This window comes from Cenococcum geophilum (genome assembly GCF_001692895.1).
Source record: "Cenococcum geophilum 1.58 unplaced genomic scaffold K441scaffold_33, whole genome shotgun sequence".
Taxonomy (NCBI): Eukaryota; Fungi; Ascomycota; class Dothideomycetes; order Gloniales; family Gloniaceae; genus Cenococcum; species Cenococcum geophilum.
In genome coordinates, this window is record NW_027137591.1 from 1474083 (window position 1) to 1532804 (window position 58722).

The 58722-nt window shown below is 41.5% G+C and overlaps 8 protein-coding genes across 8 annotated transcripts; 3 read left to right on the forward strand and 5 right to left on the reverse strand.

The window, feature by feature from the left end:
* Window positions 1-4315: 4315 nt before the first annotated feature.
* K441DRAFT_688529 (kinase-like protein) lies at window positions 4316-6511 on the reverse strand (the record flags this gene model as incomplete). The annotated part of the gene is made up of 2 exons (XM_067652199.1): window positions 4316-4777; window positions 4838-6511. The coding sequence occupies 2 exons, from the start codon at window positions 6509-6511 to the stop codon at window positions 4316-4318; spliced, it is 2136 nt and encodes a 711-aa protein (XP_067501760.1).
* A 1073-nt stretch (window positions 6512-7584) lies between these two features.
* K441DRAFT_679159 (auxin efflux carrier superfamily protein-like protein) lies at window positions 7585-9515 on the forward strand (the record flags this gene model as incomplete). The annotated part of the gene is made up of 4 exons (XM_067651231.1): window positions 7585-7897; window positions 7954-8120; window positions 8171-9399; window positions 9449-9515. The coding sequence occupies 4 exons, from the start codon at window positions 7585-7587 to the stop codon at window positions 9513-9515; spliced, it is 1776 nt and encodes a 591-aa protein (XP_067501761.1).
* Window positions 9516-11479: 1964 nt separating this feature from the next.
* K441DRAFT_522499 (HET-domain-containing protein) lies at window positions 11480-12925 on the reverse strand (the record flags this gene model as incomplete). Its single annotated transcript, XM_067642149.1, has 3 exons — window positions 11480-11712; window positions 12262-12379; window positions 12473-12925. Coding segments are annotated over 3 exons (804 nt in total), but the record flags the coding sequence as incomplete, so codon positions are not given.
* A 29068-nt stretch (window positions 12926-41993) lies between these two features.
* K441DRAFT_663534 (kinase-like protein) lies at window positions 41994-45526 on the forward strand. Its single transcript, XM_067649210.1, has 5 exons — window positions 41994-42439; window positions 42811-43771; window positions 43826-44348; window positions 44414-44557; window positions 44650-45526. Exons 1-5 carry the CDS (start codon window positions 42325-42327, stop codon window positions 45343-45345), a joined length of 2439 nt encoding a protein of 812 aa, XP_067501763.1. The 5' UTR covers window positions 41994-42324; the 3' UTR covers window positions 45346-45526.
* Window positions 45527-47444: 1918 nt separating this feature from the next.
* On the forward strand, window positions 47445-49435 carry K441DRAFT_189510 (uncharacterized protein). The gene is made up of 2 exons (XM_067640426.1): window positions 47445-47689; window positions 47737-49435. The coding sequence occupies exons 1-2, from the start codon at window positions 47545-47547 to the stop codon at window positions 49239-49241; spliced, it is 1650 nt and encodes a 549-aa protein (XP_067501764.1). The 5' UTR covers window positions 47445-47544; the 3' UTR covers window positions 49242-49435.
* A 173-nt stretch (window positions 49436-49608) lies between these two features.
* K441DRAFT_663535 (Mis12-domain-containing protein) lies at window positions 49609-51535 on the reverse strand. The gene is made up of 3 exons (XM_067649211.1): window positions 51305-51535; window positions 50913-51242; window positions 49609-50757 (listed from the first exon to the last, which is right to left on the reverse strand). The coding sequence occupies exons 1-3, from the start codon at window positions 51365-51367 to the stop codon at window positions 50056-50058; spliced, it is 1095 nt and encodes a 364-aa protein (XP_067501765.1). The 5' UTR covers window positions 51368-51535; the 3' UTR covers window positions 49609-50055.
* Window positions 51536-52070: 535 nt separating this feature from the next.
* Window positions 52071-54824, reverse strand: K441DRAFT_189250 (kinase-like protein). The gene is made up of 6 exons (XM_067640425.1): window positions 53549-54824; window positions 53414-53495; window positions 53001-53348; window positions 52485-52947; window positions 52345-52432; window positions 52071-52293 (listed from the first exon to the last, which is right to left on the reverse strand). Exons 1-6 carry the CDS (start codon window positions 54356-54358, stop codon window positions 52078-52080), a joined length of 2007 nt encoding a protein of 668 aa, XP_067501766.1. The 5' UTR covers window positions 54359-54824; the 3' UTR covers window positions 52071-52077.
* Window positions 54825-55842: 1018 nt separating this feature from the next.
* On the reverse strand, window positions 55843-57608 carry K441DRAFT_679165 (aminotransferase; the record flags this gene model as incomplete). The annotated part of the gene is made up of 5 exons (XM_067651232.1): window positions 55843-56018; window positions 56074-56152; window positions 56211-56663; window positions 56848-57194; window positions 57242-57608. 5 exons carry the CDS (start codon window positions 57606-57608, stop codon window positions 55843-55845), a joined length of 1422 nt encoding a protein of 473 aa, XP_067501767.1.
* Between the last annotated feature and the right edge of the window lie 1114 nt (window positions 57609-58722).

The window sequence follows — 58722 nt, forward strand, 5'->3', positions numbered from 1 at the left end:
TCAAAAAAACACGACATAGGCTAGTCGGTCGAGTTGCCAAATGCCCTCAACTGCGCGCCAATTGCGTCAACCACCAACCATTGAGGCCATTGGTAGGGTACTATATTTTGCCGATGCCTATGGGAAACTCTATCCTAAGCTTATTTATATATCTTTAAACTAAGCTATTGCCCTACTTTATCGGTTTCTATTTATTGTAGGTCCTTAGGTATACCTTATCTTATCTTAAAAATCTTAGTTATCTCTTATCTCGTCTTAAGAATTTTAAGTTTTTGGCTTTTTGCCTTTATTAAGTAATAAATTAGCACTAGTAGTTATCTACTTACTTAGCCTCTGTAAGACACTCTTCCTTTTATTTTATAAAGTAGTAGATACCGTATCCAACGGTATTATAATACCTGTTACTAAACCTTACTCTATAGCGGTCTTAGTCTCTACTTCTAATATAACTTTTTTAAGGTTTATATGTTTTTAGTAAACTACCTTTATTGCCTTATTATCTATAAATATTTCGCCTATATTAAACTCGTTGTCTTTAATATCTAATCTATATAATGGTTTATTAGTTCCCCTATATTCTAAAGATTTTAGCTTTTATAGCTAATAGCTTACGCCGTACTTAGTATCTTTATAAATTTAGTATGCGTTATTGTAACAAAATATAAAACTTTTAATTAAATATTCTTTTGTTCCCCGTAGTATATTATTATTCCTCTATATATATATGTCTTCTACTACTAGTTAGGTTCCCTTTATTATATAGTAACTCTAACTATCTTTATAATCCTTTGCGAAATAACCTTATTTCTTATAATTTATATAAGCTCTATTCTTAAACTACTAACTTTACTATAGAGTCCGCCTAAACGTCTTCTGCTGCTAAGATCCTTAGTTTAGCCTCTACTTTTTGGTCCTATAATTACTAGATCCTTAACCTCTAGGTTTTTATAGCTTTTTGCTCCATCTTTTATAGGCTTCTTTAGTACCGCTTAGGTCTATTAGTTCTATACTATACTATAGTTTTTAACTTAGCTTTAGTTGTTATGTACTCTACGCCTTATATAACTATAGAACTCTATCTTAGCCTCTCTTAGCCTATTCCCTTTAGTAGATCTAATTATTAATCTTAATTACTTAATTTATTAATTCCTATAGGGTATCCGTATCTTCTATTAGGATAATTATATCTTAGACTTTAGCCTTAAGTCCTTATTTATACTATGCTATAAGCGCCTTATTATTCTACTTAACTTATATAGCTAATGTTTGGAACTATATTATATACTTAATTGCTAAGGTTTATTACGTGATGTTTTAGAGTTTTCTTTCCGCCGTAGTTACCGCCTCTAGGTCTCTAAATATTTATATAAGTCGCTCTATAAACCCTTTTTAGCTTAAGAATATAAATCGCACCTCCTAATTAGTAGTTGTTATTCCGTTTACCTATATTTCCGTAAAGTAAGGCTTAAACTACTTAAGTGCCCTTCTTAATAGGAATAGTCCCGCATAGGCTATTCGATCTATAGGTATTAATAGCTTTACCCCTTCTTATATAACTTTAAAGTGCATTTATATAAGAAATCCTTTAAGCTTTAATCTCTCTCCTAAGTATCTCTTAATTAAGGGTAACTTAATCTTTATTATTCTAATCCTATTAACCCTTTCTTCTAGCGCCGCATTATTGGTTATTAATTAGTTAACTATTATAGGTTGCTGCGAGTTAGTATTTACTATACTAGTATTACCTCCTAACCTTAAAGTAGTTGCCGCCGTTAATAGCGTTATAGTGGCTGCTTTTAGTAGCATATTGTTTAACTTTCTGTATTTAATACTATAACTAGGTAGTGATTATATAACGGAACCTTGTAGTAGGTACTATAGTAGGCTTATTATTAGGCTAGGTATATAGATAATATAAATTAAAGTTAACAACGTAATAATAATTAGTGGAGTGGTTGCCTAATAGATTAACTCTAATTGTATTCTAAGAATTACTATAAGAAAGGAACTATCTAGGTAGGGATTAAGGGTCCTTAAATACACAACTATACTCCTAAGAAATCCTTCTTATACGTAATATACGTATGCTCTATCTACTCTATTACGGATTATATAGATCCTATAGATTATATAGATTACGTTATATAACTTTGGTTACCATTCCTCGTTATATAGCTCTATTGGCTCCATCCTAGACCGTGCCTAAATTAACCAACTAGCTTCTTTTAACTCTTCCCCAAGTAGTCGTAATATTGTACTTAAAGCGTCCGTAACATTTTTGGCCGTATGGCGACGTAGAGGCGGGATACGTTATAATTAAAACGGCTTCTATCCCCCTTTATAATTTGTAAGTCTAGTGAAGTGGATTTATCTAAAAATTATCTCTTCCTTAGTCCGTAAATATTAGCGTTTAAAACTAATTTCTTTTTTAAACTTATAATCCTTCTTCTAAAATAAATTCCCCGCTGCTCGTTAAAGCCAAAATACTAATAAAATGCCCTCTAGTCGCATTAAATATTTAGGATAGCGATATTTAAACTTAGTATGTTAGTACGTCCTATATATTCTTACGTTCCTACATTTTTACGTTCTAAACTTATAACGTAACTAGCTACATAACTTAGCTACCCCTTATCCTATAGCTCGATCGGTTCCAGCGTCTCCCGTACTATTTTAACTAACCCATTTATATCTCTTCTTAGTAGTGCTACTACTACTAATATAAGGTCCGTAATATAAAGGGTAAAAAACGTTCGAATAGCTAAGATATATATAGCAATCGTGATGATTTTTACATAAGTAGTTGGTTTATTTATTATTAAACGAGTTATAGTTAATAAGCTGTAACGTGTTCGCCTTTACATCGTCATATCGGCCAAAAAGACAACAGTGCTCGCGACTGTGGCGGGATCCAATATATATACTCTTATATAAGCAAACTACGGTAAAAGGATAGCTTAAAAACTATACAAGTAATCTTAATAAGAAGATTCCTAATAGAAAAAAAAGCTTTACACTTGCCGATTAGAACTATATAATATTAACTTAAACACATTATTAAATAGTTCAGGCTTGCTTACGAATCGAACTTCTGATCTTAGCATAAACCTGTAAGAAGTACAAGTGCTATAAAACCCATCAGGTTTGATAATTAAAAGTATCTACTAATTACTCACCTACGCGTTACCACTGCGCCAAACCGGCTCCGTAAAGTACGTTAATATTTTAACATTTATATTATTTAGTTATGATAAAAAATCTGTCCAGTCGGCTCGTGGACGTTTTCCCGGGGAGCTGGATACTCTTTTCAACATAACTAAATGTTTCCACATTTTTATTTTCAATTGTAAGACAAAGGCGGAGGGTTTTTCCTAGCTTCAAGGGTCTTTGTGCCCCCTGTCAAGCCTCTACCAGGTGACAAAAATAAACTACCCATTTGCTATCTAAGCGAGGAACACGTGATATCAGGAAGCTTCTGTGGATGCCCCAACCCCCTCCCTTACCAACAAAAACACCAGCACTCTCTTAGATAGAACCTTCGTGGTTAACTCAAAGGAATATCGAGAGCCTATTGATGTTGGTCACACGCCCCTTTTTGCGGAATCAATGCATTGATACTCCCTTCAAACTATTACTCCATGCAACTACCGGGCGTTAGTTTATTTCCTAGGGCATATGGGCGGTGAGCAACCCAGCAAGGTAAGCGTTACGCATGAGTTGTGACTATGGTAGAAGCTGTGTTTAACCCATAAATCGAGCCTCTGCACGAGCATCTACCAAGCCTCACCCCTATATAACTACCTCGTTCCTTACCTTTTCCTTCCTTACGTTATATAGGGTTTTAAGAAGAGTCTTGAGTAGAGTTTTACAGAGCTTCGTGTAGAGCTCCGCGCAAGGCTCGCTCGCCCCTAAGCTTAGTCGGAGACAGATTCACTGACGACAAATGAGGACGAGGCAAAGAGAATGTGAGTAATTCCTGATATTCATTTCTGCGTATCTCATGCCTTCATAAGGCCTGGCCTACGTATCTGCTAAACTTTGTTGAAAGGAAAACTAGAAGATTCCACCCAAAGGCCCAAAGGCCGACCCAAGCGCCGTGTGTGATAAGCCACATGTTTCTCGTAGGGAACTAGGAACAAGAGTAAAAGTATGAGGCTCATTCCATCAACAGCGCTATTGATCTAATGAGCGAGGGCAAAGTAAGAAAGAGTTACAAAGAAGATGATGCACCGGAGACCAAGGGGGAATGATATGTAAAATCTCAGCCATGCTCAAATACCGTCCAACAATTTTGTCTAGCTTCCAACAGCTTTAGTCAGCTCGCAACTTCACCAGCTGCAGGCTGTGGAGAAGGAGCGCCATTCACATTTTCACGTGAGGGACTTGACATAGCGTCTAGCGGAGCTGCATGTAGCGGTGGCTTCTCAGTGTTTCTACCCTTCCCCAGGGTTCCATTCTTCCGCTTTTCGAGAGCAGCCTTGACCCACTCGGCGACTTCCTTGTCCGAGACAGTATTTCGCTCGTCCGAATCTATCGAACCTCTTGAACCAGCAGAGCCAAGGGATGCTGCATCGTCAACAGTGATATCTTCTTCCTCTTCATCATCTTCCATTATGGTCGCAGGCTTGACCAGAGGAGCAAGCCATGCATGTTGAAGTAGCATGGCGTAGTTGGGGCGAAGATTTGGAATTTTGTTAAGACAGCCGCGTACGAAGTTCCGTGCGGCCTCCGAGAAACCTTCCTGGGGAAGGTCTGGGGGTTCTCCATCGACGATAGCCTATTTGTTGGGTCAGAAAAGTGGGAGAATCAACGAGTTGTCCAAACGGGGTAAACTTACGCTGAGCTGGCTGAAAATATTGTTGTAAGTTTCTGGGGGATAAGGATACCGGCCCATTGCACATTCGATGATGGTTAAACCGAGACTCCATATATCACTTTGTACGCTATAGGTCCCGCCACCAGGATTTGCACCCGCTTGAGCTATGCCACCAGAAGATATCCGCTCCGGCGCCATGTAGCTTTGACATCCAATGTTAGTCTTAGCAATGCTCGCAACAAGATTGCCGCTCACGCCAAAATCGCAAATCTTGACCTGTCCCTTCGTGTTCATGAGGATGTTAGTGGGCTTCACATCCCTATGAATGATGTTGTGCTCTTCTTTTAGTGATTTCAGTCCCATTGTTGTTGCCAATGTGATCTTGCGGAGTACGCCCTCAGGTATGCCATCTCCATACAACTTATCTATCGAGCCGCCGTCCATGAACTCCATGCAAATGTAAACGGCTCCTTCCTGGAAAAATGCGCCGTAAAAGTCGACAATGAAAGGTGATGTACAACGATGTAGAATGTCAAGCTCCATGATTATGGCCGCAAACTTGGCGTCGTCGAGTTCTAGTCGAATCTCTTTCATTGCCATTATGACGCCAGTTCCACCAATTGGTTTTGCGGAGGTTGGACTGGACTCATCCTTGAGCTCAGTGGAAGCTTTCCAGGTAGGTGAAGGAGGTACTGCTTTGTTTCCAGCTAAGCCTTGGCCTGGTCTCCTCATCCGTGGCCTGCTGTGTCTAACTTTGTATACTGTGCCATAATTACCCTTCCCAAGCTCATCTAGAGTGTCAACCTCGTCCAATGATATGTCAAAGCTGCTGCCACTTGAAAATTTTACTCCTTCAGCATTGATTACTGCCTTGTCCTTGAATTTTAGACTCCCAGTTTTCGTGTCTATGTATTCTGCGTATTTGTCCAACATAGTCCCCTGAGGTTTGATAGGGGGGTTTTGTGCTTCTCCACTAGGTAGGTCACCGTTGATTTGTGAAAGCTTTAGCCCAGGTCTCTTCCTTCCACCGGGAGCCGGAGTTCCACTGGGTAATGCACCAGGGAGCCCCCCAGGTAGCCCTCCAGGCAGCATCTGGCCGCGCTTTTCTGCAAGCGAAGGCTTCATTCCTCCACCGATCCTTAGGCCAGGTACAGCTGGTGCAGACTGAAAGTTCGTCATGGAAGGTTTTGTTCCAGGACTACCAGGAAGTCTAAAGTTTGAGGGTATGCCGCCTGGGCCCATAATGAGCGGTTTTCCCGCGGCAGACGAGAGAAGGCTACCAGCCATCGGGCCACCAGAGATTTGCCCAGAGCCTGCTGGGATTCCCTGCGGCCCTACTGGTGTGCCCGTTTGTTGCCGTAGATTATTTGCCGGCGGTGCACCTTGCCGGTTTAGGTGTACAGCCTGTATCCTGGCAAGAATGTCCTGCGACACATTCAAACCACTACCCCGGCTAGATATTGTGGGCGCTTGAGGCCTCACGTTCCTTGCAGCATTGAGTGTTCCTAGAGGCGTTGAAGAGGTATTCATGCTAGATGTAGATGCGGATGCGGAGACTGAACGAAATGCTGGGCGTGGGGCGCCAAGGTGATAGTTCGACGTAGGTGAGGGTGCATCTGAGGAGAGGTCGGGGGAGATTGGCGGGGATTCGAGGGGAGATTCTATGTCGAATTCGTCTTCTGGAGTAGAGGCCATGGTGCTGGGAGGTTCCTCCAGCTGCCGCTATGGCGGAAGGCTGTGGGTAGTGAAGATTTGGCGGGGTGCGGGGGCGCAGAGGTCAGAATCCAAAGCAGTAGTTAACAATGACAAAGAGTCGGTTTTGAAGTTGGTATCTCCTCAGAGAAACAGTCCGAGGTGGAGGGCGGTGGCGGTGCACGAACGAGGATCTGACGTTGTCGCGCAGTTGGCGGTTCCGCCGTGAAATCACTGGCAGTGTCAATGCCAATGTCCGCGATCGACCCTGTGTATTGCGAAGACAAAATGTCCGCAGCCTTTCAGGGAAAGGGGATAAGAGGGCGGTAATAATATGTCTATGACCAGGTTTTAGAGAATTGACATGCTCGAGCAGCCTGCTAGGTACAAATTGTTGGTTGCGAGGTGGCTGGCCAAGAGGGAAGGACTTGGCCCATTGGCCGTGCCCAGGGCTTGGTAGAGCTCGTATATGGGCACTGGCTAGATCGTTCGATGGATTCAATCCGGTGGCGACAGCACAGCAGATTTCAGAGCGTGGGTTTCGCAGGACATCGAGAGTGAAGGTCTCAGGATTCTTGGATAGAAAGGCTCTGGGCCTGCAGAGCATTTAGGGGAATTCGGCCTCCGCTGCTCTCTTCCAAGTTGCCCATCTCTACCCATCGCCGACTCTCTAGCGGAATTTTGATAGCGCCAGGGTGCTTGACCGTCTGATGCCGCTCAGGCCTTGTGGCTGCACCTTCAAAGAGCCCAGGTTTTCTGCAGGCTCTGACGTGCCTCACACCCACGCTACTACCGAAACAGCCGCGTGTTTACTTTTTTGGCCAACACCACCTACCCTAGATATTGCGAATCGCGGACTTGGCCATAAAAAACCTTGTCAACTCCCCATCTGCTCTCGCATTCCTCTAAATGTAGCGGTCCGCTCTGATCTTGTTCCCTCTCCTTGTTCTTTCCTTTGATTACAATAGCCGACCCCTTTCTGACGCAGTGAGGCCAAGACCAAACAGCTCGTGCTTCAGGAACACCCGGCGAGAGCGACTAGGCATCGTACTTTCGAGTTATAAAGCAGAGCCAAAATGCCTTACTTCGAAGGTCTCTCATCTTTGCGGCTGCGGACTCTGGAGACCGGCACCGCGCCGACTTTCGCTAGCATGGCTCCCGACCCTCTCTGTGGTGGCAATGGCTTCATGGATGTCTTCAAAAAGCCTCATCTAGTGCATTCATCGCACCCGGACTTCGCCCATCTCATACTACTCGTCTTTGAAGCTGTGCTTGAAGTCGTTTGCGTAAGTCTTCCGGGTTATATCGTGGCAAGGTCAGGCATGTTCGATGCAGAAGCCCAAAAGTTCGTTGCGAACCTCAACACGCAGCTATTTACACCATGTCTGAGTAAGTACGCATCTTCCACTAGGCGAATTACCAGTACTAAGAATTCCCTTTTACAGTTTTCACCAAGCTGGCCTCGCAGCTGACAGCCGAGAAATTTGTTGAATTGGGCGTCATTCCTCTCATCTTCCTTATACAGTTACTAGTCTCCTACCTGTCTTCCATCGCCATTTCGCGAGTCTTCCAGTTCAAGAAGCGACCTAAAAACTTCGTTATTGCCATGGCAGTAAGTCGCTAGAACTATTGTCTACATATAATTGTTGCTGATCTTCGCAGGTCTTCGGCAACTCCAACTCACTACCTATTTCCCTCGTCATTTCCTTATCGAAAACACTGTCAGGTCTTCATTGGGATCGGATACCCGGCGATAACGACGACGAAGTTGCTGCCCGTGGTATTCTATACCTCTTGATCTTCCAACAACTTGGGCAGCTCTTACGGTGGACTTGGGGTTTCAACGTGCTTCTCGCTCCACCAGAAGCCTACGAGGAGGAAGCAGGTAGAAACAGCAGCCTGGAGCGTGGTGAATATAGTGATGGTGAGGCGGAAGGGCTCCTCCAAGCCTCCGACGACTTCCACTCTGATTATGAGTCTGGAAGCATCTCGCCTCAGACACGCCTCAACTATGCTTCATCATTTTCATCATCCTCTTCATCCTCGTCTAACTCCATTTCAGAAAACCAAGACGCTGTTTCCGCTCCTGGAATTCTTCCTACGCCTACGAACGGAAACATTGTCACCAAAGGGCCTGGAAACCTAGCTGGGCGCAGTGGAGATCGCCAAGAATCTATCGGTCATATCAGCACATTTCCAGATCCGAATTTGTCACCTGACAATGAGGCTACCCCCAGGGGGCCAGCAGGTTGGTGGATGCGCTTCAAGCGGGTTGTCAGGCAGCTCTTCAAGTCCGCGGGGAACGGCGTTTGTGGTGCATCAGGCAAAGCGTTCAACTCCCTTCCCCAGTCTGTGCAAAAGGTTTTTGCCAAGGCCTATTCAATGACGTCTCGGTTTTTGAAAGGATGCTGGGAATTTATGAACCCACCGTTGTGGGCCATGTTGGCTGCAATATTGGTAGCATCATTTCCGCCTGTCCAGCACATGTTCTTCGATCCAGGAACCTTCCTCAGCAACTCGGTCACACGTGCAGTCAGCCAAAGTGGAGGCGTGGCAGTCCCTCTCATCCTGGTCGTTCTGGGTGCTAATCTTGCCCGCAATACTCTTCCCAAAGATGACACTCACTCGATGGATGATCCAAAGGAGGAGAGAAACCTCCTTATTGCTTCGCTAGTCAGCCGCATGCTTCTCCCCACCATCATTATGGCTCCTATCTTAGCTCTTACTGCAAAGTATATCCCAGTCAGCATACTAGATGACCCAATATTCGTTATCGTATGCTTCCTCCTTACAGGTGCTCCGAGTGCACTGCAGCTAGCTCAGATCTGCCAGATCAATAACGTCTACATGGGAGCAATGTCAGAACTGCTCTTCCAGAGTTATGTCATCTGGTATGTTTGGAAACTTATCCCACAAGTGTTAAATGCTCATACTTTTTAGGATCCTCCCGTCGACACTTATTCTGGTCATGCTTGCTCTCGAGGTCGTCGAATGGGCCGCATTGTGATCAAGCTCCTTTCGCCCTTGTACAATCACAGTTCTGTCCTTTTTTCTATGGTACTGCATTGTTTGTATATACGATACGACTTTCTTTGTAAAATACCTCGTACAATTACGAGAGTTCTTGTCTCTAGGTGTTACGAGTTACTTCTGGAGCGTGGCGTAAGGGAGTCATCGGTTATCAAAACGCCTGTACGGTGCTTGTATGCCCTATAGATACATCCTTGTCTGGTGAGAGAGTCCGGACAACCCTTGTATGGATTGGCAAAGTCTACCTACAACACTACATAGATGCTATTCTACGTGTGTTCATGAAGCTGCACCAATAATTTGCAGGGCGAAACCTGGCATACGGATGCGGATAATTGGCATGACTAACTTTGCCAAGGAATTTCCACTCATGCCGTCCCAAGCATACGCGATAGGCTCACGGTACTAGAATATCGAATTCTCGATTTTGCGAATCGAGAAATGTGTTTTGGTCGGCGCTTAATGTCCATCACTGCGTGGAGAGAAACACTCCGTGACGAGAACACGCTATTGTTTTTCAGCACAACATTCCCAACAACAAGCTAGAAGCATAGGTGTTTTCGGAATAGTAGTCTTCAGTTATACAGTCCATTTATCCTTGATATCTTTTGGGAATAGGTACTGCTTACCGTACAATACCATTATCCACCTTGAGCGGAGCACGAGAGCGTAACTTAAAACAGCCTCAGATGCGCTGAAAAGTTCGTGTATTCTACCAAAAAACTATTAGGTTGCGGATAAATGTATAATGATTCTATTCCGAGCAAGGCGATAGAATCTAAAAAGCAACAGTGCTGTTATAATGGTTCAATGCTCACCAGCTGGGATTGACAAATAAGGGGATCCACTCGCTGACTATATAGGCAGGCCGAAAGTAGTCTAGCTGTAATTAACGATGTTAGCTCTGACTTTCCAGCGCGACTCGTGTCAAACTGTGAAGCTCTGAGGCTCGCGTTTGAGCACGACTCGTGCGCTCTCCCTCTCTGGGCAGTAAATCCTATGTATCATTCATACGTGACATCTTAACTGAACCGCTGTGATTTTGCCACGAAGTTGTTAATAGATACTTGTTGCACTATACAGACAAACCACTGTCGGCAATGCCCTATGAAAAGGGTGGCATATGCCGCCGAAAACGGCGGGAGTCGTTTCACAGCTTTAAATGCCAGACTATGCTGGTCACGGAGGTACCATCTGTCCTCTTAGCTCCTTGGATGGAGACTCACGCTTGGGTCACAGTATTTTGAGCCAAACTAAGTTAGACTAAGCAGAACAGCAGAGCAACCCCCCAGCTGCATTCACCGTTACTCATACAATTGTCAGAACGTGCTGTGAGCTACCCGACATCCAATTTAGGCCATACAGTGTAAGATACCCACTAGACTGCCTCGCAATGCCAATCCGTCGATACTCCCCTTTAATTCCAGTCAATCTCAAAACTAGACCGATGTTGTAGCGGATTTGAAGCAAAGTTATCAAGTCACCCTCTAACACTGCTTCTGGGCCGTCACTCAAAATGTGGTCTGCAAAAAAAGGTAGCTCTAGATCCAAGCTACGCTTATTCCAGAAAGGCGATGAGGTGGCTTGTATGCATAATCGATACCTCAACGGGTCATGCCTGTCAGCAATTGTCGATTTAGCTGATCCATACTGGTTGACGTATAGCAACTTCGCGCCGCGTATGAATCCTGTGATTCTTAGGCGGCCTGAATTCACCTCGCCGAAAGGATTTTCCCCTGCAAGGGTGATGTCGCACTCTGCCTGCAGGTCTGGTGCTCTTCGACGCGCAGCTCGTTCTTGCAGCCGCCGTTGAAGGGCCTGCTTAGCTTCGTTTCGCTCGAGCCAAGTCCCCAGAGTTTGTGTATTATATCGAAGCCTGTCAATCTCGTCGTCATCGTGTTCATCATCGAGATCATTCCAATATGCAACAGGTCCATTCACTGAAGCCCAGGACCATGACGGACCAGTAAATTTTGTGGGCCTTCCGTATCCGTGCTCTAGCAGAGGAACTCTCCATAGAAGATCGTTAGTGATTGTGTTGAGCCACAAGCCACAAGAGTATGTGCCCAAGATCGAAGATGCCCTCATTGCTAGACCCGACAACGCGGGTAAGCGGTCGGTCTCTTTGGACAACTTAAGGGAGGTGTACTGCTCCACAATGCTGTGCCACTGGTCTGACACGTGCTCCAGATATGGCGGCATCTTTTTCACAGCAATAGTATTTTCATAAGAATGGATTGAGGGCCATACCACGTCCAAGTGATCAACACCTGAAATCAGCGAGTTTTGGCTCAATCTGTGGGTTCTAATTGAGCTTCTCGGCGAATGTCTGAACCCCTCATTTGTAGACCGGCTCCTTCCCAGTTCACGATTAGAGTTTGGACTTCTTCTCCTAATACGCTCTGTCGATGCGATTAACTTCTCTTTGGCATGTTTCCAGCTGCAGAGTCTTTTATGATCTCTTCCCAAGGCTATTTCTGCGTTCGGCTCGGGATTTGAGGGAGTTATTACAAACTTTCCCTCGGCGATATAGTCGTTCTCCAGGCCAGCGTGATTCCAGACAGGGACATCTACATCAAGATTTTGGCCGTCAACAGCCTGGTCGTAGGCATGATTTTTTTTATCGATGATTGGTTGATTGTGCTGTGGGTTGATGGGCTCGGTTATATCGGCAACGAGGTGCAGCCGTTCCAATGGATCACAATCCGCCAGAATTCCACCACACTCGCAAGTTAAATCCCCCAAACATTCCCAGACTAGCTCCTGCAAGCAGAAATGCAGTGTTCTTGGCGACAAATACCGTTCTTGCAAAACCCAACCACGCGTAAGTAACGGGAAGGGCTGCATCGACACATTTGTAGACCGAGCTCGCCAGTGTTTAACCTTTTCGCGGACCATTATACTACAATCTCCATTTTTCAGGTGTAATTGAACTTCTTTGACTGATTTGCGTTTCACAGAAAAGCACCCCTCACTCCCATTACTAGCTGCGGTCGCCGCAAGCGTGAGATACGCGTTCTGATAGACATCGGCCATTCTCGAAGACTCGACTTCCCAATCTTTTGCATTTTCTTGGATGATACACAAAGAATCGACCCAAAGATGATGAACTTCAAGTTCCAGTGTAAAGATGATAGCATCCCGGAAGGTGGTCGGCAAAGCTTCCCACGGCACGCTTTGTTGATACGCCTTGATATTTTTGGATGTTGTGGTGCATGCCGGAGAAGAACCCCAACAGTGAGAAAGTGCAATGTAACGGTCTCTCTCGTTCTTGTGCTTGCGAAGCTTTACACATATATCTCCATTATTCAGTCTTTCCAGGTACAAGGTTCTCTTAGGAAGTAGTGGCTCCTGTATGATCGCGCACGAGGGGTGCTGACACCGACATTCTTCGAGAATGGATTTGACCCATCGCACACCATTCGACAGCACAGGAAAGCCAGTCACAGGAGACCGTCTCCGAATGGCTTCCCAGCATGGCTTCTGATCTGGAACTTAGATCAGCTGACAATTCGCGCTTAGTTACTAGACGTCCCCCTGCAATAATTCTAAAGAGCTTCGAATGGCATATCTGTCAAAAAGCATAGGAAATAACCTGGTAGCTCACCGTTAGTATGGTAAAACTCTAGGACAAGCTTCGATCTGTCTGTGCGAAAGTACAACTCAACCGTCAGACTGTCGCCTCTGCTCGATAAAGCGTACACATATACACGCGATACATCCCTTTTCAAAGACCAAGACGCATCCTCGAAATGCCGAATCCCTTCAACGATAAAAGAGCATATGTCGCATGAGCTGATTTTCTCTACATTGAGAAGTTGTTCAGCAGTCATCTCCGCCGCCAGCCTCGGATCGTCTACATCTTTCTTCCTCAAATCGTAGCAAAGGTCACATCGTGCCATATCGTGATGCCAGAGCGCGCACGAATCGAGCTAAGGGAGTTCGTTTAACAGACAAGGTGTAACGGTGAAAAAAGAGAAGCTTAAGAAGACCTTATCAATAGTATATCCACGGTTCGTTTTGTGTGGCTGAATCAGCGGCTGACTCAGATTTTACAGGCGATGAGGCCCGTGCATTCAGCAACTATAGATGTTCAGACTTGTCAAGGATAAATTATCCTATCTAGTTAGGCGGATAATAATCCTATCCGAGGATAGCCCGGATATCGGATAATATCCAGATAAGGCTTAGCATCCGCAGAATTTTAACTATAAAACTAAATCTTTTATTTCTATTATATAACGCTATAAATATAGCTAATACTAGTAAAACTTACTTTAAAAACTTTAATAATAATAATTCCTCTAAAGTTGGTATACTTTCTACTCTTTTAAGCGGCGTTAAGACTAAAGCTGATACCGGTTTAATCCTAACTACTTATATAACACAGACCTCAAAATAAATCTCCTTAATTTATAAATATACTCGTACGGCAATAAAGGAAGAAAAAGCTTATATAAAGAAACGCTACTTTTATAAATACTGTCCTCCTTAAGACCTAAAAGGACACTATTCCTTAACCGTTGGATTATAAGGCCATCTTAGAAAATATAATATTAAATAGAATCTAGTAGAGAATTAGGAGCGTATAACAGCAAAAAATTAGGGGGAGAGATCTCTTTTAGAACTATATCAGAAGCTTCTAGCGAAAGGAGAAGTTTAAAGTCTTAAGGGCGAGGTTCTAAAGCGTACGGTATATTAAAATACTATAGAGCAAGCACTTCTAGATCTAATTATTGTATAACGGCTTCCCTTCTTATATGTAAAATAGCCAGAGTTTTATACTTTTGTAAAAGCATTAAATTAAGAAGCACCCTTAATTATCCTTATATCCCACGCAATAATTATAGGCTAGATTCTTAAACACTTTATTAAGAGTTAAGATATTGTATAAAAAGTACTTTAATCTATAAAGACAAATATTTACCTTACTATAGATATCTGGACCTCTCTAAGTTATACCCTTCTTCTTAGAATCTATACTAGCTTTATTAATATCTAAAATAAATACCGGAACCCCTTAATTGCCCTTTATATAGTATCTAGTTAGAGTAATATAGATTAATAGGAGGCGCTTTATCCGGTTCTTATTAAGTATAGCATTAAAATAAAGATTAAAGCTCTTATTGGCGATAATGCCGAATTAAACAATATTCTCTATCGTATAATTAGCTAATGGCTTAGCCTTAAGTATAAAATTAACTAGATCGCAATATATTAAAGAATTCGCTATTAGGGGCACGTTATTAATCTTATTATTTAGGCCTTTCTATTTAGTTTAAAGAAGGATAAGAAGCTTATAAACTTATATAATAAAGAGGATAAGAAACAGGATAAAGAAGAAGAAGAGGAAGGAGAAGAAGTTATATAATAAGTACCACCGCTAATTAAAAGGAAAGATAAAAGGAAAAAGAAGGATAAAGAATTAGAAACAGTATCGGACAAAAAGCATAAAAGATATTAAAATATTTAAAATATTATGGGGCCAATAGGAAAGCTTTATAACCATATTATTTATATTTATAGCTTAGCTAACCATATAATATGGTTTATTAAACATACTAATAAAATTATTTCTCTTAATAATTATATGAGATAGAATAGCTGGTTTCTTATATTATATATAGCTCTAAAGGATAAGGTAAAGGCTAGGCTTTAACTTTATATAAAGTACTATAAGGACAATTTCCTAAAAGATAATATCCTCTTAACAAGCGAATGGATATATTTTTGTATAATTTATAATTTCCTTTAGTCTTTCTATAAAGCAACTCTATTTCTTTAAGGAGATTATATAACACTAGAGAGGGTTCTAAAATTAGTTAATATTCTTAAGAATATAATATAGACCGCATTAGTATATTATACAATACTTTTAATATTTCTTTAGCTAATTCTTTCCTTCTAGGTAATAGCTACTAAGGCTAAGGATAAGTTTATGGCTGCTTAACTTTAATGTGCTAAGGAAAAGCTTGCAAAGTACGTTAAAAAGCTAGATAATTCTCCCTACTATCTAGCGGCACAAGTTCTTAACCTAGAGTGTTGTACGGCTTTTTTAAAAGATTAGAACGATTATATTACCATTAAAGGAGAAAAGAAGCTCTTTAGCGTACAAAAGCTCTGGGAGAGGTTCCGTGAGAAAGTGATACTTTTAGGTTTAACTATATCGTACGCAACTGAGAAAACTTAAAAGTCGCCTTTAGAGTCTAAAAAAAACCTCTCTACCTTCTAGAAGGCTCGTCTTTAGCATTATTTAAAGTATACTCATCTATAGAGTCTAGATAAGTTTGATAACTACATTAACGAGAATCCAATTCCGCTTAATGGCCGTATAATAGCTATTTAATAGTGGAATCAGCCTCTTTAGCGTACGAGATTTCTATGACTCTTATAGCTTGCAATTAAAGTTCTCTTAATACCTAGAATAAGCGATAAGCTAGAGAGAGTATTTTTAGGTTCTTAATATCGCGTTTTATAGGATCGTACGAGAACTACTTTATAAATACTTAAGGTATTGGAGTACGCAAAGGACTAGGCAGCTCATAAAATTCTAAGTATTCTCTTATAGTTGTATAAGGGAAAGTATATAAGGGGTATGTTATATAATACTAAAAGGGGGGTATATAAATAAAATAATTTTAGGTAAAAGGTAACTACTAAAGGTATATAGGTGGCGTAGGTAAATATATAAATTTAAAAGATTATAACTTTAATTCCTACCGATATTGTCCTTTATTGAGAATTAGGAAATACAATTATCTAGTATACTTCTCGTCCTACTATATAAGAGATTCTCCGTTAATATTACCATACTATAAGTAAACTCTCCTCTCTATATGATATACCTTTATAACTAACTACTCTTAAAATAAGTAGGAGAGAGTAAAAGCTTTACCGGCGATTAATATAGAGGCTTAGGCGGGGGGGGTATTAGAGAGGTAGGTGTAGATGGGAAGGCCCTTATATATAAATGCAATTCTAATTTAGAGTTGTAAATCTCTAAATACAATTATAAGTAACCTATATTACTTGTATAAGGTAGAGAGCTAATTAAACATTAGTCCTATAAGGCTTATATGGCGACTCCGCGTCGTCTAGTAGGCCCTTACCCCTTTACTAAGTATCGGAGTCTCCTAGGGTTCTATAGTGGGTGCTGTAGAAATTACAAGTGGCGGGATTATAGGGCTCGATATTCGTCGTACGATAAAAATTCTTAACCTATAGCGGTGGCAGCGGCACTAGAGGGTAAGGATTGGATCGTGGAACTAGAATAATAAGGATTAGATAAAAGTTACTGAATTTAACTGCTAGGTCTCCTCTCTTTTTTTTTACTACTTTTTATTTTATTTTATAGTACCTTATATAAGGAAAAGTATAAATAGAGAAGGTAGAAAGGAGATACCTAATTAGTAGGGAAGTTAAGGACGTTAGTAGAATATTCGTACGCCAAGAAATGTAGCTAAGACTATCCGAAGACTATTCGGATAGTCTCCGGATACTATTAGCTGATAGGTCTATTATCCGAGAGGGCTATCCGACCTATCCTTGATAAGTCTGTAGATGTTAACGGGTTAGCCACCCAGACGAGACAGCCACCCATTCGAGACAGTGCACGGACCTCCTACCAAAATCAAAATCAAAACATCAAAATATACTCCTTTACTACACCTCTACTATGTCCTCTACCACCCCTAAATCGCTATCACTTAGCAAGGAAGATCGTATGCAAATTGTTCTTCAATTATTAGAAGCCAATCCTAATCTATCTGGCCGTGAGCTTGCCAAGATATATAACCTGTCGCCTTCTATTTACCACCGTCGTAACGGCCGCTAATTAAGCAAGGAGTATCACCAAAAGCTTTAAAAGCTCTCGGTTATTAAGGAGTCCTCTTTAGTCAAATGGATTAATACAATGGGAGCTTAGGGTTAGCTACCTTAAATTTAACACCTTGAATCTATGGCTAAAAGTATCCTTACTGTGAAGAAGTGTCCCCTAGAGCTTAGTTAACACTGGTATAAAAACTTCCTTACCCGACACCTAGAGCTTTAAGCTTAATTTGCCTAAGGCTTTAATTAAAAGCGAAAGGATTTTAAGGATCTAAATATTATTAGGGAATGGTTTAACCTCTATAAAGCTACCGTTACTAAGTACACGATTCCCCTAAGCGATTAATATAATATAGATAAGAAAGGAATTGTAATAGGGGTAGGCGATAAGGTTAAGGTGCTTATTCCTTAATTGGAGGCTTAAGCCTTTATTACGGAGCCAGGCAATTACGATTGGGTGTCTATTATTAAGTATATATTAGGAAGTTAATATTAATTACCTCCGTACTTTATATTTTAGGGAAAATAAGTATAACGATCTTAGATATCACCTAAGCTTAATTACGAGATAGTAATTTAAGTAAGTGATTTAGGGTGGACAAATTCGGATATTACAGTTAATTAGTTAAAACACTTTAATTAATATACAAAGCCACGACTCTAAGGAATCTATTGCTTATTAATTCTTAACGGACACGAGAGCTATGTGTCAATATAGTTCGCTAAGTATTGCGAGACTTACAAGATTATCCCTCTCTGTCTACCACCTCATTCGATACACCTACTTTAACCCCTAAATATTAGTATATTTAGTCCTTTAGCAAGAGCTTATAAAAAGCGTCTCTATGACTTTGCCTTTTATAGAGCTGTTAATATTACTAAGCCTAAGTTCCTTAAGTATTACTAAGCTGTATGATATAAAGCTATATCACCTACTAATATAGCAAGTGCATGGCGAGCAACAGGCCTTCTACCGTTTAATCCTTTAGTTATTTTATAGAAGATTTAGCTAACAGCTTAGCCAACGACTTAGCCTCCTTGCATAAGCTTTACGGATAAGAACGGCCATCGATTTAATATACCTATGTCTCCTTCCGTAGAGGAGAAACTTACGGCTATATTTGGGTAGCTTTTACAAGGTGTATTACCCTTCCATTCTAAAGTTATACACAATATTCAGCAGTTTACCTTAAGTACGGTAGCTGATAATACAATCCTCAAGCGAACGAATTAAGAGCTTCTTAAAAAGCAGAAGAAGCAGCGTTATAGTAATATAAAAGCTGCATATGGGAAAGCGCGAGTTTTATCTGTAGCTAAGGCTTAAAAGAAGAACAAGGAAAAGCTTTAAAAGGAATAGGAAGAGGCTACAGCAAAGGAAAGGAGGGCTGCATTATGAGGAGTTATTACCTTTGCAAAGAAGGTTTGGAAGGAACTACCAATGGATTATAGTGTATTTATGTAATAGGGTAGATTTGGGTTGTTGATTTTGATATTAAATTGATATTTGATTTTGGCGAGAGTCCGTGCACTGTCTCGAATGGGTGGCTGTCTCGTCTGGGTGGCTAACCCGTTACCCCATATCCACAGTCGAATTTTAATCGCCAGCGACGCCGCTCTCTTAACACCCGTCGAGCGCTATGCGTAGAGCCTACTAAGCGCTTTCTACTCGCACTAGTACGAGATACTAGCGTAGAAGGTTTTATAGAAGAATAAAATTAATAGGACTCTAGAAGGAGGCAACTCCTACTAGGCTCTTAAAAAGATATTAGAGAGCAAAAGGATAGAAATAAATTGCAAAAGGATAGGGATAGGTGTTAGGATTTCTTATAGTTTTTCCTACCATTTTCTCATTCCTTAGTAGTTGTAGTAACTTAGTATTTTACTAAGGAACTATAAACTTCTAGTTTAGGGGTTTATAAATTACTAGGATATAGCTACTAGTATATATTAAGCTGCCTAGAAAGGATATATATATATAGAACTATAGCGCCATAGCCTAAGGCTGTATGCGTAGTATTATATGTAGTATAATACAACGGATATAAAAAAATATATATATAAAAAATAGTAGGAAGGAGAGAAGACTTACTAGAGTTAGTCTCTACCGCGTTAATTATAGTAAGGTTCTTCTTAATGGCGGTAAGCTAAGCCTAGTGTATTTCTTCTATAGCTAACTTTACCTAGGCTATAGAAGCAGTAAGTGCTTTAAGGGTAGCCTAGTTTAAAGCCGCCTTATAAGCGCGCTCCTGCTTATAGTCTTTTAGCTCTTATTCGTAAATATCCTATAAGCGCTTTTTAGCTACAGCCGCGGCTGTGGCGGAGGGCGTTGGGGCTATAGTAATGGAAGGGCGACGCGTCTATAAGCCTTCGCTATTAAAAACACGCGAATAAGAGCGTGTACTGTGTATAGGAGCGTCTTCGAAAGAATTTGTTATAAGGAGTAGACGGGATAAATATAGAATAGCGGAGAGGAGTAATGGTAACGGCCTGAATTTAAGGCTTTAAGGGAGGATATTTGATGGTTAAATAAGATTAGAATAAATAAACGAGAACTAGTGTGGTGGTGTGATTTGGCCCCTGGATTCAACATCTAGATTGGGCATAGCTTCGGGAGAGCCTAGGCCTTCCACAAGTTATATAGATCGGTCTGGAGCCCTCAGAGTCTTCAACAACTCAGGCGACACCGACAGACTGACTGACAGACTGACTGACAGCACTGTGACTTTCCTATCTTAGAGAGGTCGTACCCTCCCACATATTTTATGGCATTCCACGTGGGGACGACGGCAAGCTCTTTAGATTAGAAGTCTGGTGCTCCATATACAGGAGACGCATAGGAACGATCTAGAACTGCGATAGAACGACTGAGACTAAGAAGCACGGGCATATTAGCGACTTGTGCGTAGCCACCGCCATAAAGAATAAACTGACGACACTTGCCGAGTTTTCTATGTAGAAATGGTGGTTAGTAAGCAGTAATGAGGAGGCGGGTATGTAGTATAGTAAGATAAAGGATAAAAGGAAGAACTATGGCACACTAGGAACGGCAGAGAAAAATCTTTTATATTTCGTTTACTATATTTGTAACAGTCTATACTATTATTCTCGCATTTATTAGAGCTACCTTTAAATTTATAATAATGGCGACAGTACTAGTAAAGGGATTATTAGGAATATTAGGCCTATTCTATAATAATAGTAAGGGCGCTAGAAAAGGAGAGGAAAGTAAGCAGCCTGTTAAACCGCGAAGCTCTCCTAAACTAGGGTATGTAATACTAACCCTAACTCCTATAACGTTAGGGACTAACGACCCTTAATAGATAGAGGATAGGGGTTATAAGGTCCACCTGCCTGTCCCTAGAGAAACTGTAGGTCCGCTACCTCCTACTAGACTACTAATGGAACGAGATAAGGTGTATATTATAGCCTAGCCTATACCGGCTCTAGGAACCCCTAGGACCCCTTACTTTATAAAATAAAACGTGTTATAATTTATTAAGCAGTATAAGCGGCTATGTATTTAGTATTATATTACGGATAATAAAAAGTATTAAGGACTTCTAGAGTATTATGACTATTAAATAGGGATATAGATTAGAAGTCTGCCTAAGTTTACTATTAGTAACTAAATGGAACTTATAAAAAAGCTTAGGATAGACTACTAAGGAAGTAACTATTTTTAATAAGTCAAAACGGTAGAATTCTTAGAAGCTTATATACTGTAGTATAGGAATACTCCACCCAGTAATATACGCGAATACTATAGGCAGTTCACGTTAATCTCCTAGAAGGTTACTAAGGCTGGCAATTTAGAAAACCGCGAATAAGGGTACTGGTTCGCAAGAGGACTCCCATTTAAATACCGAAGACATATAATAACTAAAATAGGAGCCGACCCCGATAGGCGAGAGTCTTTTAACTTCTACCTGCTAAGGAGAGCTGTAGAAGACAGGCTTAATTCGCATAAAGGCGCCGATTGGTTATTAATAATAAATCCTAAGAAATAAGGCCTTTGTTAGCTAGTTAGACAATTCCGTAATTAGTAACTAGCTATAATAAACTAAAGAGATACTGCCCTTTAACTACCTATAGTCTCTTAGCTAAGCAAGTCGGTAAATACCCGTTAAACAACTTAGGAAATAGACCCCGAACTAGAGAAACTTACTAATTAACTCCGGAAGCTTAATCTTGGGACGGTTAAATTAGTAGGCGTTATATCTTCAATGCCGTTTCTAAATAGGATTTGCTAAGATCTAATACGGTACACACAGCTCCTAAATAGGACGTTAATGCGTTAAGAACAAATGGACCTATAACCGGCACTAGGTAACAATAGACCGCAGCCGCCCTATAAGGGAGCGCTATAAGAACGATATAAGCCGGGCCTAGAAAGGTATAGAGGGCTAAGGAACTTTGGCGCATACTAGACACAAAATTAGACGTGTTATAGATGTGGGGGTGCCCACCGTTTTATTAATTAGTGTCTAGAGCTTAAAGAGTTAGTTTATTATGGTTTCCTATATATAAACGAAAATAACTAAATATGCGCTGGAACATATAAGCGCCTAGGAAATATAATTCCGTATTTACCGAGCGACAATTAGATTTAGTTCCTTAAAGACTGGCTAAGGCAGAACGTAAATATTAATCCTAATACGCCAGCGATAGGTGTCCAACTAAAGGCAACTTCCGTAGAGCTTATAGAGGGTAGTGACGCTAAAAGCGAAGAGGAACTTGGTAAGTCCTAGGAAGATATATACTAAGTGGAGTTAATATACGTTAATTCGGTAGGGGCCGCAACCTAGTTATAGCCTACGCCGTAGGTATATAATCTTAGGAGACCGTAAGGGGAAGTAAGGGTGACGAAATAGCCTTTAAAACCATCTGGTCTATAACCGGCAATGGTTTAAAATATACAACTAGGAGGATATATCCAAATTACATTACGGCCCCAGCAGTAGGCTCCTCTACTACCGTTAAGTAGTAATAGGGGTAATAAAATAAATTACACTAAATAGCTAGGACAGACGGAGCAAATGGTGAATGTAATAATAATAGTTAAAGCATTACGACTAAAGCCAGTTAGGATAATAGATATACTAAAAGGAAACGTCCTAAGCCCAACTGTAATGGCGGATAAGATCTTATTAAAAACTATTAAAGTTACTGTTAGTAACTGCCTTATATACATGCCTAAAGTTATAAGGCTATTCTTTAAGCCTCTTCCGCTACCCCTTACGGAGCCTTACTAATAGAAGTAGGAGGACGTTAAGGCATCCGTATTATTAGTACACCTAATATTCTATGCTAATTAAGCCGGCCTAACGACTGCTGAAGTGGACCAGATTAAACAAGAAGCAGGATTTATCTAGTTTTAAAGGCGATGCCTAAAGGTAAAAGCGTAGATAGGAGACGGAAGGGCTAAATGCCTAATTAACTCTGGAGCTGAGCTTAACCTAATTAAGGAAAGCGTAGCCCTATAACACGGCCTACTAATATTAAGTCTGCCTTTATAGTTATAAGGCGCGCGTCTAACGTCTATAAATGGAACTTAGTCTAAATTTATTGGGCTAGTGTATATAGTCCCTATAGTAATAGGTGACGTCTTAATATCTACGACGTTTATTACTATAGGGGAAATGTTATATAAGGTAATACTTAGTAAGCTATAGTTGGTAAGGGCTAAACTGGCAACGAAACAAACCGTAATAGGTTAGGTATCTTATATTATTTAATTAGAAGATAGTAAAGTTAAAATGAGGTTCTTAACGTCCTATAAAAATATAATGTTCTTTAAACTAGATAAAGGTATTAATATGGAAAATAGTTTAGAAAACGTATAGCCGGTGTAACCGCTAGGATTATATCCGGGGTTACTTATAACCCGGTATATTAGGATAAGGAGGATATTAAGAATAAAGAAAAGGGAAATAAGGTGCGGCTCTAATACGGATATATGCCGTTTTGGATATCCGCTAGACAGAGCTATTAGTAGGGAGAGGAGTATAACATTAGATAGAGAGAGCTTAACAGTAAAACGTTAAAGGAAGTCCTAAAGAAATACTTAAGGAAGAATTGGAAGCTAGTATTTAAAGCAAAAGCTAAATCCCTTATATATTAAATGTTGAAGACGACGGATCTATTTATAATATAAATAGAAAGCTGCCGGAGTAAGGCCTAACTAAGTGCTATAAACGTAGCAACCGTGTATAAACGGAAGGCAGACAAGGTCTACCTAGTTAATTTATTGGCACCAGATGGAACAGTTATAGGAGGCATAGTAAAATAGCAAGAGGTGGCCTTACGTTAACAGAAGGCGTCTATTTAAGGATTGCCTCTTAGACCGTATAATTATTTTCTTAAGCCGTAATACACCAAGCTGGCCCGCGGTGCATAACTAAAGCTAGAATAATTAAAGCGCATAATTATAGGAGATATTTAGCTAAGAGAACGAGAGATCCTTAAGGCCATATTGTTTAACCGAGAAGAGGCTCTAGTATGGGAGTTCTCTAAAATGGGTCGCGTTAGCAGAGACGTAACTCCACCACTAAAGATTAAAACCGTGCCGTATAAAGCATGGCAAGTACTAAACTTTCTAATACTTAGGGCTCTATAAGGAGAAGTAATAAATATATTATAAGAATAACTAGCTTAAGGGACTCTAGAATATTGCGAAAGCCTATATAGGAATTTATAGTTTCTTNTAAGTAAAAAGGAANNTAANAAGTACNNNNTAATTAANGNGGNGATAAATATTAACCAAGTAACTATTAGGGACGTAAATCTACCGCTATATGCCAATGAATTTTCCGAGGAGTTTATAAGGTATAAGGTTATATCTCTAGTGGACTTTTTCTTAGGCTATAACTAATTAGAGCTAGATATAGAAAGCTAGAACCTAACAGCTTTTGCAACACCTTTAGGACTTCTACGATAAACAACGGTACCTATAAAAGGCACGAATTCCGTAGCCTAGTTTATGCGGATAATTACTAAGATCTTAGAACAACACATCCTATACTATGCCCTGCTATTTCTAAATAACATTATAGTAAAAGGCCCACAGATAGTGTATAATAGGGAGGAGAGCCTTTTAGGCGTGCGTAGATATATTCTGGAATATATTATGTGGCTAGACGGGGTGCTTGTAGATTTAGAACGAGCTAGGTGTACAATTTTAGGCGTAAAGTCTTATTTCTATAAAGACAAGATTATAGTGGTTGGTTACCGCTATAATGGAAAAGGACGATATTTAGAAGAGTTAAAGGTCACAAAGATTATTTACTAAAAAAACTATAAAGACGTTACGTCGGCCCAAGCGTTCTTAGGAGTTATTATATATTACCAAATATAGGTAAAAGACTTCGCAATTAAGGCAGAGCCAATCTTCCAACTACTATAAGTAAACGTTCCGTTTGTATAGGGTATAGAGCAAATAGCCGCTATAAAGACTCTAAAGTATATAGTTACTACTATACCCATATTAGTTTAGCTAGATTATAGTAAAGGGGCTAGGCTAATTATTCTCGCCGTTAACGGATGCAAGAATAAATAGGGGTGCGGCCTTATGCAACTAGATATACAAGGTCATTATTACCTATATTAATATAAAAGCGGTATCTAGTCTTGGGCGGAGCAGAAATATAACTTAGGAAAGCTTAAATGTCGGGCATTATTATATACATTAAAGAAGTGTCGCGTATACCTATACGGCGTTCGCTTTATAGTGGAGACGGACGCAAATACCCTAGTTATATAATTAAATTGTGCCGCTACTGATTTACCCGGAGCCTTAATGATAAGATAGCTAGCATAGATCTAGCTATGGGACTTCGATATTAGACATGTGCTAGGGAAGAAAAATAGCCTAGCTAACGGACTTTTGCGATAACTACCTAATGGTAAACAACCTAATAAGCTAACTAAGGATATTAAAGAGTTTATTGACTGTAAACTAAGTGCCTTAGAATATATAGCTGCCCCTCTTAAAATGGAAGCGGGTCTACTATTAGAAGACTTATATTTAGAGAAATCTTAGAAGATTACGAAGTGGCTAGTAACCTTATAATATCCGGAAGAGATAAATACTAAGGAGTTTAAAAAGTTTAAATGATATACGCTGAAGTTCCTGGTGCGTAATCGACAGCTCTTCCGCTAGTAGTTAAAAAATATACCAATGCGAAGGGTAGTTAATAATAAGGACGCTTAGTAGAAGATTATTAAAAGCCTTTATAATTAAAGTGGATATTATAGATAAGAGGGAACGTATTAGAGGGTCTTAAATCGATATTAGTGGCTAGGGCTATGGGATTAGATATTATAGTATATTAAGTTGTATCTGCAATGCTAGAAGCAATAGTTAGGATAGGAAGAAGAAGTAATGCACCCTATATAGGAGTCTACCTTGTAGCAACAAGTAGTAGTAGATATTACGTTTATACCTCTAAGCCGTCTCGGATTCTAGTACCTAGCTATTACTTAAGAATATATATTTAGATAGGTAAAGGCTTAGGCCCTTTAAAATAAGGATATAAAAAGTATAGTAAAGTTCCTCTATAAAGATGTTATCTGCTAATGGGGAGCATTTAGATAGCTCTCTATAGATAGTAGAGGAGAGAATGCTAACGTTACCGTTATGCTTACAGAGCTCTATAATATTAAGAGGGTTATAGCTTCTACTTACCACGCTTAGGCGTAAGGCTTTATAGAGTAAGGCCACAGACCTATAATAGATGCTTTAGTGAAGATAGATGGCTTATAGCTAGATAATCTTTATACTGTTTTATAGGCAGATAGGATAACTATTAAGCGGCCTACGGGAATAACACCGGTAAGAGTTATATGCGGATATAAGTATGTTCTTCCTATTAAACTCTATATACCTACTTAGTAGACGCTACCTTGGCAAATAGTCCGGACCACTATAGAGCTACTAGCACTTTATATAAAGCAGTTTAACTAAAGAGATATAGATATAAAAGAGGCTATTACATATATAAGACGACTAAGGGTAGCAAATAAGGAGTACTTTAATGACACCTACCATATTCGCTAGGATGGATTTAAGGTTAGAGATATAGTTATACTTTATAACACGCAGCTTAAGTAAGACTATTTTAGTAGTCGTAAGTTAGATCTAAAATAGCTAGGCCCGTTCCGCGTACGTAAGAGTTACCCTTATAAAGGATGGTACTTAATTAAGGATCTTAATGGCACGCCGTTTTGTAATTAAACTCCAGGAAATAGATTAAAGAAGTTCTATTAATAATAGATATCTAAGGTCCGCTAGAAAGACTAGCTTAACTAGTTAGGCGGAACTATACTATAAGAAATAACAGCAGAGCCAGAACCTAAGGAGGATGTTATATAAAATCTACTAGTATTATAACGCCGTATAGTTTAAGAAGTGCGCGTTTTAGAAAGATTGTTTAATAGAACTAAGTATAAAATATTTAACTAGGGGATAGTTAAGTTCTAAAGTGGGGGAGAGGATATAAATAATAGCCGTATAATCCGTCCGTTTATTTACCGTATTTCCTAAAGCTCTTTCTATTATACTTTCTTATTTACTTTTTTTAGTTACAGGAATCTAATACGTGGTAGTAGTAAGGTAAGAATAGAAGAATATTTGCGCATAACTATCTAGTATTATTTACTGCAAAGATATTAGTTCCGCTTACCGCCTTTACTAAGCCAATAGCGATTTTCCATCCTAGGGATAGAAAATTATAATTAGTCCATTTAACAATTAGAGCCGGTAAAACTCTATACTACTACCTAGATTTAGTAGACTATTTAGATTAGAAAACCCTATTTAAAACTTTACCTTTTTACCCTTAATAAACCTTAAACACAGCTATAATTAGTTAAAGTCACAAATTAAACAGAATTAATAACAGTATGTTTATTATGTCTTTATCTAGTAGACCTTTAGTACTATATAAAGGAGCTAAGTAATAGATTAGTGACGTCCTTGCAGAAGTTAGAGGCTTTGCAGTTAATTAATGTTAAGCAGTGCTCTTCTAAATCTATAACAAGATTCTGCTCTCTTAAGAAAACTACGCAGATACTGCTAGTATAGTAGTTAATTTCGTTAACTAGAATAACGGGCTATAAGCATCTCTAGGAAGGAACGCGTTTTTATTAATCTTTAAGGACATCTCTAACATTAGTAAGATGGTAAAAAATTAAAGAAATTAGTATAATAAAGCTAGAGAAACTATCCGAAAGTCCTGGGGATAAGGTATTCTTAACGGTCTACTTAAACACGCGGTCTCCTACTACTTCCTTTTTACCACCCAAAAGCTTACCGTCTACCCACTTTATAAAGTAACGGCATAAGTTAATAAGGCCCTAATTAATAGGCTTAAACATCTAGGGCGTGGTATTAAGAATACTACTTAACTACAGCTAACCGATTTCGCGCTCGCGCCAAAGATGCCAGAAAGGGCGGTATTAGACTAGGTAGTAAATAATTATAGCTTAGGAAGATACTTAACTGGTTTTCTTATTCTAAATAAGGACCTGCCGCCAAAAAGTAGGAGACTAACTACTGTGGGACTAGAGGTTACCGATATTAGAATTAAACAAGCAGGAGAGAGCTTAGCTCTTATACTACGAATATATTTATAACATGCTTCTAACGTAATAAATCCCTTAGCTTTTTAGCCATTAACACCTGTTTAAGAAGGAGGCGTTAGTATTATACCAAGCCCGTCCTAATAAGGATTACCTATATTAGTTAACTCGCTATTATTATCCATAAACGAGAGCATTCTTGCGGCTAGAATACCTGTTAGCTCGCCCCCATAGCTACCAGTATCTTTATCTAGAAGGAATCTAAGAAGAGGGCTGATGATTGCTTACCTAGAAGTAGGAGGGCTAGGGGTAGTATTAATGTTTAATAAGAACGTTATTGAGCCGGGAGATAATAAGGAGTATATTAAGGAGGCTGTAGATACTATAGCGGTACTCTGTATAAAACGAGGGTGTAACTATAAGGATAACGTGCCCGCTTATCTTAAGGCGTCCCTAAACCGAACTACTAAAATTAAACCAACTAAGGTTATAAAGCTCTTGCGCAGTTAGTATAGGGTAGCTAGTTCTAATTTAGAGATATATAAGGTCTACTAGATGTATACATAAGCTATAGGAGGACGTATAGGTTTGGTAATAAAGGGTTTAAACTATACCGCACTGTGTTACAGACTCTATTTAATATATTACGCTTATAACTACCTTAACACTATAAAGACCGATCCCACCACGTATTCTTGGTTTAGAAAAGCTTATAGACCTCTAGTTCCATCTAATTCCTTAGGACCGTATAAGTTCATTTATAATTTAGCACTAAGGTTTTTATATAATAGAGAGGCTTTGCTTAATTAGATAATATTACTAAAAGACTAAGAAGTGTAGTAGCAAGAAGGATCTATAATTTTAAACGTGTTTGGATAGTGGTGGGATTCTAGTATCTCGGTAATAATTAATAAGGAAATGTATATATACCGCCACCATTAGTGTCTAATTAATGGGCGGCTAAATTATAGCTGGTTAAGAACGATAGTCTACGGTCTCTACTAATAGCTAATAAGATAAGACCCTTAGTATTATTATCTCTATTACGCTCTTAGGCCTAATAGCTAGTGGCGACTTATTTCCTACCCTTATTATACAAAATTCGCGGTTAAAGGAGACTCTACAGCTTTCTGTTACATTAACGTTAATATTCCCTTACTTCTTAAAAGTGGACGCGGTGCCGATATAATCTAAGGAAGCGTTTCTCTAAATAATAAGACTAAAGATAACTGTATAATTATTCTACCCGGCATGCATTACCACCTAGAATTATAATAGGAGGATTTTAAAGCGCGAGGATCGACTAAGGGTAACGGATTCGTTTATAAGATCTCTAACCAAGACTAGACTACTAAAGATATAGAAAAGTATATAACCGACTAGGTAGCTTAGCTATGTAAAAAAGGAGATATATATATAACTATGCCTTACCTTCCTTATAGAGCGAAAGGACCTTTAACTGGAACCTAGCGAACAATGCTATTATAGTTTATTGGTATTTAGGACGATTATAATAACCTTAAGGTTACTAAAGGAGGTACTTAGGTAGAGTTGGTAGATACGCACTAAGACTTAAGAGCGCCGCCCTATACGCCGTCTGGACATGCTAATCTCTATAGCGCGATTCTATATTGCTTCTCTACAGCAGTTAAGCTTATAGCTGCTAGCACTCTATCTAACGCCCTTCTTAGTAAATAATAATGGGATTCTCTAGCGGTAATTTAAGATTATAACCTTTTTCTTAATGGTAACGGGAACGAAGTTAGGAAATGGATGTATTCCTACCGTCTTAGGGCCGTTAAGAATTATAAAGATGCGTTTAGGCTAATATGTGTAACTAAGATAGAACGCTTTAATAGCCGCTCTTACTTCTACTGCATTAATAATGGAATTAATCCTTTAGCTATTACGGTAGATCTAAGTAGAGTGCCCCCGGTTATTATAGAAGGATAGAGTTATATAGAGTTGCCTAAAGAATTATAGGACAGAACTGAGTAAATGGAAGGGCACAAAAGAGCCATATTATCTAAGAGCCGCTAGTCTAAGGTCTCTCTTACTACTTAGCTAAGTAGATAAAAATGGTCTTATTTAACTAAAACGGAGTCTCCTCGTTTACTATCTTAAGTTTATGGTAAGGGTAAGGAACGCATACAATTACCTACCGTGTCTTTGTTTTAAAGATAAGGAGTTTTAGAGTTTTAGAAGTCGTTAGGGGACAACAACTTAGGTGGGGGAGGTATATAGTAGTGTGATTTGGCCCCTAGATTCAATATCTAGATTAGGCATAGCTTTGGGAGAGCCTAGGCCTTCTATAAGTTATATAGATCGGTCTGGAGCCCTTAGAGTCTTTAATAACTCAGGCGACACCAATAGACATACAACTTTCCTTAAATATACTCTTTTCTTTCTCTTCTTACTGCTTAATTTTGACTGATTGTAACCAACCGACAAACTGACCGATAGACTGACTGACTGACTGACTAACAGTACTGTGACTTTCCTATCTTAGAGAGGTCGTACCCTCCCACACTAGCATATTCGAATTCAATTAGATAATGTTGTTATTGCTTAAAGTTCTTTATATAGAGACTTTAAGCCGTGCGCTATAGGACACGTAACTCCCTATAGACCCTATTAAGATAAATAGGGGGGATAGCATTACGGACCTTATATCGGCAGTAGTATAACTACTAAAAAAAGATATAAATGAGTTAGTTAAGACAGTATAGGAGGCGCTAGAACTAATTAAGCTATAGGATAAAGGTTAGCTAAGTTATATAGTTAGTTACGTTATAAGTTTGGAATATAAAAATGTAGAAATATAGGAATATAGGTAATATACTAAGGTACTAATATACTAACGTATTGTATATTTAAAGGACTATAGTCCCTACCTAAATAGTTCTCTTCTTTATAGTAAATCTTAGAATATAATTAGAGTTAATCTATTAGGTAACCTACTCTACCAATTATATTTACTTATTTGACTATTCCTTAACCTATATACCCAGCCTATTAACAATTCTACCGTGGTATTTCCTATAAGGCTTTGTTACAATAGAGGCTAAACTAGAGATTTTAGTAGTAGAAGACGTTTAGGTAGACTTTATAGTAAAATAAGTAGTTTAAGAAGGGATATATTATAGAAAATAAGGATATTATATTAGAGACTATAGGAGCGGTTAAAGTACTAATATAGTAAAAGGCACCTAAGATAAAAACGCGTAAAAGAATATTAGTATACTACAAGGAATAAGGGAGTATTTAATTAAATACTTCGCGTTTTACTATAATAACGTATACTAAATTTATAAAGACGCTAAGTATAGCGTAAGCTATTGGCTATAAGAGCCTAAGTTAAAAGAACTTTAGAGTATATATAAATTAGGTAATAAGTAAAATAGGCTCTACTATAGAAAATATATTTATAGAAACGATATACCTAAAGATTTAATAACCCTATTTAGAATAAATATAGAATATATTAGGAGTATATAGACCTTAAGGATGTAATAATAGAGGTAGAGGCCGAAATAGCTATAGAGTAAGGATCGGTAATAGGGATTATAACTCTATTAAATACATTGTTTATTACTTTATAAAATAGAAGAAAAAGTATCTGTCGATACCAATTTAATAGTATAAGTGAGTCGTGTCTAGGGGCACGAAATACGTATAGTATCGTATGCTTATTTAGACGGTGGTGACTATCGATTGTATAAAGCAGACTACGTGGTCTATATACTAATGCACCTCCCCCCTAATTAGTTAGTGCTTTATAAGTGCACCAGACGCGTAAGCGAGTAGTTGGTGCACTGAACGCGTAAACGCGTACCTGGTGTACCAAACGCGTAAGCACGCGTTTGGTATAACAGGTGCTGTAATTATACACTAGCAGTACTTAAAAAATGAAACCACCTATGTATAGCCTCCGTAATTACTTTAATAAAACCATAGAACACAAAGGAAAATACATAGGAAATCTCCCCCAAGGTGCCGTCTAGGCTGTCTTCCAAACGGTACCTTAAGCTGGCCGTAAGTCCTGCTTACGGTCCGTAAAATAAACCGTACGGCCTTTTAACGGGCAGTAGACGAGCTATAAGTTAGATTTTGAGGGCCGCTAAGGCGCTAGTGCTAAGCGAGCCAATGGCGATTTTCCATGCCCGGTATAGAAAATCGTAATTAGTTAATTCAACCACTGTGGCAGAATATGGCAGAATTCAGCAGGTTACGTAAGTCCACCAAGTTCTATTACAGCTTTCCACCGTTTTTCCACCTAACAGCTTATAGTCCGTAGAATAGGCCGTATAATGAGCCGTACGGCCTTCTAACGGGCCATAGGCGTACCATAGGTACTTTATTAATCCTATTCTACCCATTTTATGACTTTTAGGTTAAGCTTATTTATATTAATTAGGGTTTTAAGGGCTTAACATGGCTTTGCCTTAGTTATAGCGTCCGCTAAGTTATCTCCGCTACTAATCCATTTAACCTCCGTAATCTTACGTCGTTTATAGGCCTAATATAAGCATATTAGGTCGACTATAAGCCTCTTCTCTTATGTTATACCTAGTTTAACTAGGCAGTCATAAAGGGACTTTAAATTGGTATATAAAACTAGGGGTAACTACTCTAGTTATAGAATCTTCTAGACCGTTAATTTGATTGCGGCTACTATATTAAATCTATAAGCTAGTATATATAGTTTAGAAGCTAGTATACTACGGGTTACTCATTTACACTTAATTAAAGACTAGTGCAGTATATTTACGTCCTAATTGTAGTCCGTAAGTACAATTATAAAGCCGATTTATAATAATAGGTCTTTATTATTGGTAAAGGAGGCGTCTATAAATGCCAGTAAGCTAAGGGAACTTAGGTCTAGTGGTACGAAAGTAAGTCCCCTTGCTATATTATTAATTTACCACTGAATACGCTTATTAAGCTGCTTGATATTTTTTTTTTACGGATCTACTGCCTAGGCTGTAAAGGATAAGTCGTAGGTAGATTCGGGTTAGTAGACTATAGCAATATAGGCGCCTCTTACACGCTGTGCAGCGTATTAGTCCTTTATATTTACGGTCTTATAGGTCTCTTTATAGGAACTAGTGAGGTCCGTAGGCTTTGCTATAATAAGCTTTAGGTTTTAAGCTTGGCGTTTTTAAGTTAGCTGGATTAAATTGCCCTTTTATATAATTAAGCCTCCGTTAAACTTAATTGGAGTTTACTTAGTTAACTACTCTTACGGCTTTGCTAAAAACTTAGCTTCTTATAGTTTAGTCTCTTTAGCGTCCGCAAATATCCGGTCTGCTAAGAAGAGGGTATTATCTATTTAGAGTCTAACAATACTAAGGCCGTTTAATAGGCTGTATAGGAGGTAGGGGTTATAGGTTAACTATTCTATTTTAAGTTTACTAATATAGTGCTGGTAGTATATCTTAAACCAATGGTTTCCGGCTTCTAGTACTCCGTAAAGAGGTTTTATAACCCATAAAATTGTTCCTAGTTGTAGGTTAAGCTTATAGGGTAGTCATATAAAGATATCCCTACTTAGGTAGGTATTAGACTGCACGTAGGCTTATAAAATATCCCGTAAGTAAAGGGCTACGGATTTGGTTTGCTGTAGTCTAGGCATAAGTATAAGTATAATCCGTTAACTAACCCGTTAAATTATAGGCGATTGTATAAGGACTAGGTCCTTTCCCTAGTCATTATAAGCTTATATAATGAGCCTTAATTTCTTAAAGGCTTTATTAGTACTAGGGTGCTTAATCTTATTAATAAAGCGTAAGTTAAATATACGGACGCTTTACGGAACGTCTCTCTCCGTTATAATCGTAAAGATACCCTTTTTAAGTAGTCCATTAATCTTTTTACGCCGTGAGTCCGTAAAAGGGGTTTCCTATACTAGAACTAATATATCCGCAGGCGGAGATTACTTTGCGAATATGCCTACGGAGGTTAGGTAGTTCTCCGTTACGGGATTCTTATAGGGGCGTCCTCGGCTACGCTTTATGGCAGGTTTAGTAAGTTTAGTGGGTTTCTAGGGGACCTCTAGGGTAGGTAAGGGTGCCTCTAGTTTATCTAATTCGGCAGTCGTTTTTGGTTTGTCTGGTTTGGCGGTTGCTTCTAGTTCGTCTAGCTTAACATTATAGGTGTTTTTGGGCCGAAAGTAGGGTTTTATGGACGTGCTTCTAAAGCTAGTTAGCCCGCTAGGAAGCTGTACGTAGTATATCTCGTTTTCTACGGCTAGTAGACGGTAAGGTCTATTCTAACTGCTACTTTTACGCTATATAAGGACTTTAGAGTTAAGCGGGAGGTTGTGTACTAAGGTTGTATTAGGTCCGTTGCGGTAGTATAGGGCATTATTAATAGTTTATTTAGCCCGTAATTTAACTATTTCGGCTATTGCCTTCCGTATTACAGCTGCTTGTTCCGTAATAGATGGGGTAGGGGGGCCTAGGTTGCTTATCCTTAGGTAGGCTCCGTAAACTAAGAGGGTAGGTACTAGTCCGTCAGGGCCAGCGGTGTCGTTAACGGCTTTTATGGCTATCTGTAAAGCTAGTTCCTTTTAGATATCCTTATACTTGTCCATAATAATCTAATAAGCTCTCCATAGAGCTAGGTAAGCTCGTTTAATAAGCCTAATAAACTAATGCGCCTTAACTAGAACAGCTTTTATTAATATAGCCATGGCCGTAGTATACTACTGGAATTCCTTGCTGATAAAGTTCCTACTGGTGTTGTAGGTAATATACTTAGGAGGTCTAATATATATGTTAATCCAGTAGGTCTATAAAATATCCCAAGTATACTTTACGGATATATTTTGCAACTAACGGGCGGCTTAGTAGCGGGTTGCCTTATTAATTATATATAATACTAGGCTGCCGTTAATATATATAATATCTACGTATACTAAGTGGTTAAAGTTAAGGTCCTTATAAAGGGTGAACTTAAATCTGCCTAGGGAACGTCCGTATTTCTGGCAAAAAGAGCAGTATTTAGTTAGGTGGTCGATTGCCTTCCTATTAACATTATTATATCTAGAGCGTTTAAGAACTCTATATAGCTTTTCGGCTAATAAGTGGCCGAAACGGCGGTATAAACGGTGGATTTTAGTACTGGTAAGGTAGCACAGGTTATAGTTAAAAGATTCTTAAATGTAGGTCTGTAAAGTCTCTCCCTATATAAGGAACGGGTGTCTAAATTATCGTGTAATTAGTAGGGTGATATATTTACTTCCTGGGGTAGTTGCGGGGCTAGTTAAGGTGTCCGTAATATTATTGTAGTAGACCTATAACCTATTTATGTCCGCAAGGCAAAGTAAGAAAGGGGTGTCTGCTTTTACTATATGGAAGTTAACTAGGCTAATTAGGGTCTTAACTGCAACTGATTTAATTGATGCAGTTAAGCCAATGCCGAATTGGACGTTTATGGCCCTAGTTTACGTAATATCAATGTCCGTATTGTTATTTGCGGTGGTCCTATATACAAGGTATTATCTATAGCCTGCAGTAGACTTCTTAGAGGCGCCTATGTCGATTATAATATTATAGAATTCCTTAGGGGTATAGCGTTTTGTGGTAATATATATAAATAGGTCCTGCTTATAATCTATAACGTCCGTAACGGGGGTGCTTACGGAATAGTTTTTAGGCGCAACTGAGTATATAAAGGAACGGTCGGCTAATACGGTTATAATATTAAAGGCTTAGCTGTCCGTAAAAGGTCTAAAAGTAGTTAGGAACGTCTTTAGGGTCTCCTATTTTTAGTTATCTAGGTTAAAGTTAATTATAAGGGCTTCTATTAACTTATTAGGGGGCTTCTCTTTTTCCTCTCCTTCGTATTCTAAGATAAACTAGCTAATCCGTTTATTAAATCTCTTTTTAGACCTATTACGTTCTTCCTAGGTATGCCTTATAGACTAATATCCTTCCTTACTACACACAAAGCATTTCTAACTAGTTTGTCTGTGGGGGTATACTTTCGTATAAAAGTTACTATGGAGGTTGCGGGTAGAACCTAGTTAATGCGGATACTGCTGGCGGTATCGGCGGTCCGTAAAGTAGGCATCTAAATTAGGTTGCGGATTTTGCAGGTCCGTAATAAAAGCTTAAGTACTACCTAGCGGGTTTAAGGCTTTATACGTTATAATGGAGGACCGTAAATCGTTAATAAGGCTAGCTATGGTGTCTGCGGGCTTATAATAGGCGTATTTATAGGGTTCCATTTCCTAGTAGGCCGTAATCAGTTTATTATATAAGAAGTTATCCGTTTAAAGCTTAATATTAAAACTGTGCTGTAGGTGGCGGAGGTCTTTAATAAGGATTTGTAGGCACTCTATAGTTAATTTTTTAGTATTCTTGTTTATTACGGTCCGTAACTTAGTCGCATTCCATTGGGTAAGGATATTACGCCTATATTCCAGTCCTTTAAAGTAGTTATATATGGCTTTATATAGCTTATTAAAGGGAACACTAAGGGGGTTACTCTTAAGGTTGGTGTAGTAGTGGTTAAGTACTAGGCCGCGCAGTATAGTAGAGTAGGCTTAGCTAAACTCCTATTTAGGAATATCAGCCTTCTAACAGAGGTCCGTAAAGATAGTTAGTTTAAAGTCAAAGTTGTCGTTTTCACCGCTATACTTGGATTCGTCGGTGTAGAGCTTAGCTAGGTTAGCTAGCTCCTTGCCGTAGGTCTTTACTTAGGTAGTTTATAGGTCTATAGCTTATGGATTTATAGGTTACGGATATATGGGTTGCGGATCTATAGTTTAAATAATATAAGGGGTTTAGTCCGTATTTTAGTTCGCGGGGGTATTATGGTCCGTAATTTGGGTTATAGGGGTATTACGGTCCGTAACATAAGTACTAGGTATACTTTGGCCAGTAAGATTAATTCCGAAACTGCTTAAGTTTATAGGACGAATTTAGTTAAGAGGGTTAGGTATAAGGCTAGTAATTATATTAAGTTTAGAAGAAGCAAAGAGTTCCTTAGTAGTGTTATACTTATTTAGGATTTCTTCCTTAATCTATTCCGTTCGGTCCTCCTTATATATTATATTATATAAGGACCGTACAACAGTAACCTATTTATTCCTTTTAACCTATACGCCTTAGTTATATAAAAGGGTCTATAGGTTACGGATGGTAGTGGGGTTATATTCCTTAAAGATGGCTTCCATAAAGTCCGCAAAGTCTTTCTGGTATTACTCCTATAGGTTAACGTTCATAAGCTTAAAGTATTTATACTTAAGGATTTTAAATTTAATATAGTTGTTAACATTATCTATAGACGTAATATTAACTCCTTATCTCTACTTCTTTTGACCTTCATCAACCTGCTTGCTAATGTCCGCCATACTATATAGTATAGTATAGTGCGTAGCGGGTGGAAGAGGTCTTATAAGGGTCCGTAAAATCGGTTAACGGGCCCGTAACGGTTTGTAGAAGGGTAAGGAGGTCTCCGTAGGGTCTTAATAGGTCCATAGTAGTTCGCAGGAGAGTAAGAGGTCTCCGTAACGGTCCGTAAAAGTAATTAACGGGTCCGTAACGGTTCGTAAAAGGGTAAGGGGTCTCTATAAGGGGTTAGAGAGAAGGCCAGGGTATTTTAGTAGGGTGTGGTGGTCGCGTTCTTGGTGTAATCGTGTTCTTAACGTGGTCGCGTTAACTACTAGTATAGTGGTTAATATCTCTAATTAAGGTGGAGCGTAAACGTCTTCCAAAACCAGGGTAGATTTAAGGTAATTCTAGGTAAGGTGGAGCGTTAGACGTCTTCCAAATCTAAAGTACTTTAATTCTCTTTAACTGAAATAGGGGCTTGTAAGGTGGAGCGTTAGACGTCTTCTAAGCAAGTGCGTATCTCCTGATCTGTGCGCGCTNACTAATNAGTGTNNGTACCAATTTAATAGTATAAGTGAGTCGTGTCTAGGGGCACGAAATACGTATAGTATTATATGCTTATTTAGACGGTGGTGACTGTCGATTGTATAAAGCAGACTACGTGGTCTATATACTAATGCACCTCCCCCCTAATTAGTCAGTGCTTCATAAGTGCACCAGACGCGTAAGCGAGTGGTTGGTGCACTGAACGCGTAAACGCGTACCTGGTGTACCGAACGCGTAAGCACGCGTTTGGTATAACAGGTGCTGTAATTATACAGTATCTAAATATAATTAAGTAAGTAAATAACTACTAATACTAACTTACTACTTAATAAAGATAAAAGGCTAGTAACTTAAGAGTCTAAAAAGTGGACTAGGGAAATAGTTTAGTATTTTAGTAAATAGATAAGTACGGGAGGGAAATTCCTAGGGATTTAAGATTTTAAAGAATAAATAAGGACTAAGTTAGAAGGGATAACGCTACTCCTACTTAGCTAGTAAACAAGTTAAATAGGCAATTAAACTATAAGAAAAGGGTATAATATACTAGTCCTATAGTTCCGTCTTAGTTATTAGACCTTTAAAAGTTATTAATAATACCCTAAGGACGTTAGTAGTACTCTATAAACGGGTAGCTTTATCTAGCACACTTTAGTCTAAAAAAGTTAGCTATTAGAAATTATAGTATCGGAGCTATATACGTCTAATAGTTATAAGGTAACTAGATAAAGCTAATAGAGATTAATCTAAAAATAATATATAGTAACGTCAATACCCTATTTAAATATGGCTCTACACTAGCACTTAACGGCTATTTATATTCTACTTTCCTCCCTAATATAAGGCCCGGATTATTAACGCGGCACTTACTAAAAGGTTTTAATACCCCTCCCCTAATTTTATACGCTATACTATAGCTCTAAAATAGGTAGCGCCGGAAATTAAAGTATTTATTTTATAACTTAAGGTAAACCAAGATATTATACCCGCCTGCAATAACATTTAGCTATAAATTAATTATTAATAGCAATATTATTATTAGAGTAGAGGAGGTAAGAGGCTAATAAAGTAATAGATAGGGCCGATAAGAGCAATAAAGTATTCGCTAAGTAAGATAGAGGTGCTTAGGATTTTAAGCCGTCAACTAGTAATATAATAGAAGAAGAAATACCGCTGGTTACACTAGTATAAGATAAACAAATACTCGGTCAAAAAATCCATAATACGATAGAAAAACTTATAAGCTTAGGTTCCTCTATAATAACTATTAAGATCCTTATACTAAACGTAAATTAATAGCACGCTATAAGTCTACTAGAGGGTAGAAGTCTTCTACGCGTTTAACGTTTATAAGAGTTTGAAAACCTTCTAGAAAATTACAGTTTCTTTTAGCCAGTTGCGATATAGATATAATATTAACATAGATACCCTAAGGGAAAATTAAAATTAAAAGGGGTTATTTAGCTTACTAAAGCTTATGGAAACAGTGGGAGATAATAGCGTAGTATAAGAGCTAGAAATGTTTAAAAGCGTTTTATACTTAGAGTTAAAGGAGGCGCACTTATTAGAGGACTTAGAAAATCTACAGGGATTTAGGCAGCATATTTAAAAGGTAAGGAGGGATATATTACTAATCTTTAAAGCACGTAGCGGCGAACTAGAAAGCGTAGCCGTAAATATAAACAAACTATTAAGGGCTTATACGGCAGCATTAATATACTATATAATATAAGAGAATTATAATAATATAAAACTAATTATACTCTATTTAGTTATATAGTTAGGTTTATAGATAGTATTTAGTTTTGGTTTTTCTAAGGCTTCTACGAAATCTGCCGGCTTCTTTATAACTAGAAGTAGATAAAATTTTGTTTAAACTTTACTAATTAAATAACAAGGAAGTAGTAAGTAACTTACTATATCTTTTAATCCTAGTAGCTATAAGCAGTTCTCGCAAGATATATAGACGCAGTTTCGACCTTTTCGGCGTAGTTAAATATAAACATCTATTTAAAAAAGTTTTTTAAGTCTGTTGCCCTTCTTAAGTAAACTCTTATTTTGTCTTTATAAATTTTTATTCCTTAATTGCTTGTCGCTCTTCTTTTTAATATAGCTATCTCACTAATACAACCTCTTCTTCGTTAGTAGTTTTATAAGTAAGGCTCTAGTTATTAAAGATATTATTACTAGAACTTTATTAGCGGTTTCTATTAACTAGATATGTTAATAGGTCAGTATACAGTATAAGGTATAACGTATTAGCTACCTAAGTAAGTCACCTAAAATTATACCAAAATTAACTATCTTTATATATTAATAACTCTACTACTACTTAATAAATAATTCTAAAATTAAAAATTTAAGTATTTAAGTTAATAATTTCTAGGTTTTTAATATTAAAAATCTAATTCCTTAACTTATAGTAGTAATTCTTAATTAACGTCTAATACGGATCCTATCTAGGCCCACGCAGACTACTCCGTCATAGGGGGAAAACTTATAATTTATAGGAAGAAAACCCTGCAGTTTAGGGGAGGAAAAACCCTATAAGCTACCTTAGTAGGATAAAAAACCCCGGTTTGCCATGTCCGTCCGTAGCGGCGGCCCTATAGGCCTACGGCTATATCCTGTCCTCCTTAGATGTTTGAACTCCTTAGGAACTACTACTTCCTTTTCTAGCTTATCCCAGCTAGGGTTTACTACGTCCTAGCTAGGCCTTGCCGTTTAATTGCTATACACTTATAGTTATGTTCCATATTTTAACCACCCCCTATATGCTATCTCTTATTAACTATTACTATATACGCTATACCTTCCCCCTCCTAAGGCCTATTAAAGGCGTAAGGGGGATTTATTTATAAACTACTACTATACTAAAAGGCGAGCGGGATGTGTATGCCTGAGTATCTTTTATGCTTAGGCCCCAGTTACTAGGCCTTTACTAAGGGTTACCACTCCTTAAGAGGAGATAGGAAAACCATACGGTATTATTTAGGCTGCTAGGTAGTATTTAATAGTTAATGGCGAGTAACTATATGCTCCGCGGGCGATCGCCCTAGGGGTTAGGAGGGGCCGTATATTTACTCGTTGCTCATTTATTCGCAATTGCTCGTTCGTCAACGTAAGAGGTCGTTAATACTCTCTACTAGGGGTCGGGGGATATTATCGAATGCCGCGTATCCATGTTGGATTGTATAGGTGCCTTAATAGGAGAATAGTGTTGCTGTTGTTCGTAAGGGGCACTTAGTGGTGGTTTTCGAGATCTCACCATCCTATGTAAAAACTTTTTACTACCGCCTATAATACCCACCACCACCACTAGGTCGTATCGCACGCTGTGCGACGTCTCTGCGTTGGCTCTGAGTCTGAACTTCGAAGACTCAGGTTTGTAGCCGTCACCACGTACAGGTGCAGAGTCCGTTTTCGATGGCCTTCCTTAACTTATAGTTGAAATTTTTAAAAAAAAAAAAAAAAAAATCTTTAATAGTAAATATATAACTTTAATAATAATAATATATCTAAATGTTTATTATATTAGTAGTATAAGTATATAAGTATCTATTTTTAGAATTTCAAGGTTATTTATTAAGTGGTGGTAGAGTTATTAATATTTAAAGATAGCTGATTTTAGTGTAATTTCGGGCGGCTCGCTTGGGTGGCTAGCTCGTTGGGGTGGCTAATACGTTCACGCTGTGGACAAAAAAGTTGGCACTGCAAAAACACCTCTTCCCACCCAAATTTGTATGCGCACGCATAAATGCACCTATTACCGCAATATCTTATCTATATACTTCCTAAAATAATAGCCAAATTAATTACTACAAGCCGTATAATTGCATTTATGCGTGCGCAGACAAATTTACGTAGGGAGAGGTGCGTGCAGGCATCTCAGGTATTTTCGCAGTGCCAACTTTTTTGTCCACAGCGTGTACGTTATCTTGTAGTTTAGTATTTCCGTAGGCGAAAATAACTATTATAATTAGGAGATAGCTTATAAAAAGGATAAAAATCAAATAATTTAGTTACTACCAAAGCTGCGATCATAAGCCCTCAGAACCTTTGTGGAAGATTTCGTTGGTTAATAAGGAGCAGTTAGTCCGTGCACACGAAGGGTCTGATTTATGAGATAAGCCAAATCCGTTTCTCTTCCTATGACAAACTCCATCCAGCTACCTTGCTTTTTCCAAGGCCTTGACAGAATTTTCAGTCTTGCTTGCTTTCTTCATTCTCATTCCCACGCTTCTTGCTGACTTTGAGTTTCTTGGATAGCTACAGTTAAGCTCCAGATCATGGCCTATCATTTAAGCACGTGGGACCTCAACGCAAATTAGTCTGGCATCAGGTGCTTTGATTCCGTGCCACGCCAACCTCCGAGCCCAGTCCCCAAAGTCGTATTACCATGCAATTCAGGCGAAAGGCCTAATAACGCTTTTGTACACCTAAAGTGCTTTGGACATCGCCTTTGCCCAGTAAAGAAGCACAACCTTGGTAATACCCATGTCGTCAGCCAACAGGCTGTCACAACCTGATGCGGGCAAGCAAAGCTTGTCTCCAGACATCTACCGTAATGTCGTGGAAGGAGGCACATCCCCACGATCTACGGCACAAAAAGGTTCGTCCTAATCTCGTGCATATATATTCCATCCTTGCTTCTCGGTCTGTTCGGTGTGCCCCTCGAACATCCTGCAACCCTATCCCTATAGCCTTTCTGCCAAAACGTGGAAAATCCGGTTGGATGTACTTGGATAGCTTCACTAGATCTCAACCTTCCCCATAACATTGTGTCTTAGTAGTTCTTCAAGGTTTTACTCTCCATGCGAATCGGCGGTTGGCTCGAATGTTCCATGAACTTTTTGTATTGTTCACTTTCTAAGCTGTATTACCCGTGTTTGAGTAGCTAGCTAAGTTCTCTCTGTGATTTTATATTAGAAAAAATCTCCATAATGCAGTACTTGCTCATTAAGCTGATTCTGTCCTCTGCAGTCGTCTCTATAGCTGAGCCAGAGAGCATCTCACCTATGATGAGAGGTAAATCTAAAGAAGTCGATCAGGGTGGCGAGCCCTTTGATTTAGACAAAACTGCAAAGCAGTTTCGTGCCAGTGTTGGTGGAAAGCGCTTATCCGGACGACCCTCCGGTGGTTCATCAAGAAGACAGAGCTTAACAGGAACACCTTTGCTTGGACTACTCAATGATGAAGCAGAGTTATCCAGAAGTCGTCCTCAGAGCCGTCATTCGCATGATAACCTTGTGGCACAAGTTAGTGCGTGGTTAAAACAAGAAAAGTCCAGGCGAGCAGCACGCAAGGCCTCACGGAAGACCTCTACCCAAGATGGGTTACAAGCTCCTGGACTATCAGAGCACTCAATTGCTGAACGTGCTGATGGATCAGCTGATACGCGTGAAAGGCGGCCATCGACGTCCTCAGAGAGCTCAATCGCCCTTGAGAACCTAGCAAATATTCTTGAGAAAAGCCTGTCTCTTGCAGCTCACGAGCGCCCTACAGGCAGTAGGAAATCATCTCATATTCGCCGAATTTCTTCAGTCATGAAACTTCGACGCCATTCTACTGCTGCTTCATCTGACACAGACTACTTTGATGGCGACCCAATAGTTCCCGGCTGTGAAGCTATACTTGATAATTCTCGAACTTTAGCATATACAGGAGGTGCTGCGGAACCCGGTGAAGATATAAGTGGCACAGGGAAGAATACGCCTAAGGAGAAGGAGGCGTGGGCCACTTTCAAATTCGAGATCGTCCGACTCACCCATACACTACGCTTGAAAGGCTGGCGCAGGGTACCTATGGAAAAGAGCAATGATATTGAAGTTGAGCGTCTAAGCGGTGCCTTAACTAATGCTGTATACGTCGTTTCTCCACCCAAGAACCTACCCCACCCTAGCGAGAGCGTAGAATCTTTACCAATTCCCAAAGATCCTCCGCCGTAAGTCTCCTTTTCAGCGTGTTTTAGCAAATTGCACCACTAACCATTATGTAGAAAACTCCTTCTCCGCATCTATGGACCACAGGTTGAGCACTTGATCGACCGCGAATCCGAACTTCAGATCCTCCGTCGTCTAGCTCGGAAGCGCATCGGACCCCGTCTCCTTGGCACCTTTACTAATGGACGCTTCGAAGAGTTCTTTCACGCTCGCACCCTTACTCCCAAAGATCTTCGTGTTCCAGATACCTCCAAGCAGATTGCCAAGCGCATGCGCGAACTACACGAAGGCATCGATCTTTTACCCCAAGAGCGCGAAGATGGCCCCTTCGTCTGGCGCAATTGGGACAAGTGGGTAGAGAGGTGCGAGCAGATCATCACTTGGCTAGACAAGCAAGTTTTGGAGAGTACCAAAGGCGATGCGAAGTCACGAATCCCTATGCGGAAGCAGCATGGCTTTGTTTGTGGTGTCGAATGGCCGATTTTCAGGCGGACTGTAGAGAAATATAGAAAGTGGTTGAACGAGCATTATGGAGGAGCTGGGAAGGTTAATGAAAGATTAGTATTTGCACACAATGATGTAAGTACAGTTTCCTAAATGCCATCCGATAAAATTGAGATGTTTCTGACATAGCAAAATAATAGACCCAGTACGGTAACATCCTTCGCCTCATGCCCGTCGGCGAATCGCCTCTACTACTCCCGGCAAACGAGCACAAACAACTTGTCGTTATTGACTTCGAATACGCGAATGCCAATTTGCCTGGGTTGGAGTTTGCAAATCATTTTGTAAGATTCCTTCTACAAGATTTCCTCGCCTTCTGCATATTTATCTCTTGCCCAAAGGCACACTGTGGTTTTGAAGTCTAACGTCGGTTTAGAGTGAATGGTGCTACAACTACCATGATCCCGTCGCTCCCCATCTCTGCACTACCACGCTCTACCCGACCCCAGAAGAACAACGGCGCTTCATCCGCTCTTACCTCCTGCACCACCCAACTTTCAGAAGTGCCGCTGCTTCTAATCCCCCTACTCCAGGCTTCGGTCCCACAACTCCCTCTTTGCGTCCCGTCGGACAAGCTTATTCCGGAGGTACGCCCACGGCCACAGCGGCGACAGCCACGCCATCTTCTTCCATTTCGACGTTTATGCTCGACAGCCGTGCGCCGCCAGAACGTTATCAAGAGAATGAGGAGAAGGCGGAACGCGAGACCGATGCTGAGATCCAGAGGCTGATGGCTGAGACGAGGCTTTGGAGGTTGGCAAACTCAGCCCATTGGGTGGCGTGGGGGATTGTGCAGGCTAAGGTCCCGGGATTTCCAGAGTGGGAGCCGAAAGAGAAAGAGGATGGTGAAGAGGATATGAGCCCACAGGGCAAGAAGCTCGAAAGCGCTTTATTGGAGGTAAAGGAGGCGGCTGCGGCGGTGGAGGAGGATGCTGAGGACGAATTTGACTATTTGGGATATGCGCAAGATCGGGCGTGGTTTTTCTGGGGGGATGCGGTTAAGTTGGGTATTGTCAAAGCGGAAGAGCTGCCGGAAGTGGTACAGAAGAAGATGAAGACAGTCGAGCATTGATGGAATGATTATAATCTTTTTAGGACATTCATGTAGGAGGGTTATTTTTATGTTTTTACATGTTGTGAAAAGCGGTATTGAACAAAGCCAGGAGGAACGGATATCCCTAAATGTGAGTATAGTAAAAACTGGCCAGTACGATGTTTGATTACAACGATATACTCTATATTACGATTTACACCCTTTGGTTAAAGCCTTTTTGGTATAATATTATGATATTCTGACTTTTGATGATATCGTTAAGTCTCCCCCACCAAAATTGGTATAACCAGTAGAGATTTTGTATGGGAGGGAGCCCAATTTAGCCGGCAAGGTGGACGCCTTAAGCCTTTTTAAGTTAAAGCGCCCCTTTTTATTGCTTATTAACCCAACACGTGACTCCATGTATGACAATACCATTGGTACAACGCTCGGCCGTACAAACCGTATCGTACTAACCAGTTTTTACTGTAGTGTATTGGCGGGATTCTGACTGATTTTAGGACGGGAAGATTGTATGGGATCAATGGCAGAGTTGTCAGTTTGGCGGACTACATTTGGCATTCAATGTTTTGAGCCCAACGTCGAGCTTCTCTACTGTTAGAACAAATTGAACCAACCCCATAGATGCTTCGAACTATGTTATTTTCCCCTAGGTAAGCTGCAGACTCGTCCTCATAAAAAGACGTGATGTCGCTACTGTCAAAAGTAAAGGCCTTCATTCAGGGGAATAACCAACCAAACGCGCGCCTTAAAGCCAACAGCAATTAGGTTTGAGCACGGTCATTTTGGAGACATGCGGCGGTTCCGGTGAGCCCTTTCTAGGGTCGTCGAGAAGCCTATCTCTGCTTACGTACTGCATGGTCAAACTTTGTTGCGCCGAGCCCAGCCCGGGAAGGGTTCAACTCCAACGTGAGCCAAGTCAGACTTTTACGAAACAGTCGCGCATAGCCTGTGCTCCAGACCGTAACCTGTTTCCCGTCGGTATTATCCGGTTGCCGTGGCGTGCTGAGATGAAACGGTTACGAAACGGTTTGGAAACAGTATCCCTTTCCGCTGGTCAGACGTGCAGTACACTCAACTTGGCTCTCCAGTTTTGCCTTTGCGAACAGACTCAGATAACTACTTGAGGAACTTATAGGTTACGTATCTATCTTTAGCTCCAAAGCGCTACAGATGCTTATCTGGAAACTACGGAGCATGAAGTGCAACCGAATTGCCCCTTGCGTGTTCACGACGTCTCTATGAATGACGCGTAGGACAATGGGATACAACTTACTTGGACTTCTCAGTATACCCCTATGACATCCCGCCTCACAGCACCGGCACTGCGTTTCAAAGATAAGGGGTAAAAAAAAAGGTCGGCCAATGAAGTGACGCCGAAGTCAAATCGTTTCGGCCGGGCGTTCGCCGCTCATCATTCGCTATAAGACGAGGCCGTCCAATCCTCCATATCGCAGAGTTTGTGGATCAGGCGGAATCGTAGTAGAATATGTCGCATTACAATGGACGCGACGAATTTGTCAGACAGCACGGTGTATATTGCATCATGTGTTGATGGAAGGGTTGCAGTCCGCTCCGCCAACATACTCATTATCTACACCGGTATTCCTTGAATGTAGAGGGATTAAAGCAAAGCTGGACTAATGCTGGCAAAGTCACGGGCTAAATACGAATTAAAATTGCGCCCATTTGACGCACAGTGCTGCGCATAAGCCAACTTTCCTGAGCTACTTCGTTCCTGCTGAAAAGCATCTCGAGGTGACATTGCCTATAAGCAGACTATGATCATGGCTGGCACCCAGATGGGAGCCTAATACTTCTAACATAATTGCGTCCTCAAGCCAGGCTCACTACTTTGTCGTAAGAACTTCCACGAAGTCCTGAGTGGAAATGGATATCATAAATCGCAGAATGCGCGTTCGGACCGCCCGTGCTCAACTCTGAGCCCACGCTCTTACATAGACACTTCAAAACATACATATACCGCCATCTCCTCTCATGAATCTTCATCTTCATCTCTCCTTATTGCTCCTGAAGTCATCAAAATTAGCAAGGCATCTCTCGTTTCCTTTGCTAGTGAAACCTTTTAAAATAATAGATACTCTTCCATGATAAAACCTATTCTTCATTTACTCGCACACTCTCTATATCCCCTTTTTTCTCACTATCATTTGCACGTGGTATGTACGACTAGCTTTACGATAAAATCCTTTTGCTATGTCTACAGGTGGCGGCGAAAGCGTTTCTGGCTCGGGGTCGCTTATGGATTATCCGCTACTGAACGAACAGCAAATGATGAACTACTTCGCCAGCAAGTACAACCAGAAAGAGTTGATAAAAATGTATCGGGCTGCAAGATCTCGTAAGTTCAATCTTGATAATTTCTGCATCTAAATCTTATATATTTAGAACGATCTTCCGTAATCTCGACGCTATCAAGCGGATCAGGTTCCTGGGACAGGTCTACTGTTAGCTCAGGCTACAGCGGCAGTCTGCCCACCCAGTCTTCAAACAGCTCTTCGTGGGTAGTGGTAGACAACCGAAATTCCAATTATCTGTCCTCATCTCTCAAAACAGTCGCCGAGGCAACCCTGGACAACGTTGATCCAACGACGCCAGCTGCTCATAACCGTCTGAATGGTAATCCAAATTCTTCCTCGCTTCCTGTCTCCGTAGCTAGCGATTTCTGCGTATGCCCGTTCTGCGCCGAACTTGCCATTAATGCCGGAGCAAAGAGACCAAGTGACCTCAAAAGGCACTTTAAAAATTTCCACAATACGAATGCGGGGTGGGTATGTCCTATTATGGGGTGCGAGCTAGTGTTTGATTGGCCAGCGGCTTACGAAACTCACATGAAGGAGGCTCATGTCGGCTTTCATCTACCCGCCACAGAGGTCATGGTACAGTTACACACACAAGTGGTGTTCGCCTGTGGGTTCGCCGAATGCAAGAAGATTTTCGATACGCCGAATGATAGCGATGCTACTCCTATAGCGAAAGCTTATTTCGATCATGTCGCAAAACACATTAAAGATGGTGCTAGCATCAGCGAGTGGACTTATGCTACCAGGATTCATAACCTGCTGCGCCAGCGGCTGGTTAAGGAGCCGTGGAGAGAGGTAACTAATAAAGAAGCTCGAAAACAGCTTAACTGGCAGCCGCATAATTCGGGTGTTCTGAGAAGGAAGCTTGAATGTCGAGACATCGGGGATGTTCAGACATTGATGCAAATAGCTGCTGTCCTCGGATCGCCGCCGTACTCGGAGCCAAACTCGCCCCAATTTGTGTACCAGGGATTCACGACGCCAACATTGGATGGCATGGTTACAGCCTGGCAGGCGCGAAACCGCGGTGTCAGTGGAGACTCCCGACAACTTTCACCCAATATGGACTCGAACGCAGCGAGCCGCCCGCTTTTCTCGTCCATTGCATCTGCTTCGCTGCATAGTAGCTCTTCTTACCCTCTGGTGGGTCAAGGGCAATATCCTGTTATGTCACCTCCAGACATTCCTGGCTGGAACCTCTCTGATACCGAATCACACACCATGGATTCTCTCCAGAATCCAGGCCAACAGCACGTACCACAGCACGTACAGATGACAACCTCTCAGCCGCTCGGGTATGATAACTACAACTCAGGACAACAGGACAACATGTTATCTGTACCGCAACATCCACTCGAGCAGTGGTCCGGCTCCAACTCGCTAGGGCGATACCCTTCGCAAGATGAAGTCGTTGCAGACATTACGAACCGAACACCTAGCAAACGTCTTTTTCTGAAAGCTAAGAGGAGTATTGAGACTTTGAGGAGTAGGAAAAGTTCGGCGACGCAAGGAAGCGGAAACGAAATGAACGGGAACCCGCCACCGATGCCGTCTGCTTTCCCAACGCGATACAACATCGCGGGCTCATAACCAGGCTCTGGCAGCGGCAAGCAATTAATCATCGACCAAGAATCCAGGCACTCAACTACTTAATAAGCGATTCTATCCCTAATCATCACGTTCCGCACGATATAATGTCAGGGTGGATACCGGTCATGGGGTTCTTGATGATCTGTACGATACATCCGGACTGTAAACTAGGTCGTCATCACTTTCACATTTTTAATCACTTTTGCGATCATCACCACAGTACCTCCTTGAATAATACTAATAGTTTAATTCTTGACGGTTGTTCACCTCTTGTAATAGTAATATTCTTTAGTGCTATTCAATGTTTTGTATTTCCATATTTGTTATTATCATAACATTTTTACTTAAGCTTTATATTGTAAAATTTCCACGTCTAGTTTATTTTGTATGTTGATGAGGATGGAAGGTGGGCAAAAAAAAAGCAAAATAGAGATGAGGAACAGCTATATCAAATCAGTGAGAACTGACAATCTCAAAGGAGTGGCAAGGCTTTTGTTTTTCACCACCCTACCTGTACCAAAAGTCTTAAATCGATGTATACCTTGATGCATAACCCATAGTTAAAGCGTTCTAGACATGGGCTTGTAATTCATACAAAAGATGCCATACACTTCATACCTGCCCGCCTACGGGCAGGAAGCCTCCCATTTCCAACGCGCCCAAGAAGACCAACAGTCAGCCAAACTCCAACACTAAGCGTGGTACTTGCCACATGTCCAAAGCATGCCACCTATACCATACCCAAACTGACCACCTAGGCACCGAACTCCAGACACCGACGACGAACCCTCAAACAGCGGAACCCCAAATCCCCCTAATCCCCTGTGTCCATTCGATCACCTTCATCGCCCGCTTCCTCTCGCTCCCCATTCCGCCCACCCACCGCCGCCACAATCTCCTCTAGCGCTCTCACCTCCTCCCCACCCATCCGCCGCCCTTCTACCGCAGCACCATTCCTCACATCCACGCCCCTCCTCTCCAGGACCCGCCGAGTCTGACTCTCGATGTATTCCCTCCTCTCCCTAGCCGCTTCCGCCGCCTCGGCGCCCCCACCAGCCGACGCAGACTTGGTCGGCAGCGAGGCGGTGGCCAGGTAGGGCTTCAGCGCCACCAGCTGGGCGCGCAGAGCCGGGAGCTGCGAGAGCGTGAAGTCGGCGTGCGTGCTTATGGGCTCGTGCGACGTCGAGGGCGCGGTGGCGGGGAGCGGGGGGATTCCCAGACTCTGCGCGGCTGGGCCGTGGCTCAGGAACGCGAACGCGCCTGTATCTGCGCCGCGGCTACCGTCCTGTCCGCTCGACGGTGAGTGTTCGGTCTTTGTTGTTTGTGCTGGTGGGCCGTGTGAGGCGGTTGATGGCGGGGAGAGGAGGGAGCGGAGGCGCGTGAGGAGGGCTTCGTTGCGGGTTTTCTCGGCGAGGAGTGCGGCGTGGAGCTTTTGCGTTTCTTGCAGTTTGCGGCGGAGAAGTTGTAGTGATTCAGGGGACGGTATGGAGGTATCTGACGAGGGAATAGTGAGGTTCTGGATAATGGGTTAAAGACCATGTTTCCTTGAGGTAAGAATGAGTAGATATAGAGATTGTGATTGAAGAGGAGACGCAATTGGACCATACTATAAGACCCTTCTAAGAGTACAAATATTGAAGTAAGAGGGGAGAATATTCCCAAGAAACTCACATTATAATGCTCCAACCTCACCCACGGTACCAAATCCTCCGGCACCGTCAACACATTCCTTAGCGTATAAATCTCCAGTTTATCAAAATTCTTGTCAATCGTATTCTCTAGCAGCGTCTCAAGCTGGTGCACGCCCTCCTCGATTTCCAGCTTCGCCTCTGGGAAAACCGGCTTGCCTTCATCATCAGTGTCTGGGATACGGCCTTCCGCTGCAGCGCGAGAGCCAAAACCAAGAATAGACGGGTCGGCATTCAGTAAAGAGTCTTCGATAGCATCAGTCGCGTGGTATGCACGTTCGTTGACGACGTTGATTATTTCGTCTATGAGAGTCTGGGAGGGGAAGATTTAGTATAAGGCAGTTTCGCAAGCTGGACTATAAGGGCAACGCATACAATTGGTGTGAAACGGAAGTGCTCGGTTAGTAGTAAATTCTCTATCTGCTTTGGATTTGCCATTATGGGGTCTTTGGACGTATCTGGGTCTCGATGAAGCGTTCCGGCGCAAGACAAAATGGCAGACGCGATGGGTTGTTTACAGAAGTATTGGCGCACCTCAGCTTCCCGCTCTCAGCCTTACGGGCTCTAGATTCGCTGAGTGCTGATGGTGGCGTTTTTGGGCGCTTGTGCGCCAGTCAATTAAAATCACTATCATGGTCTCCACATGCGTTTAACCAATGATTGCTTTAGATAACCGGCCACTCAGCTAATCTTTACTATCCAGGCCTTCCCTAATCCATCTTCCAATGCAGCAAAGCACATTGCAATCAGAACGCCAAGATATCTTCTCCCTAGATCTATGCGGAGTAAGAATGGGTAATTTCAACTCCAAAAAGACTCCTCAGTGTGAGTACTGCCACAACAAAGCGTCAAGTTTTCTCTTCTCTCGAATGGTACAAAACAATGGCCCCCATTGATGGCGAGCTATTACATATGCGATACACAAGATTCGGGGACCTTGTTGACGCAGGTTGGTAGCGGTGCGCAAGAAAGTGAAAAGACAATTATCACTTTGACGCCAAAAAATCACTCGAAACACCACCCGCAAGACTGCCATGCTTCGCGTCGACTCGTAAATGCAGAAGGTGAGAGTAAGCCACCTGTAGACCACGGGTTTTATGCCGGGTGCGTAGATGGTTACTCGACATGGTCGTAATATCGTTTTGCCTTCATTGATACCGGCTTTCTGCTTGCCGTTGACGTTTTTTCTCCCGCTCCATCCGAATCTTGCGTGCCTCAGTGCCGTCATCCATTAATGCCTCCTTAAACCACGGGTGCTGGAGCGCCTGTTTTGCCGTTATCCGTTTTTTAGGATCGTAGACAAAGATTTTCTTTAGAAGGTCGAGAAACTGCCTATTGAATGGGGTGTGTGGTGGTATGGTTTCCTGAAGCGGGCGTGAATAAATGCTAGATACGTCTATGATCGTGTCACTTACGTGAAGCTTCTTCATTGCCTTGACATATTTCTTGGATGCCTTAGGCGTCTCACTATTAGGGTAGTCCAACTTAGAATTCTTGAAATAACTATTTAAAGTGTCAGTAGCAGCTTTCCCATTTGGTAGAGGAGAGATCTTACGCTGTGGCAGAATTCCGTGATGACCCCTTCTCGGATTTAAAGACGGCTCGTATAATGTCCCTATCCAACTTCCCTCCACAAACAGCCTCCATCATGGCAAGATGTTCCAGATTATCATGAGTCTGGAAAAGTGCATCGCCGGTATAAAACTCAACCAGGATGCAACCAATACTCCAAATATCACATGGGAAACTCCAACCTAGATTGAGAATAATCTCTGGTGCACGGTAGTGGCGTGTTGATACGACAGATGAATGATACTCATCATTGAAGGTTGCTGACCCAAAATCAATCAATCGTATTTCTGGGTCTAGTAATACCTTTCGATGTCTGGCAGATCGGGTGTTGGATGTCGATGAAGATGGGACGGTGCGGTTGTATGTAAAGGTTTGATATGCATTGTTGACCAGGAGGATGTTCTCCGGCTTCAGATCAGTGTGGATAAGGTTCAGGTCATGTAAGACTATATTCTGTTAGCCCACATATCACGGAATGAGACGGATACAGTCAACTTACAAGCAACGCTCGTGAGAAGCTGCTTCGCAAACTTCTGGATATGTGTGCTTGGGAATGGCACAAATCCATTGGACTTGAGGAAATCGAAGACGCTCTGACCATAGAGATCGGTGACTATACAAATATGGTTTCGGAAGTCGAAGCAGTCTCTGAGATGGATACATCGATTTTGGTTGAGCCTGTCGTTTGATGCTAGGGTAGATAAAACCCTCAACTCGATCCGGGACGCATCACGGTATTTTGGGACGGAACGAATGACCTTGATGGCACATTTTGTCCCCTTTCGGCGATCGTAAGCTTCCACAACTTTGCCAAAAGTTCCCTGACCAAGGAGCTTTGTTATCTGGTCTGCGAAAAGGGTTAGAACAACTGCGACACGACTAGTGAGTGATCGGCGATTTCTAATCACATACATCTATCCGTTAGGTCCGCATCTGGGACTACGATATAATGGCCATCTTCGTCATCGACCTTTTGATCCTTCATATATGATTTCTGTAAAGTATAAGCGTTGAAACCGAACCGAAAGGACACCTGGTAAAACTTACATCTGCTACAACTTGAACGAAGACTTCTTTGGCTTTGATAGGAGGATTCGGTGGCGGCACATAGAGGCTGAAAGGGTCTCCATGGAGGTCTACTTCTCTTCTCTTTGCCTCATTGGCCTCATCCTGTGCCGCTCGCCTTGTTCGTTTCCTCTTCTGCCCCACGGTTCCATTTTCTAGTGGCGGAATATAGGCGCTATTGCTGGCCTGTGAGCCAAGGGAGGTTGCGGCAGTGGTGTTGATTGCAGAAGTTGTCCGATCGGTCGAAATAGTGTTGTTCGAGGGCGTATTATCGTAATAGGGAGTTTGTGTCGTGGAATATGATGTTTGCTGGTTGTATACCGGATCATAAGCCGTTGAAACCGTCGTCTTCCGTTTCTTATCCGTATGTCTTGTACTACCATTTGTGGTAATTGCTCGATTTGGCTGCGTTGGACGCGGCTGAGTCCGTGGGGATGTCTGGGGCTCATCATCATCGATCACGATGATTTCGTTGGGCAGCCCATTCTTGTAGAACTCGGCCCAGTCCGGTTTCCTCTTCTGCTGTCTCGGATTATTCATTTCAGATGAGTGCCCGTTAATGAGGGGTGGTAGTTGTTGATTTTGAGGCTGTCTGGAGTGAACGGTCGCAGTTCGTCGAAGATCAGAATTTGATGTGCTGCTGGAGTAGCCGTTCGTGTAGAGGGAATTCGCTAGCCTAGAGGTGCCATTCAAAATTTGGCCATTGACAACGGGTGGCTGATATGCTTGATGATGTGAATAGTATTGATGGTGGAGAGGAAGAGTAGCAGTTGCGGTGGAAGGAGTCGACATCGTTGAGTGGCCTGAAGCCTTGCTATCGTCGTCACAGCACTGGTCGTGGCTAGTGACGAAGTGTATTGATCCTTAAGGAAGTGGAATCGACTTCCTCCGTGAATTGATGTGCTCGGTATTCCCTCCAGTGCGATATTGTGCTTTTCGCGATGCTGTCGACGTGGATTCACGGCGAGGAGGCCCGTTATCGCTCGCCAGCCGACCGAGGGCGAAAGTGGAGAAGGGCTCTCAAGCCGACAGAAGTCGACTCATAGGCACAGAGGAAATGGCTCTGAAATGTGGGTGAGTGGAGTGCAGGAGGAAGAATAACGGGTAGTTNCATGCCAGAGAACAAGAAATGGGTTGTAGAAGGGCTGTTCTGATCGTTGCGGAGTTGAGTGAGAGCAGAGTCGTGGATGCTTAGCGCGATTCTATCGGCACCACTTGTCGTTCGTCATCTTTCTACTGGCTCGATCAAAACGTGCGCTTCTTAAAGCCCGCAAGACGGCCCGTAGCAACGCTGCAAAGGGCCTGCCAGAGTCACGCATTTACCGCGCTCACTGACATCGCTGATCACACTGACCACACCGACCTCGAAAACCATCTTTGCTGTCCTCCCCTCTACGAAGAGCCGTCGTATCGGGAAGATGCAATATGGACTTGTCACCTGCTTGGTTGGGGTGTCAGGCCAACACCACTTCAACCGAAGGAGACGCCGCCCGATTCCATTAATATTCAGTGCTCCGCACGCCACTACAGGAACCAATTGCCCTCCAGCTGACAGCCCTAGAGACACCCTTCCAGCGAAATGCAAACCTTGGAAGGATGCTCGCTGTCCGATTGCTAAGCCTTGCTGAAGGAATGTGCCACACAGTATAAGAACAGGAGTCAGCCCGAGGCAACGTCGTTGTCAAGTTCCCAGGCTAGCCCACCCTTTGTTGCCCACATCCCTTTCCGCAGCGTCCTTCTTTTCAAGCCCATGTCACAGGATCTAGAGTGTGAAACCTCCACGGCATGGCCGGTAATAATTAAGGACTAAATTAGTATTACAACTCTACAAAACAAGCTGCTTCTCATCTTTGCAGCAGTGCGAGTAGCAGCTCCTTGGAATAATGTCCAGGTCACGTGTTTTCTATTATCACGTGAAACATGTGAAATTGGCGCCCGGTCTGGCAGGGCTGAATTTGGTCATTGGTCTTGGCCGCCAACCCCCAGTTCATGTCGTCTTTCTATTCGGATTGCATTCTTAAAATGCTTAGAAATCTTGGACGCGTCGGGATTTGCCGGATTCGTCCGCTCCGGTCACTTAGCATCTCTTGTCGGATGACGGTCTTGGCGGGGTGTGACACGCGTACGTTACAGAAAAAGTCACCAAAATTACACCCCTGATTTAATTAAATGACAGTGTGTATTTAATGAATGTCATATAGTCATCTAGGCATGAAAGCAGCATCATTGAGGTTTGACTTCGTCTCTGGGCGCTTTGGAAAAAGACTCCCTCAGATTCACACGTGGAATTCAGCAAAAAAATCCTCAATGACCTTCACCGTGGTATCCGCAATCAGTTTAATGTCCGATTCCGTGGTATTGTACGCGGGTGCCAGAAGCACGTGGTCACCAGTCCTTCCATCCACTGTCCCAGTGCCTGGGTAGATCGATACACTATACTCTGGCTGAAGACCTAGACGTGGGTTTTGAGTGAATGCATAAGAATCGTTCAAAGGGGTCTACCATACCTTTTTCATGGATGCTCACGGCAACTACGTCTTTGGGGTCGAAAGGCTCCTTGGTGGCTTTGTCGCGCACAAATTCAATCTAGCCTGGTCAGAAATGTAGGGGATATTTCCACTTAAAATAAGAAGGGGCAACTTACGCCCCAGAACAACCCTCGACCTCGAATATCGCCCACATGGGGGTGTCCGCCGAGCCTTTGTTTCAACTGCGATGATAGTATCTTGCCCATTCGTCGGACATTCTCAACAAGACCTTGTTCCCGAATAATACGCTGAACCTCCAGCGCAGCCGCACAGGCAACAGGGTGGCCTTGATAGGTCTGACCATGTGCAAAAGCACCAGTTCCATTGTCCAAAGCCGTGACCACCCGATGTCCGATCAATAATCCAGCAACTGGAGCATAGCCACCCCCAAGCCCTTTGCCAATGGTCTGGATGTCTGGTATCACTCCTTCTTGCTCCCAGGCGTGTAATGTTCCTGTACGGCCCATCCCACTCATTACTTCATCAAATATCAAGAGTGCACCGTATTTGTCACATACTTCTTTCATGGCCCGAAAATAGCCTGGCACAGATGGCACACAACCAAGAGCCTATCAAATGATTAGAATAGCCAAAGTCCTAATGCTTATGTTATAACTGCTTGGATCGGGCTAGCTGCAATAGATGCAGATTATGGGATAGCTGTTCCAGGCTGGGAAATCTGGAGACTCGTCTAAAGGAGAGATTATTGAATAGAAAGAGGGAATGGTCGGTCTTTAAGTGAAAGCAACTTACTGCTCCTACAACTGGTTCAGCAACAAACGCACAGACTGTGTCAGGCCCGACGCAAACGAATTCATCGTCCAGTTCCTGCGCCAGCCTTGCAACGTAATGCTCGATATTTTCTCCCTCCTGTACCCCGCGATACGCATTGCAAGCTGATACTCTGCTGACGTTATCCAATAGCATTGGCTCAAATAGTGCTCTTCGTGCCACATGACCGCTCATTGAAAGTGAACCTAATGTAGTTCCGTGATAAGACTCTTTCCTAGCGATGAATTTTGTTCGACTTGGCTGAGCAGGGGTGGACTCTAAGAAAAACTGTCTAGCCAACTTCATTGCTGCTTCCATGGCCTCAGAACCTGCTAAAATTAATATTCTGGCCATCTGCAACGAAGGATAACGTTACCTGAGCTCACAATGAATGCCCTCGACATCTGGCCACCAGTTGAGTCAATCAGCTCCCTGCCCAGATTTTCTCCTGCCGATGTCCCAAAGAAAAGAGAATGACAGTAAGAAACATTGTCCATCTGTTGAATGATAGCTTCCTTCACTCTAGGGTGTCCATGGCCGAGACAAGAGACAGCCGCACCCCCTGTGGCGTCAAGTATTTTCTGTCCGTTACTCAACTCAATGTAATTTCCTAAAGCTCCAACAACTGTTATGGGGTTATGATGTACATTACGATGCAGGATTGCACCTTCCGAAGACGTTTGATCGTTTGCTTTGGGTTCGTACACCACGTCGCCGTCGTTTAGTATAATTGAAGCTGTCATTGTTGGTCCTCTCTAACAGAGCACGGGGACGTTTCGAAGAGATGGAAACAATACAACTCCGAATTGTACTTTGGTGTCACCGGGCAAACTTGAAGTGACGTGAGTTAAGCCGACTAAAATGGGTAAACTTTAGCTTTAGACGTACACTTTTGCCAATGCACTCTCACAGACGGGGAACTCACGATTCGAGCAAAACCAAGCCATATATGCTTCAGAAAACCCAGAAACATTCTGCCCTTGGCGTCGGCTTTGCTTCTATAAATAATTAGGAACAGTGAGGTCCGAGAAACGGGATGCTACCATGACAAGGTCTCTCGGCATGCCGAGAGCATCCCGTCCATTCGGACCGTGCCGATTGCCGCCCTTTCCGACTCCCGGGTTGACATTGCATATATTTTCGCTTAGATCTGCTTGTTAGAGATATTGCTGCCTGCGGCTAGTTGTGGATGAATCATGATTGGAACTTTGGGAGTGGTGGTGGGACCTAAAGGCAGGGGGAGGTCCCAGTGAAAGTGTTTAGACAAACAAGCGTGAAGAGCATGGACATTGAAGTAATGATTAGAATGTTATCTTGAAGTTCTTGCAAGGGTCAGGCGACTGCTGTTTTGTTTGTCGAGTCGTGTTAAGCAGGTTCTTCTAGCCCGGGTGCGACCTGCAGTGTGCTGGTGACCGGGAAACTTGTCCCCTAAAGGGATGAAAAGCCACTGAAGCGCTGTCATGGCGTGTAAAGTATCAAGCTTAAAGTTGGGCCTCAGTCGACAAATTTTTAACGAGGGACATTAGATGCAGCTTGCCATTTGTCTTGGTTATAATGATACCAGCTAATGTTGGAGAGGTGAAAGATGAGCTGTTTGCTATCAAGCAAACGGACAAAATTGTGGGTCCATCTAATTGAAAGTGCATTGGGCTGTCATACCTCTGCTGTGTATTTCGTGGCTATGAAAAACTTTGCGACCAGTAGGATGCGCTGCCGAGAGGGTAGAAAGACAGTTTGGTCAGGGTAGGGCTTTATTTTGTCATTGCGGACTCTAGATTTAGGTAGTCCAAAAGCTTTGGCTTGGCTCTGGCTTGGCCCTGGATTCCAAGGTTGCATATTCAACAGAGGGCTGAAAGG

What these genes read in the sequence shown, in the direction of transcription:
- K441DRAFT_663534 (XM_067649210.1), top strand. Translation starts at nt 42,325, where the DNA reads ATGTCGTCAGCCAACAGGCTGTCACAACCTGATGCGGGCAAGCAAAGC. An exon ending in ACGATCTACGGCACAAAAAG is followed by an intron (nt 42,440 to 42,810) that starts GTTCGTCCTAAT and finishes TGTCCTCTGCAG; the next exon opens with TCGTCTCTATAGCTGAGCCA. An exon ending in TGGAGTTTGCAAATCATTTT is followed by an intron (nt 44,558 to 44,649) that starts GTAAGATTCCTT and finishes ACGTCGGTTTAG; the next exon opens with AGTGAATGGTGCTACAACTA.
- K441DRAFT_189510 (XM_067640426.1), top strand. Translation starts at nt 47,545, where the DNA reads ATGTCTACAGGTGGCGGCGAAAGCGTTTCTGGCTCGGGGTCGCTTATG. An exon ending in GTATCGGGCTGCAAGATCTC is followed by an intron (nt 47,690 to 47,736) that starts GTAAGTTCAATC and finishes TTATATATTTAG; the next exon opens with AACGATCTTCCGTAATCTCG.
- K441DRAFT_663535 (XM_067649211.1), bottom strand. Translation starts at nt 51,367, where the DNA reads ATGGCAAATCCAAAGCAGATAGAGAATTTACTACTAACCGAGCACTTC. An exon ending in ACTTCCGTTTCACACCAATT is followed by an intron (nt 51,243 to 51,304) that starts GTATGCGTTGCC and finishes TTCCCCTCCCAG; the next exon opens with ACTCTCATAGACGAAATAAT. An exon ending in TGAGGTTGGAGCATTATAAT is followed by an intron (nt 50,758 to 50,912) that starts GTGAGTTTCTTG and finishes CCCATTATCCAG; the next exon opens with AACCTCACTATTCCCTCGTC.
- K441DRAFT_189250 (XM_067640425.1), bottom strand. Translation starts at nt 54,358, where the DNA reads ATGTCGACTCCTTCCACCGCAACTGCTACTCTTCCTCTCCACCATCAA. An exon ending in GCTTCTCACGAGCGTTGCTT is followed by an intron (nt 52,948 to 53,000) that starts GTAAGTTGACTG and finishes AACAGAATATAG; the next exon opens with TCTTACATGACCTGAACCTT. An exon ending in TCACGGAATTCTGCCACAGC is followed by an intron (nt 52,433 to 52,484) that starts GTAAGATCTCTC and finishes CACTTTAAATAG; the next exon opens with TTATTTCAAGAATTCTAAGT.